Source organism: Cherax quadricarinatus, chromosome 58, assembly GCF_038502225.1.
Source record: "Cherax quadricarinatus isolate ZL_2023a chromosome 58, ASM3850222v1, whole genome shotgun sequence".
In the NCBI taxonomy this organism is placed as follows: Eukaryota; Metazoa; Arthropoda; class Malacostraca; order Decapoda; family Parastacidae; genus Cherax; species Cherax quadricarinatus.
In genome coordinates, this window is record NC_091349.1 from 1,362,293 (window position 1) to 1,434,381 (window position 72,089).

General features: G+C 42.1%; 5 protein-coding genes across 5 annotated transcripts; 3 read left to right on the forward strand and 2 right to left on the reverse strand.

The window, feature by feature from the left end:
* Positions 1-4,845: 4,845 nt before the first annotated feature.
* Positions 4,846-8,262, forward strand: LOC128697953 (uncharacterized). The gene is made up of 3 exons (XM_053789940.2): positions 4,846-5,710; positions 6,519-7,204; positions 7,482-8,262. The coding sequence occupies exons 1-3, from the start codon at positions 5,708-5,710 to the stop codon at positions 7,744-7,746; spliced, it is 954 nt and encodes a 317-aa protein (XP_053645915.2). The 5' UTR covers positions 4,846-5,707; the 3' UTR covers positions 7,747-8,262.
* A 10,772-nt stretch (positions 8,263-19,034) lies between these two features.
* Positions 19,035-27,178, forward strand: LOC138854410 (uncharacterized). The gene is made up of 5 exons (XM_070097454.1): positions 19,035-19,498; positions 22,021-22,385; positions 23,727-23,840; positions 25,828-25,950; positions 27,125-27,178. Exons 1-5 carry the CDS (start codon positions 19,165-19,167, stop codon positions 27,176-27,178), a joined length of 990 nt encoding a protein of 329 aa, XP_069953555.1. The 5' UTR covers positions 19,035-19,164.
* LOC128697952 (uncharacterized) lies at positions 19,964-22,032 on the reverse strand. The gene is made up of 2 exons (XM_053789939.2): positions 21,344-22,032; positions 19,964-20,740 (listed from the first exon to the last, which is right to left on the reverse strand). Exons 1-2 carry the CDS (start codon positions 21,396-21,398, stop codon positions 20,019-20,021), a joined length of 777 nt encoding a protein of 258 aa, XP_053645914.2. The 5' UTR covers positions 21,399-22,032; the 3' UTR covers positions 19,964-20,018.
* Positions 27,179-27,684: 506 nt separating the features above from the next.
* Positions 27,685-29,672, forward strand: LOC128697971 (uncharacterized). Its single transcript, XM_053789956.2, has 2 exons — positions 27,685-28,177; positions 28,519-29,672. The coding sequence occupies exons 1-2, from the start codon at positions 27,824-27,826 to the stop codon at positions 29,128-29,130; spliced, it is 966 nt and encodes a 321-aa protein (XP_053645931.2). The 5' UTR covers positions 27,685-27,823; the 3' UTR covers positions 29,131-29,672.
* A 4,087-nt stretch (positions 29,673-33,759) lies between these two features.
* On the reverse strand, positions 33,760-39,635 carry LOC128697970 (mucin-17-like). Its single transcript, XM_053789955.2, has one exon. It carries the CDS (start codon positions 39,508-39,510, stop codon positions 33,760-33,762), a length of 5,751 nt encoding a protein of 1,916 aa, XP_053645930.2. The 5' UTR covers positions 39,511-39,635.
* Positions 39,636-72,089: the final 32,454 nt, after the last annotated feature.

Consider the following 72,089-nt stretch of genomic DNA (forward strand, 5'->3'; position numbering starts at 1 on the left):
TACACAGGGTGCAACATACCTTGATAAAGCTCTACACAGAGTGCAACATACCTTGATAAAGCTCTACACAGAGTGCAACATACCTTGATAAAGCTCTACACAGAGTGCAACATACCTTGATAAAGCTCTACACAGGGTGCAACATACCTTGATAAAGCTCTACACAGAGTGCAACATACCTTGATAAAGCTCTACACAGAGTGCAACATACCTTGATAAAGCTCTACACAGGGTGCAACATACCTTGATAAAGCTCTACACAGAGTGCAACATACCTTGATAAAGCTCTACACAGAGTGCAACATACCTTGATAAAGCTCTACACAGGGTGCAACATACCTTGATAAAGCTCTACACAGAGTGCAACATACCTTGATAAAGCTCTACACAGGGTGCAACATACCTTGATAAAGCTCTACACAGAGTGCAACATACCTTGATAAAGCTCTACACAGGGTGCAACATACCTTGATAAAGCTCTACCCAGAGTGCAACATACCTTGATAAAGCTCTACACAGAGTGCAACATACCTTGATAAAGCTCTACACAGAGTGCAACATACCTTGATAAAGCTCTACACAGAGTGCAACATACCTTGATAAAGCTCTACACAAAGTGCAACATACCTTGATAAAGCTCTACACAGAGTGCAACATACCTTGATAAAGCTCTACACAGAGTGCAACATACCTTGATAAATCTCTACACAGGGTGCAACATACCTTGGTAAAGCTCTACACAGAGTGCAACATACCTTGATAAAGCTCTACACAGGGTGCAACATACATTGATAAAGCTCTACCCAGAGTGCAACATACCTTGATAAAGCTCTACACAGAGTGCAACATACCTTGATAAAGCTCTACACAGAGTGCAACATACCTTGATAAAGCTCTACACAGAGTGCAACATACCTTGATAAAGCTCTACACAGAGTGCAACATACCTTGATAAAGCTCTACACAGAGTGCAACATACCTTGATAAAGCTCTACACAGGGTGCAACATACCTTGATAAAGCTCTACACAGAGTGCAACATACCTTGATAAAGCTCTACACAGGGTGCAACATACCTTGATAAAGCTCTACACAGAGTGCAACATACCTTGATAAAGCTCTACACAGGGTGCAACATACCTTGATAAAGCTCTACACAGAGTGCAACATACCTTGATAAAGCTCTACACAGGGTGCAACATACCTTGATAAAGCTCTACACAGAGTGCAACATACCTTGATAAAGCCCTACACAGGGTGCAACATACCTTGATAAAGCTCTACACAGAGTGCAACATACCTTGATAAAGCTCTACACAGAGTGCAACATACCTTGATAAAGCTCTACACAGGGTGCAACATACCTTGATAAAGCTCTACACAGAGTGCAACATACCTTGATAAAGCTCTACACAGAGTGCAACATACCTTGATAAAGCTCTACACAGAGTGCAACATACCTTGATAAAGCTCTACACAGGGTGCAACATACCTTGATAAAGCTCTACACAGAGTGCAACATACCTTGATAAAGCTCTACACAGAGTGCAACATACCTTGATAAAGCTCTACACAGGGTGCAACATACCTTGATAAAGCTCTACACAGAGTGCAACATACCTTGATAAAGCTCTACACAGAGTGCAACATACCTTGATAAAGCTCTACACAGGGTGCAACATACCTTGATAAAGCTCTACACAGAGTGCAACATACCTTGATAAAGCTCTACACAGGGTGCAACATACCTTGATAAAGCTCTACACAGAGTGCAACATACCTTGATAAAGCTCTACACAGGGTGCAACATACCTTGATAAAGCTCTACCCAGAGTGCAACATACCTTGATAAAGCTCTACACAGAGTGCAACATACCTTGATAAAGCTCTACACAGAGTGCAACATACCTTGATAAAGCTCTACACAGAGTGCAACATACCTTGATAAAGCTCTACACAAAGTGCAACATACCTTGATAAAGCTCTACACAGAGTGCAACATACCTTGATAAAGCTCTACACAGAGTGCAACATACCTTGATAAATCTCTACACAGGGTGCAACATACCTTGGTAAAGCTCTACACAGAGTGCAACATACCTTGATAAAGCTCTACACAGGGTGCAACATACCTTGATAAAGCTCTACCCAGAGTGCAACATACCTTGATAAAGCTCTACACAGAGTGCAACATACCTTGATAAAGCTCTACACAGAGTGCAACATACCTTGATAAAGCTCTACACAGAGTGCAACATACCTTGATAAAGCTCTACACAGAGTGCAACATACCTTGATAAAGCTCTACACAGAGTGCAACATACCTTGATAAAGCTCTACACAGGGTGCAACATACCTTGATAAAGCTCTACACAGAGTGCAACATACCTTGATAAAGCTCTACACAGGGTGCAACATACCTTGATAAAGCTCTACACAGAGTGCAACATACCTTGATAAAGCTCTACACAGGGTGCAACATACCTTGATAAAGCTCTACCCAGAGTGCAACATACCTTGATGAAGCTCTACACAGAGTGCAACATACCTTGATAAAGCTCTACACAGAGTGCAACATACCTTGATAAAGCTCTACACAGAGTGCAACATACCTTGATAAAGCTCTACACAGAGTGCAACATACCTTGATAAAGCTCTACACAGGGTGCAACATACCTTGATAAAGCTCTACACAGAGTGCAACATACCTTGATAAAGCTCTACACAGAGTGCAACATACCTTGATAAAGCTCTACACAGGGTGCAACATACCTTGATAAAGCTCTACACAGAGTGCAACATACCTTGATAAAGCTCTACACAGAGTGCAACATACCTTGATAAAGCTCTACACAGGGTGCAACATACCTTGATAAAGCTCTACACAGAGTGCAACATACCTTGATAAAGCTCTACACAGGGTGCAACATACCTTGATAAAGCTCTACACAGAGTGCAACATACCTTGATAAAGCTCTACACAGGGTGCAACATACCTTGATAAAGCTCTACCCAGAGTGCAACATACCTTGATAAAGCTCTACACAGAGTGCAACATACCTTGATAAAGCTCTACACAGAGTGCAACATACCTTGATAAAGCTCTACACAGAGTGCAACATACCTTGATAAAGCTCTACACAAAGTGCAACATACCTTGATAAAGCTCTACACAGAGTGCAACATACCTTGATAAAGCTCTACACAGAGTGCAACATACCTTGATAAATCTCTACACAGGGTGCAACATACCTTGGTAAAGCTCTACACAGAGTGCAACATACCTTGATAAAGCTCTACACAGGGTGCAACATACCTTGATAAAGCTCTACCCAGAGTGTAACATACCTTGATAAAGCTCTACACAGAGTGCAACATACCTTGATAAAGCTCTACACAGAGTGCAACATACCTTGATAAAGCTCTACACAGAGTGCAACATACCTTGATAAAGCTCTACACAGAGTGCAACATACCTTGATAAAGCTCTACACAGAGTGCAACATACCTTGATAAAGCTCTACACAGGGTGCAACATACCTTGATAAAGCTCTACACAGAGTGCAACATACCTTGATAAAGCTCTACACAGGGTGCAACATACCTTGATAAAGCTCTACACAGAGTGCAACATACCTTGATAAAGCTCTACACAGGGTGCAACATACCTTGATAAAGCTCTACCCAGAGTGCAACATACCTTGATGAAGCTCTACACAGAGTGCAACATACCTTGATAAAGCTCTACACAGAGTGCAACATACCTGGAGTTTACCTGGAGAGAGTTTCGGGGGTCAACGCCCCCGCGGCCCGGTCTGTGACCAGGCCTCCTGGTGGATCAGCGCCTGATCAACCAGGCTGTTGCTGCTGGCTGCACGCAAACCAACGTACGAGCCACAGCCCGGCTGATCAGGAACTGACTTTAGTTGCTTGTCCAGTGCCAGCTTGAAGACTGCCAGGGGTCTGTTGGTAATCCCCCTTATGTGTGCTGGGAGGCAGTTGAACAGTCTCGGGCCCCTGACACTTATTGTATGGTCTCTTAACGTGCTAGTGACACCCCTGCTTTTCATTGGGGGGATGGTGCATCGTCTGCCAAGTCTTTTGCTTTCGTAGTGAGTGATTTTCGTGTGCAAGTTTGGTACTAGTCCCTCTAGGATTTTCCAGGTGTATATAATCATGATAAAGCTCTACACAGAGTGCAACATACCTTGATAAAGCTCTACACAGAGTGCAACATACCTTGATAAAGCTCTACACAGGGTGCAACATACCTTGATAAAGCTCTACACAATTCCTTTGTATTTCTATTTGGGTTATCGACCTGATCAGGGGCACGCTGCCCGCTACCCAGGGGCACGCTACCCTGGGGCACCCTACCAGCAACCCAGGGGCACAATACCCGCTACCCAGGGGCACGCTACCCTGGGGCACCCTACCCGCTACCCATGGGCACAATACCCGCTACCCAGGGGCACGCTACCCTGGGGCACCCTACCAGCAACCCAGGGGCACGCAACCCACCACCCTGAGGCACCTTACCCGCTACCCAGGGGCACAATACCCGCTACCCAGGGGCACGCTACCCTGGGGCACCCTACCAGCAACCCAGGGGCACGCAACCCACCACCCTGAGGCACCCTACCCGCTACCCAGGGGCACGCTACCCGCTACCCAGCTAGCCAGGAAACTGAAGCTTGGAGAAAGCCTTGGAGAACTAAATAATAATAATAATAATAATAATAATAATAATAATAATAATAATAATAATAATAATAATAATAATAATAATAATAATAATAATGATAATGGTGATAGGAAGGGTTTCTGGCCACAGATGGCAACACTGACTTCTACCTTCCCTGGTGGTCGTATTTGGCAACGGTGTCTTGAAGTGTGGATACTGCCTGTGTGTTCAGTGTTCCACTGACCTCGGAGACTTACACTACCTCCAAGGTTTAAGTCGTACCTCCAAGGTTCAAGTCGTACCTCCAAGGTTCAAGTCGTGCCTCCAAGGTTCAAGTTGTACCTTCAAGGTTCAAGTCGTATCTTCAAGGTTCAAGTCGTATCTTCAAGGTTCAAGTCGCATCTCCAAGGTTCAAGTTGTACCTCCAAGGTTCAAGTCATATCTCCAAGGTTTAAATCGTACCTCCAAGTTGTATTTCCAAGGTTCAAGAAGAATCTTGAAGGCTTCATGGAATATTATTTTTAAGGTTTTGAGAGACTTTAGTAGTCTTAAGGACCACCTTGAAGGCACAAGAAGTACCTTGAAATCTGGTTCCTTGGAAATCTGGAGAATTATTTTGACGATTCAAGTGCCGAGTTTCTTTGAAGAATTAACAAGAATCAAGGTAATCTTAAGCAGTGATTCACACTGTTTCAGGAGTGCCACTACAGTGCCATTCTCTCCGACAGTGAAACAAGGCCACAACATCCCTGAAACTGAACGAAACACGTTCAAAACTGGAAAACTTGCCAGTTTTGTCAGCTAGTGGTGCTGACAGGGTGTTTCAGTGTTTAGTCTGGCACAGTGCCATACACCACAGCACTGGCCTCGTGCTAGATTAGAGACATCAACGGCAAACAGAGAAATAATCGACCAGCAGAACGGCGATCGAGCGGATGTAACAGGCCTCCAACGGTAACATCCTCCCCCAGGTCAACACTGACATATCAGTTAACAGTGAAATCAGGTCCAGGAAGGGCAAGTGATGGTGAGTCTTCAAACTGTTTGTTGCATTTACTGAAGAAAATAGATCAGTGATGTTTGTTGACACAAATCAGTTGACAGGTACAGCTGACAGTCAGCTGATCACTGCGTTAACAGTTGTGTCTCATTTATTTACTGATAATTCAATATTATTTTGCATTTGGTAATATTACTCTTTGTATTCGATCTTTCGTATACACAGGTATGTATGGGTGAGTATTCCTGGTGCATGTCTGTATGGCTATTGTTGTATGTTGTATATTTGACCATGTTCAAATTACAAGCACTCCAGTAACTACTAAACTTTCAATTCAATGTTTGATGATATCCTCATCATGCTTCTGAAGTCTCCCAGTTCAGGCTGATACTACTGAAGCCTCCCAGCTCAGGCTGATACTACTGAAGCCTCCCAGCTCAGGCTGATACTACTGAAGCCTCCCAGCACTGACTTGTGTGATGGAATATAACCGGACAACCTAGCTAGCTTTCTCTCCCACTATGTAACTATCATCTAGAGTAGGGTAGCAGCACACTGCTGGTGTGCCCAGTTTGTATCTGTAGATGTAGGTGAGAATTCTGACATAATTTCTCGTGGCTCAGTTGGCAGCAACCTCAAGTCACAAACTGAGGGCTAGGGTTAGATTCCCGGACGAGTGGGATGGAGGAGGGAGGGGGAGTGATCTATCCTCCGTTATCTGCCTCCAGCTGAGAATCTCCTCCTCCCTGTTGATGCTGATGCTGATGCTGATGCTGATGCTGTCTCTTTATTTTCACTCTTTCTTACAAAATCATTTCATTTTTTTCCATTTCAGAGACCAGCGGTGTGTGCTGTGGTGGTGCTGACGGGTCTGGTCACGGGTCTGAAGACCAAACGAGAGATCTCGCTAGGACCAGAAGACTTGCTAGGAGCAAGGGCCTCCGAGGAACGTCAAATCTCGGCTTTGCACGTTCCAAGCATCCTATCCCAGCCTCCTTCAGCCAACCAGATGGATACACACTCAGGATACCCTTTAAGGCTGTTGGAAACTGGGAAGTCCTACCGGGCGAAGGGCAATGGGAACGCGTCCAGCGACAGAGATGACTCCAGCACGATAGGAAACAACCTCAGCGACAACACAGAGGACGACCTCCCACAAGTCATAGATAACCTCGTCGTGGAATTCACAAATGCAGCCTCATCTCTGTACCAGAAGCTGACCTCTGGACTCATTGACTTCATTGCATCCTGGGAGGGACATGAAGACCTGCCTGACGAAGAAATGATTCTTCCTGAGGAAGAAGAGGAGGAGGAAGAGGAGGAGGAGAAGAAGGAGGAAGAGGAGGAGGAAGATGAAAACCACGAGAAGAACAGAAGAAGGGAAGAACTACGAACTCGGGAAAAGAAGGAAAATAAGAACTACGTTAAGAGGGAAAGCAAGAAAGAACTTCGAACTCACGAAGAAGAGGAAGCTAAAAGCCACAACAAAAGCAAAAGAAAAAGTCGCAGCAGTGATTACGGGTATGAGTATTTCCTGTATTATTATAGCAAATAATTTACCTATAATAGAGACACCCTTTGTGTATATATGAGAACAGTGGTGTATATGTAACTGAAGGAGTGTATATATACCAGTATTTATATGCGTACTTAGAATTTACTTCATTGTCTATTATATAATATATTCTACTACTATTACTACTACTACTACCACCACCATCACTACTACTACTACTACTACTAATAATAATAATAATAATAATAATAATAATAATAAATTCTGTATTTGTCTCGTCAGAGCTACGAAGTACGGGGAGACAGGTCTCGACAAGAGTACTCACGTCTACAGCGTCCTGGCTGTGATCGTCTTCAGCGCCTTCCTGGGGTACATGGTGTACCACTATCTTAGCAGCTCCGCCAAGGAGAAGAAGCGTAGTTCCTGGGGACTCCATGGGTGGTCTTGGAGTCACGAGGACCTCCTTCAGAACCTCCTGAAGGAGGTGACTGTCGCTGTGGTGAGGTGGACGATGCTCGAGGACCCTCCGGGAGCAGAGGATCTGTGAAATATCCACTTCGAGGCTCCTCTTACCTTTGGGGGAACCAGCCTAAGGGAATAACCGGTCAACAAGGCTGTTGGTACCAGCAGCTAGTACGATATTAATTATTTATTTAAAGAGGCAAATCCTTGCGGGTCATTCAACACAAACAGCGCTGAAGAATCGACTTCTATATATACGACCCGTGGACAACCACCCCAGACATGACCTTTCATTGACCTTTTACCTACCTTGTGCAGACCTTCCATGTATTTTTAAACAATTATTTCATATGAAGGAATAAATATTGATGGAGAAGAAAAAACAACAGACAATATAAGTTCAGTTTAGGGCAAAATCAAAATCAGAAATTCTTCAGATTTTTGTTAGAGAAATCGAGTATTTTGGGTTGAATTTCTAAGTCAATAAATACATTTCTAACTGTAGGTTATTTAACGATTTATAACTGTTGTCTGGTTTATAAAAGGTTGTTGTAATATTGTGCCAATGTGGACTTAATGTGTGGCTTTAATTTGTAGTAATAATGTATTATCTTTAATGTGTGATGCAATATAAACCTTTTCGTCCGAATAATCAATAGCGTTTTAATTTAAACCCTTACTTATAAAACATAAACCTGAGCATATGTACACTGAGAGATATGTCTCTCAGTGTATGTATGCGCTGAGAGACAGCAGCAGACAGCAGCAGACAGCAGCAGACAGCAGCAGACAGCGTCAGGCCTCCCGGGGGTGGTGTTGCCTTCACAAAAACATTAAAGCTCTGAGAGCTTTGTGAGAGTAATCTGTTAATATACACCCACGAGGCTCTAAACTCTCAAGTGTGTACACACACACACACACACACACACACACCTCAGAACAGCATTCCGACATCTTAATAAGGAATCATTCAGGACCCTGTACACCGTGTACGTTAGGCCCATATTGGAGTATGCGGCACCAGTTTGGAACCCACACCTAGCCAAGCACGTGAAGAAACTAGAGAAAGTGCAAAGGTTTGCAACAAGACTAGTCCCAGAGCTAAGAGGTATGTCCTACGAGGAGAGGTTAAGGGAAATCGGCCTGACGACACTGGAGGACAGGAGAGATAGGGGGGACATGATAACGACATACAAAATACCGAGAGGAATTGACAAGGTGGACAAAGACAGGATGTTCCAGAGATTGGACACAGTAACAAGGGGACACAGTTGGAAGCTGAAGACACAGATGACTCACAGAGATGTTACGAAGTATTTCTTTAGCCACAGAGTAGTCAGGAAATGGAATAGTTTGGCAGGAATAGTGGAGGCAGGATCCACACATAGCTTTAAGCAGAAGTATGATAAAGCTCACGGTTCAGGGAGAGTGACCTAGTAGCGATCAGTGAAGAGGCGGGGCCAGGAGCTTGGACTCGACCCCCGCAACCTCAACTAGGTGAGTACAACTAGGTGAGTACACACACACACACACACACACTGTACGAAGAGGTACAATATACCTCATAGAGCAGGAAGAGAGTGGACCTAGTAGCGACCAGCAAAGGGGTGGAGCCAGGAGCTATGAATCGACCCCTGCAACCACAAATAGGTGAGTACACACACACACCAGCTACTGACAGCAGGGTCTGCCATACTCAGTGTACAGCTACCAGTGTGTGGAGTAACAGTGTACCACAGCTCACCTACCACTGCACCCTGCATCAGACCCATAGAAGAACCAGCGTGACTTCACTGATTACGTCACGACTAATTGATGACGTGTAGCCAGTCATAACAGGACTTGAGGGACGTCACTGCTACGTCACAACTAGTTGATGACTTGTAGCCAGTCACAAACGTTCTTCTCCCTTCTGATAATGGTAAGTCGATTTTCATGATTTATTTCGCATTTTCATGTACATAAATTTTCATTTATGCTCAAAAATTGTTTTATAATGATTTGTGATTTGAATTAATTATGTTTGTGTGTTTTGTCTCAGTTGATAAAGATGTGAGATGACTGATGAGCTGAACTTGTCTCTCTCTCTCTCTCTCTCTCTCTCTAGCACTGTATATTACTTCTAAGACATGTGATGAATATTCCCAGAATGCCTGTCTCCTGGTGTGTTTGGCGATAGTGGATGCAGGGTTGAGTGCAGGCGTGGGTGGAGACGTGAGTGAAGGAGGCGTGGGTGGAGACGTGGGTGAAGGAGACGTGGGTGGAGGCGTGGGTGAAGGAACTACAAGAGCAGCAGAGGAATTCTCCCTCAAGGATCCTCTCACAGCCTCTGTTTACCATCTCCTTTCCTTCGGCAATCGCGATACCCACTCCAGTTCCGCCAGTGCTGCGAACTTCGCCAGTTCCGCCAACATCGCCGGTTACGCAAATGCCTTCAACTTCGCCAGTTCCGCCAGCAACGGCTTCAGCGACCTCCAGAGGCGGTACAGGGACCGCGTCTTGGGTCAAGCCAACGCTCAGAGCGACAACGGGAACGGTCCGCGCAAAAGGGACAACGAGTTCGGCGAGGTGTTTAACAATAGAGGAGTCAACGGAGAGATCGCCCGACGAGTCAACGGGGTAACAGGACGAAAAACCAACGAAGAACTCAACGGGAGCTCCGATAGAACACTTAGCAAAGAATCAAACGGGACGTTTAACCAAGGGTTTAATGCAAGACTTAACGGAGGCTCTGTTGAGTATAATGGAGAATCAGATGACGACCAGAGCATGAGATTTAACGGAGAATTCAATAGCGAACTTGTTCAAAGATTCGACAAAGGATTCAATCTCGACTTTGACTTCAGCAATGCATCGGACGGAGTAGGACACGAGGACCAACTGGCCCTCCTGGCCTTGGAAACCACTCATCAGGACCAGGGCCACTATCAGAATCTTGTGAGGAGAGTGGGGACATGGAATGAAGGGCAGAGCCACTATCAGGGCCATGGTCAGGGTCCTATGAGGAGAGTAAGAACGTGGAATGAGGGCCAGGGCCACTATCAGGGCCATGGTCAGGGTCCTGTGAGGAGAGTGGGGACGTGGGATGGAGTTGACGACAAAGACAAGAGGAACCCTTGGGAGTTCGATGTGGGGTAAGTTTGTCTTCGAAGTTCATTCTGTCTGTTTATTGATATATATTTATTTCTGTGTCTGCTTGGGATGCGGAAGGGAAAGTAAGGGGAAAAGGAAGAGTAGAAGGAGGAGGAGAAAGAGAAAAATGAGAGAAAGAAAAGGTGAAATAGAAATAAAGGCGATACATGAAAAAGAGTAGGAGGAGATGGAGGGAGATTAAGGTTAGAAGGTTTTTAGTTCCTCCCGCGTTTCATGACTCCTTCAGCTTTAGTTTGATAAGCTTCCCTTCGTATTGCAGTTATATTGGTAGAGAAAGACAAGGTAAAAGAAAGGCTTACAGGGCAAGAACTCTTGCATCTTCCACAGTCTTCAGCGAAGACTAACAGTGTCTTGACCACTGAAAAATGATCTGGTAATACCGACAAGATGTGGAAAAAGACTGTAATGTACAGTTCAGGACATTTATTAGAGGAAACATTTCGCCATCTGTGACTGAGGAAGCCACTCGTGGCGAAACGTTCGTCTAATAAATGTCTGGAACTGTACATAAGTGACTTTTTTCCACAATATATGTGAGTCCACTCTTCTGTTTATTTCCATACAGTCAGACTCACTCATCACCTGCAATAAACCTCTTCCCTAATCCCACATTATCACCTCCCTACAGGTACTCTGACGGAGGGACGACCAGTCTCGGCACTAACGTCTACGGTATCCTCTCTGTGTTCCTCTTCACCGCCTTCCTGGCCTACATTATCTACGTCTACATGAGTCTGGGGGCCTCTGAGCGCTCCTACAGCAACTCGCAAGTGGACGCTGTTGTTGCTATTCTTGACGAGGTCACTAACGCCTTCGAGAGGTGGGCGGCCTTTGAGTACCTCCCGCAGGAGGGGCTGAAGGAGGATGTGGAAGACCCCGAAGAGGAAGAGGAGGCTGGCAAAGAAGAAGAAAAAGATAGAGCATAAGAAACGTAGGAAAGGAATCAGGAGTTATTTAATTGTATCAGTCTGTAGAGGAATACAAATCACAACAAAATGGCTGCAACAGCAACATACATTTGAGTTTCAGAAATCGATTTTTTGCTACAAATTTCTAAGCGTCTTCAAAGTTGACAAGAAAAACACTTGACCAGCAGACACTTGAGGCTCCAGCCAGCTTCAGGGGAGAGAATAAGAGGACGCTGATCCCACATATCTTTTTACAAAGGTGCCTTAAACCACCACTGTTTTTCCCTGTTTTAACAGAACAGGTTCAATATAATCAGAACAGGTTCAAATCCCTCCCAGAGCTCAGGAGTAGTCCAGGACCGGTGAAATATATACACTTCGCTATAAAAGTTGAACTCTAACGGCAAATATTAAGAGAATGAGGAAAGATACAAGATTAAGGTTCATTGTAATTGTTACAATACAGTTTGAAGGTAGTAACCTGTGCTACGTGTTTTGTTACCATTATAGGAAACTGGGTACATGTGCAGTGCTGCTGCACTGTTACTGGTGACACTGACAACAACACCTGTGTTTCCCAACCTTCCTAAAGTAACACAGCAACTGACAGAGGGGAAACATCTGTGATATTATTAATATTATGATTTTTTTATTAATATAATTATTGTTAATTATTATTATTGATTGCGTTTATTATTTCATAATAATAATAATAATATTATTATTTTTACACACAGGTGTTAATGATATATATATATATATATATATATATATATATATATATATATATATATATATATATATATATATATATATATATATATATATATATATATATATATATATATATATATATATATATATATATTTATGCTCATTTCAATAATAAACATAAATTAATAAAGAAAAATTTTTCTTAGATAAAGTTTTTCCTTTTCTTTCTGACCATTTATGGCGGCACTTTTGTCTTTTTTTCAGAATTATTTTGGGAGGGGCAGGAGGGGATAATTTGTAATAAAATGGACAAAATTCAGAAAACACTATATATAACGGGCTTTTTTTTTTGAACCGGTGGGGATGGGAGGGTTCACATCACAGGTCCTGGACCACATTAATTAGCAGAATTAAGAATTCACTACGTCATTCATTCAGATTTTGCAGTGTATATACCCAATTGTGTTTTATTGTACCATGTGAGTACAGTGATGTATATACGCTCATGATTCATTGGTGGTTTGAGATATTATTTAGTAACAGAATATATACACCGTTAGTGGTATATATCTTAGTGTATATACACTGAGGGCTCACTTTAAACATTAATTTAGGTATTGAAGTATTTTTGACTGGTGATGTACGGGTGATATTCAGCCTTAATGACCCTCGTGGAAGTGGGTTGACTTTAAATCTCCAATAACCAACCAGTCAGCCTTAATGTCTCTGGTGTAGTAGATCCATTTTAAACCCCATTAACCAAGCAACAATCCTTAATGACCCCTTACGTGGTAGATAGGCCTTAAACCCCATTAACCAACCAGATGCATTATACTAAATTAATTGGTCTGTTAGCTCTATCACGCAGGCTGAGGCGCTGCTGTTTTACCTTCACATCTCTGGTCAGTACAACTTTTAAATCTTTTTCACATTTTGTAGGATCAGATTCTATATTATTTTGTTTATAAGTGCCAGGGTTATATTCATTCCCTGAGGAATACGACTCCTGCTCTGTTTTACACTCAATTTTATCTGTTTCTTTTCAGACCACAACATTAGCTTGTCTAAATCATTCTGAGGTTCACTGGTATCTTTCTCGAATTGATTTATCGGCTTATTTTTGTGTCATCTTAGAATTTAATCACGTCGCTATTTATTCTCTTAATAAATTATTAATGGAGATTATTAACAACAATGGGCCAAAAACTGATCCTTGAGAAACGCCAGTTGTAACTGGTCCCATTTCTGATGTCACCAAATTAATTCAGACTCTTTGCTTCCTATTTGTCAGCCGTGTCTCGAGACGAAAGAAATTTTCCTCCAATACTGTGTGCTGCCAGTTCGACAGGCATATGCGTGGGACTTTAGAAAACCTTACAGAATTCCAAGTAACCAACATCGTATATGATATTGAAGAATAATTAGGAATTATGGACTCAGATTCATGACAAGGTACAGCAGTAGCCATCGGGTTAGAATTTATTACATCAGGCCCGGAAGCTAGTACTCAACTCTCTCGAAGACAGTTGAACACACACACACACAATGTGCCTGGACGCCGTTACAAACTAACACTAGGACTGATGACTGACGCCTCTGTTGACTTAACTGATTCCTGTGCAGACATTCTTGCCAGTGTATGTCTGTCTGTACCTACTGGAGCAGAGGTGTGCTGGTGGTGTCCCCTCTACGGTGTTTGTACCTACAGAAGATCATGGCAATGAACCTTTCATCCTCCCTGTTTTAAGCCCGTTGTATTTTGTATATCGTAATCATATCCCCTTTCAAGTTTCACGCCTTTAACATTAGTAATAAACATCGCTTTCTTATCTCGTAGTTTATTATCTTCAGTTTAGGCACTAGCTCGGGCACTTTCCAGTTTCGACAGCTGAGAGTTCCATAGTGGCGCTGCATGCTCAGGTACAGCTCGCCTATATGACGTAAAGAATGTTTTGAACGATTCATTATCTAGGTTCCTCGGTGCTACTCTTATGCTTACAAGCTCAGCATGTGCATCTTATTCTGTTGCCAAATGTTTCTTCGAAGTCTTTCGCCTTCAAGTGGTACTGTCTTTTCGTCGTCTCGCTCCGTCTCCCAGATTCATAACTCTGTTTTGATAGAGATGAATTCCAGTAGCTATCATAACAACTATTCCTGGAGTATAGCCACGTCTTCTTGCAGCCTTCCTCATCCTGTATTCTCCTCAGTATTTTAAAATGCGTTCCCCAACAATGACCTTCGGGAATTAACTCCTGTAACGAGAAGAATAAACGTCATAATGACTCCCAACAAGGCACAACTAGCCCAGAATTTAGAGAAGAGAATTTAACAGACGTTTCAGTCCGTCGTGACGTGATATTGGTCCGGGATGGACAGAAACGTCGTTTGAAGTGTCCTCTGCCGAGAGTGGGTTAACAGTGAAACCTATAGCGGGATAATTTATATAAACCAGGATGGAAAAATAGACATAAATGCAGGATAATGCGATCCTTTATTGAACCATTGTGTCAGTATTTTATACCATTTATCTCCGTATCGACCAGGAGGAAGATAGTGGCCATCACTTATACTTGTAGAACACATATACCATACTGTGTGTAAAATACTGTGTGTGTACCACACTGTACTGTACTGTGCGTACCTTCCACTAAAGTACTTTATGTACGTGCTTTAACTGCAGCTCAAACAATGAATCTTAAATCGACAGAGAGACATGTACCAGAGCAACATCTGGCGTTAATGAAGGTTTCTTCAAGTCAGACTACCAGCACGTCTGAGGAACTTAGCTCTCAGGCTGCATCTTCAAGCCTTCCACCCTCTCCAGTACTTGTACCCAAGTGTTTCACTTGTCTTAGTCATCCACTTCCATGTTTTGAGTAAGTTATCCCTAGAGACAAGCGTTCTCCCAATACAGACCAGTTCCGCTACACATGCTATTGTTTTTCACGCCTGTCTGTCGAGCACCATTCAACCAATGAACTTTTTATTTTGTAATGGATTATGCAGCTTCCAGCAGGTGGCGGCGCCTTGTGTGTTATGCGTGTTAAGTCAACACCAGCACCACCATGTGTAGTAGTAGGGAGTGAGGGGCAAGAGGGTGACTAGTCAGCTTTTACAGAGGCGATGCTTTTGTGATTTACCTTCCATATTAACGCCTTTATCATCTGCGCCGTCGGCTAGGTAACGTTCCAGCCGCGGGAAAGGAGGAAGGGAGAGTACAGGACTCCAGGTGTATCTGTCATTCAGTGTTGGGGCGAGTGTTGGTGTGCTAGCAGAGTTCCCCCCTCCAAGAAGAGTGTTGGTGTAATAGCAGAGTTTCCCCTCCAAGACGCTCTGGGTAACTAATAAAGACCCAGAAAAAGAAAGACGTCTGCTGTTTCCCGCCGTAAGATTTGCGACATAGTTCGTAAGATTTAAAAATGAATTCGGAAGATATTTAGTTACGTTTGTAAGCTGTGTGATTAAGTTCATCAGTAATGTTGCTAACTCTGAAAGTTTCCCGGAGAAATTCACAACTAATGTGACTATGTTCGTTAGATTTACAGGTGAGTTTGCCAGCCTCATGACGTCATATCCAGTCTGAGTCCAGTCCTCCTTGCTGACGACCTGATCAATGAACATCTCAGGCCTACAGATAGGCCTGGGAGGCCAGGCAGACGACAGTGTATAAGAGGTCGCAAGAAAAAGCTAATAGGAATCTTGGCTTCATATCAAGAATCATAAATCAATCAATCAATCAATCAAGTTTATTCTCTATAAGGATTACAATGTGGGGTTTACAGATTTTGAATATTGTGTGGTTTACATATTTTAAAATACTAATTACAGAGGGGGCCACTAGGACACCTAGCATGGCTAGGCATTTCGGGCAGACTTAGATTAATTCTAAACTTTAAATTATTACAGATTATGGTATTAAGGCTAAGTGACTACATCATAGTTTGTGACTAGTTAGGATTCATTATTTTATGATTAAGATTTGTATTTCTGTGTTTATAGTCAATGGGTGAGTGAGTGTAAGTGTGAACCACCAGGTGGTTTACATGTAGTTAGTTGATAGGGTGTATCAGGGAGATAAGATGTTTTCTAACTGTAGTTTTGAAAGTGATGAATGTGTCTGAAGTTCTAGAGTTTTCAGGTAGGGTGTTCCAGATTTTAGGCCCTTTGACACGCATTGAATTTTTGTAAAGGTTTAGTCGGACACGGGGAATGTCGTAGAGATGTTTGTGTCTGGTGTTATGCCTGTGGATCCTGTTACAACTATCAAGAAAGCGTTTTAGGTCAAGGTTAATATTGGAATTTAAGGTCCTGTAGATGTAGATTGCACAGTAGTAAGTGTGGATGTACTGAACAGGGAGTAAGTTTAGAGCTATGAAGAGTGGGGGGGGGGGGTGTTGCCAGGGATGGGATTTAGTGATTATTCTTACTGCGGCTTTTTGTTGGGTTATTATTGGCTTTAGATGTGTTACTGTAGTTGATCCCCAAGCACAAATAGCATAGGTAAGGTATGGATAAATGAGTGAATGGTATAGTGTGAGAAGGGCAGTTCGCGGCACGTAATATCGTATCTTGGAGAGGATCCCCACCGTTTTGGACACATTTTTTGTTATGTGTTGGATATAGGTGCTGAAATTTAGGTTGTTGTCGAGGTATAGACCTAGGAATTTGTCCTCATTACGTCTGGCAATTAGAGTGTTGTCGATCTTAATGTTAAGTTGCGCAACACCTGCTCTGCTACCAAACATAATGTAGTAGGTTTTGTCAGTGTTAAGTGTAAGTTTATTGGCTGTCATCCAAGTCAGAATTTTGAGCAGCTCCTCGTTGACAATGGTGTTGAGGGTGGCAAGATTAGGGTGAGAGATGACGTAAGTCGTGTCGTCAGCAAAGAGAATGGGTTTCAGGTGTTGGGATACGTTTGGAAGATCATTAATGTAAATGAGGAAGAGCAGGGGACCAAGGACACTTCCCTGCTGAACTCCAGGATCAAGTGGCCGTGTTGATGAGGCTGTGTCTTTAATGGTGACATACTGATACCTATTAGTAAGGTAGGATTTGAAATATGCAAGCGCATATATTTTAACTTTATACATCCTTAGTAAGGCCTCGTTTAGATTATGCTGCTTAATTCTGGTCTTCAATTTACAGAATGGATATAAACGCGCTTGAGATCATACAGAGGAGGATGACTAAGTTGATTCTCTGGATCAGAAATCTTCCTTACGATGATGGATAGGCATTTACACTCTCCGGAAAGATGAAGACTTAGAGGGGAACATGATTGATGTGTACAAACGCAAAACATCAATAAATGAGACACATATTTTAAATGACGCGCCGAAAATATAAAACCAGGACAGGATTATTATTATTATTAAAGATTAGTCGGTATTCTCCCGGCCCGGGCCTATTCCAAGTGGTGGCCCGGCCTTGGCTCGTTGTTTTGGGAGTGTCTGAGACCTAAGTCTCCCATGGGAGGAGGCACAAGTACCTCCTCATCTTTGGGACCAACTGTCCCCAGGCCTAGCCACAAGCTAGGCCTCTCTGGTCTGCCATCCCCGCCTCAAGGGGGCTAATGGGAATGACAGTCTTGTGAGCTGCAAGCTCGGGCTCAGGCACCTACCCTGCCCTAGAAGGGCTGGGCATGGTGTCGATGCCCAGGACAGGACTCGCAGCAATGGATTCCACCTGGAGACATTAATAATTGTGTTTATATTCTTAATGTTTATATAAATTTGTTTTAAATTTGCCTGTTACTAATTATACTATTCTAAAGATTATTATTATTATTATTATTATTATTATTATTATTATTATTATTATTATTATTATTATTATTATTATTATAATTATTATTTTTATTAACGTCAATATTGATAATGACGAATATGATGTGAACATCATCTCCTACCTCATCTTCACCTTCCTCAGGTGAAAATGAGTCACTTCTCATCTTCCACACTGGACATCCATCGTGACGGAGGCTACGGATATAACGACAACGGTGGATATAGCGACCATGGTGGATATAGCGACCATGGTGGATATAACAACCATGGTGGATATAGCGACCATGGCGGATATAACAACCATGGTGGATATAGCGACCATGGCGGATATAACAACCATGGTGGATATAGCGACCATGGCGGATATAACAACCATGGTGGATATAACAACTATGGTGGATATGTGGGTCTCGGTGGATTTGGCGGAGGGTAAAAAACCCATTTATTTTAGTACGTAGGTAGGACTGGTTAATGAGGTTTAAAGCCTATCTACTACACGAGGGTTATTATTGTTTGTCGTCTGTTTACCACCAGACTAAGAATATTTCGAGGCAGGTATAATGTTCGTCAGGAAACACAAGTGTTTCCTGACCCACAACTGAAGGTTTTGGTCTTCTGTCCGAGACCTTCCGCTGGCTTACCACTCCACCTCTTCAAAAATCATGGTTATGATTATAATCATTAATATATTTTTAAGAAGAATATTTCAATCTCAGTTGTAGTCTTGATGACCATCTTGTGGTACACAAACTTTAAACTCCATTAACCAATCAACCATATTATGAATATTATCGGGTCTGGTGTGTGAATTTGCATATTGGGTGAATTGGCATATTGCGTGTATTTGCATACTGGGAAAATTTGCATATTTGATGTATTTGCATATTGAGTGATTTGTATATTGGGTGAATTTGCATATTGGGTGAATTTGCATATTGGGTTATGTACAAGATTATACACATGTGTAACCCTTCCTCCACTTTTCTCATCAGACTCTTGGGACCAGCTCTGAGGAACAGTCCTCACCACTTCTCACTCCTGGCCTTGGCCACCTTCGTCTCTGTCCTCACCTACCTGATGTGGTGGTGTATCACTTTCAGAAGCAAGTGTCTGCCTTTCCTGTCACCTTCATCCACTACAACTACCCCAGTCACCCCTACAGCGCGAGATGCCCTTGATGCCCTCACAGTGACTACCCACGACCACCTCGACTTGGGTAATTTTAGGTGGGGAAATCGTGTCTCCAGCAAGATCCCTCATTTTCCTTCAGTGTCAAGTTGATAATGGGTGATTTCTGCCTATCAATGACAATTATACTGAGTAGCTGATACGACTGTAATATAGCTGAGTTTAATATTTGTTGTAATAGAACTATACGACAAATTACAAATAGGTTATATGCTTTAATATAATTGGTCAAAAGGGGTTTTATAGCTTAAACAGACTAGTTTGTATGGCTATAATATAAACTTTAATAATATGTATACTGTTCATGTTATTGTCTGTATACCTGGAGAGGGTTTCCGAGGTCAACGCCCCCGCGGCTCGTTCTGTGACCTGACCGTGTATACATATGCTTAGAACATACATCATTAAAGGCTTATCTATTTTGATAGACTTTACACGAAACAAAACAATCATGGTAATAAAACGTGAAAGAATGAAATAAAACAAAAGCTAATGAAAAATGTTTTAATTAACAATACAGTAGAATCTGGTTATACAGTTAATAGGATCAAATTATATCCGGTAAGTTGTGTAGAGTTACACAACTGTGAGGGATGGATTCTGGAGTCCTAGACGAGGAGGTACACCAGATAGGTAATGAGAGCTCCAACCACCAATAGGCCTAGGAGATTAAAGCCTATGAGGGAGTCCGAAGCCAGGCTTTCTGTGTCAGTCAGTGTCCGCTTCCTCCGCTGACGAAGGAAGAAACGCCTGGAGTTCGTTTGCTTGTTCCCCAGAGGAGGTTTGGTCGTTTCTCCACCGACTTCGTTGAAAAGATGGTTACTGGGATCAGTGTTGTGCTCAGCACGAGACTCGGAGCTTCCTGAGGGCGCTTCGTTGTGGTAGTGACCGTCGAAGCAGTTATTGATGGTCTTTAGGAGTCTTGAAGCGGCTGAGGTGGTCCCCAGGTCCACGAACATCGCCACCAGCTCACCTCCTTCCAGGAAACTGAGACTGGCTTCCAGCAGAGCTTCGTCGGAGAAGCTCTTCCTGGCTGCTTCCTTCAGCCACTTTCCACCAATGTACGGCACGGAGGCGAAAAGACAAGTGAGCACCTTATCTCCTTCATCAGTTGAGTCTCCAGGTTTCTGGTCAGTGTCCTGACCCGCTGATGAACTGGAATGGTTGGTGAAGGAGGGACTGCACGGAGGGTCGAAGTATAAGCAAGCAGGACCTGACGGGTCTTCGGACTCTCTCAGGGGGTCTTCCGCCACAGGACCTGATGAGTCTTGGGTCCGTCTCAGGGAGTCTCCAACCACAGGACCTGACCAACACAACAGCCCCACGAAGCCTGAAAAGAAAATAAGCTTTAATCCGGTGATCCTTTACAGGTATTATATCATCTGACCTGATAAACCACACAGCACCTGGGAATGAGAGGTAAGTAGGTTTGATTAGAGGAAGGGGAGCGTAGCTCCAACTTCTTTGATCAAGAACCCCTCACAAGCATCAAAGCATCCTCTTAAAGAATTTATACGAAGTCAGCAAATAGTCATACAATATATGTATGCATATATATATATATATATATATATATATATATATATATATATATATATATATATATATATATATATATATATATATATATATATATATATATATATATATATGCTATAGGTGTATATATATATATATATAAATATATATATATATATATATATATATATATATATATACATATATATATCCACCCCCCCCATATATATATATGCTGAGAGGTGCATATCTCTCATTGTTTATGTTCCGAGATGTAATGCATCTCTCAGTGTATATATGGGGGGGCACAGTGACACGCAGTAGTAGATAGACTTCAAACCTAGCAAACTAATCAATAATTTTCATATATAAAACACATTTTAAAACAAGTTTTTAAATGAATAAGAAAACCCACCGTGATAAATGAAGATTGAAGATAACACAGACATTGTCATCCAAGATGCTGCCATGCCTACTTCTGAAGCTGTGTATCGGTTTCCTATCTGGCGTTGATAATTCCCACGTTATCACATTAAATACGTGAGTTAGTGATCCTGGAATGTCGTCTTTGTGGTGAAAAGTCAAAGCTTCCAGGTCAGATTCTTCGGCGTGTCAGCGCGGGCTTGGATCCGTTTCTAAGCGAGCGTTGAAATCACCAGTCTTTTGCGTGATTCCTCCTTGTATATCATGTACTGAGGGACGGTGATCTCCTCACCATTCCTTACACTGAACAGCCTACAAAGGCTTAAAGAATCCGTATTGAACAAAGGGTTCAATCCCCTTTCTTTATAATTTCTTTGAAATCAGTAAGAACGGAACACTAATTTTTTTCGTGCGACTTTGGCAAAGTAAATCACAGTCTTGAAGAGTTTGTTACATATGTGCTGAGATCACCAGAGGTGACCGTTTACTGAGAGTGAGATCTGTTCACTCAGCAGTCTGGTTTTTCCTTGATTCTTAGTGTTGTCAGCTACAAGAATACAGACAGACGGATAGACAGAGAGACGGACTTGCATAGACACGGAATCACACACAAGTGGATATATACACACAGACGGAGGAGCAAGACAGAGTGCTGGATGCTCAGCTGAGATACACTGTGTTGTGTGTGGTGTGGTGTGTGTGTGTGTGTGTGTGTGTGTGTGTGTGTGTGTGTGTGTGTGTGTGTGTGTGTGTGTGTGTGTGTGTGTGTGTGTGTGTGTGTGTGTGTGTGTGTGTGTGTGTGTGCGTGTGTGTGTGTGTGTGTGTGTGTTAGACCAGCTCAGTGGCTGGTACCGCCGCCAGCACCACCAGCACCACCAGCACCACCACCAGCACCACCACCAGCACCACCATCACCACCTCTACCACCATCACCGCCACCATCACCAACCACTACCATCACCACTAACTCTATTACCACCACTACCATCACCACTACCACCAGTAACTCTACCACCACCTTGTTACCACTACCAGTGCAGCCAGTGCTCACACACACACACACACACACAGCTGTGAGTCGACCTCTGTAACCACAACTAGGTGAGTACATACACACACACACTCAACACAGTTACCTGGTCAGTATGTACAGAGCCTGAGGTTGTCCCAACTGTGTTCCTGAACCACTATTGTTCATGACCTTATCCACACATAATGGAACCAGTAGCATTATATGAGGAAAGAAAGGAGGGAGGGAATAGTAATAATAATAATAATAATAATAATAATAATAATTATTATTATTATTATTATTATTATTATTATTATTATTATTATTATTATAAAAACTAGGAAAGTGGAGTAACCTGGCTTAAAAGAGGGGAGGTGGGTTAGGAGTTTGGGGAGGGGAGTCAAATGACCACTGGGAAGGGGGTCAGAGGAGGAAAGGGGGCCAGTTGACCGCTGGGAGGGATAGGAGGTGGAAGGGAGGAGTAGGTGGCTACTGACCTTCACCTAAGGCTCCTTCACCCGTTACCATAGGAATGTTGTCCGTCCCTAGGCTCACCTACGAGGTGGTAGGCGGGTAGACAGCAGCCACCCAGGGAATTACTACCCTCCTATCATATGAGTGTGATTCGTAAGCCTGTTAAATAATTTGCACTCTGGCCAGGATTGATGGTTCTTTCTTTCTATCTCATAAACACATGACCAATGGCAGTAACTACCATAGCTCTGGACAACGTCATTCTCATGGTAAGGTCATCTCCATGCATACAGCATACACAACATCAACGTGGGAACATAATCATAGGCCTACTGACCCATGCTAATCATGTCCATCACACACCCAAGCACTCATGTACCTGTCCAAAGTATGCACAAATAACCTACTCACGGGAGAGAGATTACGACGACATTTCAGTCTGAGTTGGACCATTTACTAAGTCACACAGTGTGCCTTTGTAAATGGTCCAAAATGTCGTTGTAAGATCCTCTTTCCTATGTGCGGGTTATTTGTGTATTTTTCCAGTCACGGTATTGTGCCTTTTTTGTTCTGTCTGTCCAACCTATATTTTAACACTTCTGTCATGCGTACAGATGACCTCAATCATCTTATGTAAGGGACACAGAACTGATGATCAAGGACGCAGATAAATGTAAACGAGAGTGCTCAGAAGCTGCTGTAATAACCTCATACAACACCATAAAGTACAATTAAGCAAGTGTTCGAATCACTGAACTGTAGGCACAAACACTGCTTCAAAAACACCTGGAGAGATGTCAGGGGTTTATAACAGACCCACATCTCTGCTTCGGTGACATGTCGGGCCCAGTCACATGCGATAATTAACCTAATTGTCCTATTAAATTAGGGTAGCACTCACAGAGATGCACTCAGAGAGCTGCACTCCGAGATCTGCACTCAGAGATCTGCACTCAGAGATCTGCACTCAGAGATCTGCACTCAGAGATCTGCACTCAGAGAGGCAAGGAACCAACACAGTGTCTGATACTTAGTGGTTGCTTGCTTTGCCCCAATGGTCACCCTCTCAAGCAGAAACCTCACCAAATATTGATTAACTTCACTGATTGATGGAGGCCTTAATCACCTCTTTCAATTATTTATAACGAAGTTCGATTCTTCTTGTTTGTTATTATTACTGTTGTTCTTCTTCTTCTTCTTGGAGCCCACACTTGATAAATTATATGAAGAAACTCGAAAAAGTCCAAAGGTTTGCAGTCAGACTAGTACCAGAACTGAGAGGAATGCACTGTGAGGAGAGGTAGGAGCTGAACCTGACTACCTTGGTGGAAAGAAGAAGGGCAGGCTATGATTACGATATATAAGATCCTAAGATGGATGGATAGGGAAGATATAGACGGAATGTTTGAGTTAAGAGGACCAGGATCAAGGAGACACAGGTGGAGAGGGAAGACAGAGGAGCCGCAGTGATGTTAGGAAGTATTTCTTCAGACTCAGGGGGAGTTGGGAAGTGAAGTGGGAGACTTGGAAGCGTCAGTGATGGAGTTAAACTGAATACACAGCTTCAAGAGTAGATATGATAAAGCCCAAGAAGCCAGAAATTTGTGACATTGATTAGATTGGTCTAGGAGGCTAGGCCAGGAGCTGAGTATCGACCCACGCAAACACAGTTCGGTGAACACACACACACACACAATGTACTAACGTGTACATATCATAAAAATAGAGACATTGCAGTAAGCCTACTGGCCCATGCTAGGCAGGTCCTCTTCACCTACTGGCCCATGCTAGGCAGGTCCTCTTCACCTACTGGCCCATGCTAGGCAGGCCCTCTTCACCTACTGGCCCATGCTAGGCAGGCCCTCTTCACCTACTGGCCCATGCTAGGCAGGTCCTCTTCACCTACTGGCCCATGCTAGGCAGGTCCTCCTCACCTACTGGCCCATGCTAGGCAGGTCTTCCTCACCTACTGGCCCATGCTAGGTAGGTCCTCCTCACCTACTGGCCCATGCTAGGCAGGTCCTCCTCACCTACTTGCCCATGCTAGGCAGGTCCTCCTCACCTACTGGCCCATGCTAGGCAGGTCTTCCTCACCTACTGGCCCATGCTAGGCAGGTCTTCCTCACCTACTGGCCCATGCTAGGCAGGTCTTCCTCACCTACTGGCCCATGCTAGGCAGGTCTTCCTCACCTACTGGCCCATGCTAGGCAGGTCTTCCTCACCTACTGGCCCATGCTAGGCAGGTCTTCCTCACCTACTGGCCCATGCTAGGCAGGTCTTCCTCACCTACTGGCCCATGCCAGGCAGGCCCTCCTTACCTCACACGTCAGCAACACACAACAACAACAACAACAACAACAACAACAACAACAACAACAACAACAACAACAACATGACTTAGGAGGAACCACGAATTTTAAGAAATATTTGGTCAGTATTTCCTCAAGAGACGACAGTAGAACCTTCCTCACCGTTGTGAACCTAACTGAACTCACCTCGCTGTTAAAACTTAACCTCCAGTGTTAAAATTCGTGTTATATTCGCCTTCAGTGTTATATATATGAGTTTAAATTGGTTCTTCCTTTTTCCCAGTGAACAAAGAAACAAAATATTCGAGATTCCCGAGTTAGTTTATATTAACCTGCCGTCAGACTCGTGTTAATTTGTGTTAGTCTGTGCTACTGTGATCGTCCGTGTTAACCTACACTGTTTTAACCTAAACTTTGCCTTAAATAACACAGTAAATAACAGATTTTTTTGCTAATGAACAAATATATCATAATCCAAAGATTCTTCTTCCTAATGTTCCTATCTTTAATATACGTAAGTTTATATATATACATGAGAGAGAGAGAGAGAGAGAGAGAGAGAGAGAGAGAGAGAGATCAAAGCACTATGTTTGATAACAGTAAAACTTAAACAAGCTGTATAATATAACCAAGAAAGGTAAGTATAATGAATAAACAAATACGCATTATTTATGCTTACAGCGTCAGCTGACGCATCAGCTGAGGCGTAGTGACGTGGACCGCCACCAGTGGGCCACCAGGAGACGAACCCCAATTTCGGATCTTCCGGTTAGACAAGATAAAGTCGAGGATAGCTTGGACTGGGTAAGGGGTATTTTCCTGGTATATTCCTGGCGGCTCGGTATCATCAGTACTTGTGTGCTTCTGGTGTTTTGTTGAAAAATAGGAATAAAACAGTAGGCCTATACAAGGCGAGTCTTTCTCGAACCCCCATCAACGCATCATCCATCTATCATCCATCCATCATCCATCATCATCCATCCATCATCCATCATCATCCATCCATCATTTATCATCATCCATCCATCATCCATCAAGGCAGGACGCGCCTCGTCACGTCGAGACGCTTCTGAAACAATTTTTGCAGATTTGGTTCATTAGGCAACGATTGTTTTCACCAGGAAGCAAGGGAATTTATTTTTTTGATATCTTTGAGGAATAACTGCCTAGCATGGACCAGTAGGCCTGCTCCGTGCTCCTACAGCTTTATATTCTTACCTTCTTAGTTAGTTAGTTAGTTAAAGATCAGCCGGTATTCTCCCGGCCCGGGCCTTTTCCAAGTGGTGGCCCGGCCTTGGCTCCCTCTTTAGGGAGTGTCTGAGACCTAAGCCTCCCATGGGAGGAGGCACAAGTACCTCCTCATCTTTGGGACAAACTGTCCCCAGGCCTAGCCACAAGCTAGGCCTCTCTGGTCTGCCATCCCCGCCCCAAGGGGGCAAATGGGAATGACAGTCTTATGAGCTAAAAGGCTCGGCTCAGGCACCTACCCTACCCTAGAAGGGCTGGGCATGGTGTCGATCTCTTACCTTCTTTAGGTTACCCCTAAGATAAAGCTACCCAGGAGTTGCATATGTATTTAATTTTTCCACGAGTTCAAGTCAGCCAGAGTTACTCCTGTTCTTAAGGAAATACCTGGAGTATACCTAGAGAGGGTTTCAGGGGGTCAACTCTCCCCGCGGCCTGGTCTGTGAAAAGGCATCGCGATGGATCAGAGCCTGATCAACCAGGCTATTACTGCTGGCCACAAGTAAACCGTCGTAGGAACCACAGTCCGACTGGTCAGGTACTGACTTTAGGTGTCTGTCCAGCTCCTTGAAGACAGCCAGGGGTCTAGTGGTAATCTCCCTTATGTATGCTGGGAGGGATGTTACTATCAGACGTAACTTAGGATAACTAGTGGGTTGTCTTAAGTTATGTAATTTACACATATGTTACTGTTTATGATAATTATACTTACGTGTACATGTGCCTTTTATAGATAAAAGATAATGGGCCAGCCATTAACACTTTTGTACCCTCAAACCCATTGTAAAACTACAACCGGGTGTCCCCCGTGTCCCGTGGCCTGGTAGGTAAAGCTCTGTCTTCACACGCTGAGTGTCCGTGGTTCGATCCCCGGTAAGGGTAGAAACTTTAGGAGTGTTTCCTCACACCTTTTGACCCCGTTCACCTAGCATGTAAGTAGGTACCTGAGTGTTAGTTGACTGGTGTGGGTGGCATCCTGGGGGACAAGACTGAAGGACCACAATGGAAATAAGTTGCACTGCCTTTCTTGGGTTACCCTTGGTGACCAAATGTTATCTTATCTAATGTTCGCTTATAAATCTTAGATTTTAACATTCTTTATAATAGTTAACCTGACATAAATTCCATTTTCTGTAATAAAAATTGTTACAGAAAATGAAATTTATTGAGACAACCCCAACATAAATATTTTTTCTTAGGGTAACAAAGCGAAATTTATTAAAAAAATAATACTGACATCAGATTGGATAATAATAATAATAATAATAATAATAATAATGGTCATTATTTATAGATCGCTAAGCGCGCTGAAGGACCCCTTCAGGCGGGTGATCCTAGGTTAGTGGACCTCTTGAGGAGTCGTTACCTTCATCCTCCTGACGACCTTCCCTACGACCTGAAGGAGGACGTCTTGGGTCGTGAGAATCTCTATATGAGATACAAGATAATCTACCCGTCCTGGGTGTTTATTAACGGCATCTTAAAGGAACTGTTTAGCCAGGACACCGCAAGAGGCGATGCGCGGATCTTCGTGGAGGCTGGAGCCCTTGATGGCGAGTATCTATCTAACACACTATGGCTAGAGCGGCGGCTAGGATGGACGGGGTTGCTGATAGAAGCAGAGGCGGATAGTTACATCGCTCTCAGGAGGAAGCACAGGCGAGTCTGGTCTTCCCCTGGGTGTCTAGCCACAAGGGATTATGCTCACAGCGTGGTGCTAACCTCTTTCAGGAAGGATGGTGCGTCATCTGAGTGGACAGACAGAGGAGCTGCCAGGATAGAGGAGGTGAGGGAGGAATTTCTGGAGGATACTAGTGATATTTGATCATTAGGTGGTGATACTCTTATTGATAATACTGTTATAATCAGTCATGCTATAATTATTGTTTATCTCATTCCTTTTTTTCATTCTTCATTCCTTTCCTCTGCTTCTCCTTCTTTCCCAATTTTACCGCCCTCCTCTTACCTTTTTTTCCGTGCCTCATTTCTTCTTCCTTCCCTCTTCCTCCTCCCATTTCCAAATTCTTATCTCTTTCGTTTCGTCTCTCCTGCTTTTCTCTCTCTCTCTCTCTCTCTCTCTCTCTCTCTCTCTCTCTCTCTCTCTCTCTCTCTCTCTCTCTCTCTCAGAGACCGGTGGAGGCCGTGGATGGTCCGGGCTACAAGACCTATCACACAGCTCAGTGTTTCCCCGCCCTTACATACTTCCTGGCACTCAACATCACCCGGGTTCACTTCTTTAGCCTCGACGTCGAGGGCGTCGAGATGGAAGTCCTACGCTCCTTTCCCTTCGACAGGATCACCGTCGACGTGTGGGCTATCGAGCACATAGGCAGCCCTAAGCACACAGCCACACCTATCAACGTCACCGTCGGCGTTTCCAAGTCTTTACGAACCTCCATTACCTCCCAAATCTCATCCAATTTGTCCTCCTCCAACGACGCTTCTGCTTCAGTTGGTTCCTCCTCTCAGAAGCTTTCGAAATTTGAGGACCCAGACTTCATTGCCTTCATGGAGGCTCGCGGCTACTACCTCTTCGACGTCTTCTGTCAGATCATTCCCGACTACGTCTTCATCAGACGGGGCAGCGATGTTTTCAAACGGCTGCGTGTCCCCGAACGTTTGTGGACACGTCGAAATCTCTGTTTACACAAGTCGTCCTGGGAGGCTAACACTAAGGTTTTCCAGCCCAGGCTGCACCGAGACAGGCGCCACTGGCCGAAACTGGTGTACGGGGATTGATGTACATGGACTGGTGTACAAGGGCTGGTGTACAGAGGCTGGTGTACAGAGACCGATGTACAGGGGCTGGTGTATAGGGGCTGGTATACAGAGGGTCGTGTACTGGGACTAAATCCACGTGCGTCTTTCAGAGAAAGGTGTAGTCGAAGTTTGATCTTCGACCACAGGTTGCTGGTGCTTCCGGGTTGTGTTTATACACAGGTTATGGTGAACATGCGAGGGTTGTATCTGTGTATACTAATGATTGTATACATAACTTGTGATGTTTAGAATATATGGACAGGGGAGGTAGTACACATGAATGTGTGTGATGATTGTCATTTGATTGAATACTTGAGTGTATCACATCAGTGAGTGTAATATTTGAGTGTATTTTGGCCGATTCCACAAGTGCTATTGAAGTGTGTTACATGTACCAATAAAACACCTCACTAGCCAAATAAGTAAATATTAAAGAAGAATTAAAACACACTTAAGGCACTTCCTCCCACCTTGAAGACGGTCTTATTTACAGAGCGAAATACATCACAATCCTTTTTTTTGGGTTTTATTTTCCCCATGTAAGTTCCAATACATATATATATATATATATATATATATATATATATATATATATATATATATATATATATATATATATATATATAAGTACACATACGTTCTTAGTGTAAACATATATGCATACATCACACATATATGTATGATATTCAATCGATTGAATTATTAAAGTATAATTCTGAGGAATCGTATCTGTAATGCCCATACAATGTCTCTGTGTATTTACAATGAGAGGTGTATATATTTGTGTATATACATGAAGAGGTGTCTGTCTCTGTGTATATACACTGAGAAGTGTATATCTCAGTCTACATACACAGTTTACGTCAAATTCTGTTTAGGGATAAAAGTATTCTAGATGCTAGTGTAGAGGTGAACTGTAGCCTTGATGACCCAGGTGTAGTACACAGTCATTACACCTCACTAACAACACTGCTACACACCTCACTAACAACACTGCTACACACCTCACTAACAACACTGCTACACACCTCACTAACAACACTGCTACACACCTCACTAACAACACTGCTACACACCTCACTAACAACACTGCTACACACCTCACTAACAACTCTGCTACACACCTCACTAACAACTCTACACACCTCACTAACAACACTGCTACACACCTCACTAACAACACTGCTACACACCTCACTAACAACACTGCTACACACCTCACTAACAACACTGCTACACACCTCACTAACAACTCTGCTACACACCTCACTAACAACACTGCTACACACCTCACTAACAACACTGCTACACACCTCACTAACAACACTGCTACACACCTCACTAACAACACTGCTACACACCTCACTAACAACACTGCTACACACCTCACTAACAACACTGCTACACACCTCACTAACAACACTGCTACACACCTCACTAACAACACACACCTCACTAACAACTCTGCTACCCACCTCACTAACAACACTGCTACACACCTCACTAACAACACTGCTACACACCTCACTAACAACACTGCTACACACCTCTCTAACAACACACACCTCAGTAAAAACACTGCTACACACCTCACTAACAACACTGCTACACACCTCACTAACAACACTGCTACACACCTCACTAACAACACTGCTACACACCTCACTAACAACACTGCTACACACCTCACTAACAACACTGCTACACACCTCACTAACAACACTGCTACCCACCTCACTAACAACACTGCTACACACCTCACTAACAACACTGCTACACACCTCACTAACAACACTGCTACACACCTCACTAACAACACTGCTACACACCTCACTAACAACACTGCTACACACCTCACTAACAACACTGCTACACACCTCACTAACAACACTGCTACACACCTCACTAACAACTCTGCTACTGCTACACACCTCACTACTAACAACACTGCTACACACCTCACTAACAACACTGCTACACACCTCACTAACAACACACACCTCACTAACAACACTGCTACACACCTCACTAACAACACTGCTACACACCTCACTAACAACACTGCTACACACCTCACTAACAACACTGCTACACACCTCACTAACAACACTGCTACACACCTCACTAACAACACTGCTACACACCTCACAAACAACTCTGCTACACACCTCACTAACAACACTGCTACACACCTCACTAACAACTCTGCTACACACCTCACTAACAACTCTGCTACACACCTCACTAACAACACTGCTACACACCTCACTAACAACACTGCTACACACCTCACTAACAACACTGCTACCCACCTCACTAACAACACTGCTACACACCTCACTAACAACACACACTGCTCACACCTCACTAACAACACTGCTACACACCTCACTAGCAACTCTGCTACACACCTCACTAACAACACTGCTAGACACCTCACTAACAACACTGCTACACACCTCACTAGCAACTCTGCTACACACCTCACTAACAACACTGCTACACACCTCACTAACAACACTGCTACACACCTCACTAGCAACTCTGCTACACACCTCACTAACAACACTGCTACACACCTCACTAGCAACTCTGCTACACACCTCACTAACAACACTGCTACACACCTCACTAGCAACTCTGCTACACACCTCACTAACAACACTGCTACACACCTAACACTGCTAACAAACACTGCTACACACCTCACTAACAACTCTGCTACACACCTCACTAACAACACTGCTACACACCTCACTAACAACTCTGCTACACACCTCACTAACAACACTGCTACACACCTCACTAACAACTCTGCTACACACCTCACTAACAACTCTGCTACACACCTCACTAACAACACCTCACTAACTGCTACACACCTCACTAACAACACTGCTACACACCTCACTAACAACACTGCTACACACCTCACTAACAACACTGCTACACACCTCACTAACAACACTGCTACACACCTCACTAACAACACTGCTACACACCTCACTAACAACTCTGCTACCCACCTCACTAACAACACTGCTACACACCTCACTAACAACTCTGCTACACACCTCACTAACAACACTGCTACACACCTCACTAACAACTCTGCTACACACCTCACTAACAACACTGCTACTCACCTCACTAACAACACTCTACTCACTACAACACTGCTACACACCTCACTAACAACACTGCTACACACCTCACTAACAACACTGCTACACACCTCACTAACAACACTGCTACACACCTCACTAACAACACTGCTACACACCTCACTAACAACACTGCTACACACCTCACTAACAACACTGCTACACACCTCACTAACAACACTGCTACACACCTCACTAACAACACTGCTACACACCTCACTAACAACACTGCTACACACCTCACTAACAACACTGCTACACACCTCACTAACAACACTGCTACACACCTCACTAACAACTCTGCTACACACCTCACTAACAACACTGCTACCCACGTCACTACTAACAACACTGCAACACACACCTCACTAACAACACTGCTACACACCTCACTAACAACACTGCTACACACCTCACTAACAACACTGCTACACACCTCACTAACAACACTGCTACACACCTCACTAACAACACTGCTACACACCTCACTAACTCACTACTAACAACACTGCTACCCACCTCACTAACAACACTGCTACTCACCTCACTAACAACACTGCTACACACCTCACTAACAACACTGCTACACACCTCACTAACAACACTACTACACACCTCACTAACAACACTGCTACACACCTCACTAACTCACTAACAACACTGCTACACACCTCACTAACAACACTGCTACACACCTCACTAACAACACTGCTACACACCTCACTAACAACACTGCTACACACCTCACTAACAACACTGCTACACACCTCACTAACAACACTGCTACACACCTCACTAACAACACTGCTACACACCTCACTAACAACACTGCTACACACCTCACTAACAACACTGCTACACACCTCACTAACTGAAAGATGGTGAAGTCTAAGCCACAATTAACACAAATTGAAGAAAGTCGACGTTTTGATTTAATTTACACCAGTATCTTGAGCTGATGATGGTCTGAAGCGGCCCGAAACTTTTCATTTCAGGACATAGTTGTGAATTACAGAATGTTTTATATATACTTCTATATACTTGAATATTCGAATTAAAGTGATATGTGCGTTAGCACAGTGTATATACATCTCCAGGTGTATACTCATCTACAGGCGTATATACACTGAGAGGAATATATTTCTCCTACAGTTAGTAAGGTATACTATCAGCTCCCTCCAAGAGGCGACCTAGAACAGTCTACTGACATCCAGGTACCTATCTGCTACTATGTGAACAAGCTCAGCAAGTGCAAGGGAACTTGATCATACGTCTTGCCCTGTCTAGGACGCATTCCACCCACAACTGTCAATGAATACCCCAGGAACCTATTTACTGGAAGGTGAACAGGTGCAAACGGCGTAGGGGACTGATCTATGAGTTACTTCCTCCTGGAAATAGAACTCGAGGTTGGAGCGATGGGCCTCTGAGATACATGTTGGCATCAGGGTGAACGAACGAGGCACTCAGTTCTGTGACCCACTTCCTGCATGCACACAGCACATGCGTTGTGGTACACCGCATGCCGACACAGGAACCTGCTCATCAGATTGGGTTCGAAGCCCTGTGAGTCCTTACTCGAAGCCTTCGAACTGGCAGTCGAAGAAAGTGTGTCTGTGGAATCCTCCGTGAAGGATGCTGAAGAGAAGCCATCTAGACCATCCTCTGAAGGGATTCGGGGCGCTGAAGAATACACATCTTGCTGCACTGATGGCAGGGAAGTAGGATTTCTTGTAGTGTTGCTCGAGGAACTTGTGAAGTGTGAGGTCACAGTAGAGACTCTCAAGGAAGGAGATGACTCCCGCGAAGAACTGGAATTATATTTTTTGTTTACATATGGGGGTGTAATGGAGAAAGTTTGCTTCGAGGACTTGAGGTAGGGAGGATGAGGAGCGCTGGAGTGGTGGAATGACATAAGTGGAGCACCGGGTTGTGAAGATGGAATAGAAGGTCCTGAGGTCGAGGTCAGAGGTGTTGCGAAGCGCGGAGAGTCTGGATGATAAAATGACAAGAAATCTTGGGAGTCTTGAGATACAATTGTCGGGAAAGTTAAACGGCTCGGTACATACGTCGGCAGTTTATGAGAGCTGGACAGGTAATGCGCCGGTGGTCGCGCTAGTTCCAGACCGAAGCCAAAAGTTGGCTTTTTAGATGGGTTTTCTGTATGTTTATTACCAGTTGACATCCGTAAAGAACTCTGAGATAAACCAGCGAGAAGTTTCGAAGTCGGAGAAATTTCGTCCTTGAAAATAAATGGGTCTACAGTGTTTCCATATACAGGTGTAGGAGTTAAAGTAGAGTGTTCCACGGCGGAGAAATGTAAATATTTACTGATGTTTTCTGAAGGTGTTCCCGAAAATGTATCTGACATATCAGCAGCGGAAGAAAGTGCATTCTTTTTCTCTGAGGAGACAAAAGAGTGACCGTCAGACACCAACTGAGTTCCCAAACTGCTTCTTCTTTGTATCTGTTGAATCTTCTTGCTTCCTTGAGCGGGAAGACTTGGGTTTCTGGCCATTGAGCTGGAGACCTCAACTCTGTACTTACTGCTGCTGGTCCACTCTCCGGACACTCCTGAGTGAGTCTTGCTGACAGAGTTAGGCGTCGATACCTCACTCTGAGAATAAGTGCTGGTTTCCACATATGGTGCAACTTGGTAAGTGCTTATCGCTGGGGAGAAAGTCCTTTCTGAGTTTCCTGCATGTACATCTAGCGAGGGGGAGAGTGAGTTTTGAGGACCAATGTTGATTGAAGTTGATTCTGTAGTCTGGAGTCTATTGTTGGGGTCAGCTTTTGAAGAAGACTCGCTGTTATCTGATATAAAACTCCAGGTAGACAGCCTTCCGGCTGCTGTGGTCACCTCGTGTTTGAGATGCTGTTGTGGTGGTGGTGGCTCGAGGATACCCTTCCGAAGACCATCCGATGGTAAGTGATCTGTCTGTTCTAGGTCTCTCAACAGCATGCCTCCAGCGATCTTCGATCTGTAATTATTGCCGTATCTGGAAACTTGTTGGGGTCTGAAAAGTGTCTGAGTTCTGACTCCTTCACTGTCTCTGCTTACACTCTTGGTCGGGTCAGCAGAGTTCTGTTGATCACCATCTGTGCTTGAGGTGTCCAAGTCAACTGTTGTAAGTTTGTTTTTCCAAGAGCTGAGTTTGGAAAAAATCTTCACGAGCATGTTATTTTCGCGGCTTTCTTCTGCTACATGTTTATGGCCTGATATCTTAAAAGAATCCTTAACTACGTCAGGAATCAGCGTTTCAGGTATCATCAGTTTATCCAGAGGTATTGTGGAATTTAGGTTGGCCAACAGCTTCTCTAAGAAATTATCAAGTTTTGTTAGTGTGTCGTGGTGTAGTAATTCCACTGGCAGACTTGTATCACCCTGACCACCTTCCTGTACGTTTCCAGAGGTTGAACTCTCCTCTCCCTGAGCCTGTCCTGGACTGTAAACACTGGGGAACCTTGGGTAATTATGACTAAACTCGTCTTCTTCAACATTCAGCGTCTCTGTGTCTTGTTGATCAAGAGGACCTGAACCAATACTCTCGCGTCTCTCCGTGTTAGACACTTCATACTGTTGAAGGTTCTTATGTTGACCTTGCAGGGAGACCAACTCTTGCTGCGCCAGCTTCACCAGAGTGTCGAAGGTCTGCGCATCTACGTCATCACTTACATCATACTCGAAGTAGTCGCTGTGGGAGTAATCATCTTGGTGTTGGGGTTGATCAGTTGAATAGTAATTGTGCTGAAACTGGTGTTCTGGAAATTTGTGATTTATTTCGAAGGAAGAAATCTTATCCTCTTGAAGGACTTTATCACCTGAGCTAGGCTGTTGTTCTGTCACTGAAAGCGCTACGACATCTTTGGTCGATACTTGACTGCTATGATCCTTTGTCAATCCTGCTTTGATCGGCTGGACATGAACCTGTGTGTTCGGTCTGTACTCCGGAGTCATGTAGTAACTCGGGCTGGGAAAGCGACCTGGCAAAACTGACTCAAAGTTAGGTCTTCCCAGTACCTGGCCTGGGAGAACGAGAGGCGCTCCTGGTCTCTCATCCCTGACAACATCAAAATCGTAATTTGGATAATACTCATAATCGTCATCTTCGCTTTGGTTTTGTGCCGAAGAAGGACTGCCATATGTTCCAGTATTTCCAGCGGGTCTAACAGGGAAACTACTTGAAATCAGTTGATAGTTTCCCTGAGGTTTCGGAGTACTTGACTTCTGGTATATCCCTGATGCCTTTAATGCAGGATGTCCTTGAAGATTTGACTCTTCTGGTATATTTACATTGGGTCTCGTTGCGAAACTATTTAATATCAGTTGATAGTTGACCTGGGGTTTTGGAGTACTTGGCTTCTGATATATTCCTGAGCCTTCTGTCAGATGGGGTTTTGGAGTACTTGACTTCTGATATGTTCCTGAGCCTTCTGTCAGATGGGGTTTTGGAGTACTTGACTTCTGATATATTCCTGAGCCTTCTGTCAGATGAGGTTTTGGAGTACTTGACTTCTGATATATTCCTGAGCCTACTGTCAGATGGGGTTTTGGAGTACTTGACTTCTGATATATTCCTGAGCCTTCTGTCAGATGGGGTTTTGGAGTACTTGACTTCTGATATATTCCTGAGCCTTCTGTCAGATGGGGTTTTGGAGTACTTGGCTTCTGATATATTCCTGAGCCTTCTGTCAGATGGGGTTTTGGAGTACTTGACTTCTGATATATTCCTGAGCCTTCTGTCAGATGGGGATTTGGAGTACTTGACTTCTGATATATTCCTGAGCCTTCTGTCAGATGGGGTTTTGGAGTACTTGGCTTCTGATATATTCCTGAGCCTTCTGTCAGATGGGGTTTTGGAGTACTTGACTTCTGATATATTCCTGAGCCCTCTATTATAGGAACACCTTCAAGACTCGGCTCTTCTGGCAGATACGGCTTTGATATTACAGTCCAGTACGTGGAAGGGCGTTTATCATTCTCATGCATGTCTGGATATTGAGTTCCAATGTGTTGAGAGTGAGGAACATCAGGCTGATACGTCGAAATGTAAGCGTGACTGACTGTGTCGATGGGAAGCAACTGCCCATCCCCCATCACCACAGAAATGATGTCTGTTGGCTTCACTGAAGAGATGCTTGCAGCGATCGTGATCAAGTGAGGTCTTAGGTTCTGCACGACTAGTATTGTAGGCACACTCGCGATACCCGTCGTAACCTTTAGATCGACGTCATCAGAAGGGCCATGTAACAAGACGTTAGTGTCAGGAAAGGCGTTCAAGGTTGACATAGCAACGGGACTGTAGCTATGATCTGGGAGACTTAATTGTGGCGTAGCAAAGTAACTAGCAGTTGCTGAGACCTGAGTCGTCTGAGGATCCCAGACAGATCCATATAGGTGGGTGCTTGGGACAGCAGGTGTTCCAGGTGGTTTCACCGCTCCCAGCAAGTGACTCTGAGGATCATCATTCTCGTCCTCGTCAGAGGCGGACTGGTCCGTCGTCAACTTGTTCTTGGAAGGAAGCGTGAGGTTCATGAGGTTTTCTAGAGACAGTGAGGAGAGATCAATGGACGCGGGAACGGGGTTAATCACTATAGAATCGTCGGCCTCATCGCCCATCGGATTCTCTGCTACTCTTATTATTGGTGTCCCAGTCTTGTTAACTCCTCGCTGGACTTTTCTCTTGGCGTTTATAGTCTTGCCAGACGACATGGGCCTGAAGACGTACCCGACGTATGCCCCAAGTAACATGGCTGCGGAGAGGGCAATCTCACGGAGAGAGTTGCTTTTCCGACCCACACTATAATCCTGAGTTCTAAACTCACTAGTCTTGTGATCGTCTGTCTGAGTATCACTCATTCCATGATCGTCTACTGGAATACCACTCGATTCCTCTGTTTTAACATCACTCACAAAATGGTTGCCTTTTATAGAGGTATTAACCACATGGATTCGAAAGCCACCAGTATCTATAGGTTCAACCGTTCGAAAATCACTCACTACGTGGATAACCGTTCGGTTACGGGTCTCTTCGCCAACGAAGCCATTTGCTTCTTGGTTCTCATGGTCTTGGGGGAGAGATCGTCTGGGCCTAATCTCCCTGTCCTCATTCCATGGAGGAATATCTGTGAGAGACGTCACTGTTGCGTCTCTGGGTAGCAAGAGTTCTTGCACCCTCTCAGTGACATCGAGATCGCTTGGTTGGTACCTCGCGGTGACCTCAGCAAGGTCACCAGGCGGGCTGGTGTCAGCACCCACCGCAGAGAAGATCATGAACAGGATCGTCAGCACTGACACGAGCAAAGACAGGTGGCCGTAAGGTTGCCCGAGCATATCAGCGGAGAGAAACGAAGTCCTGTCTAGCAGAGTAGACTGTGGCTTCGAAGGATGGGTCGGGGATCTGTTTTTGGTTTGCTGCGGAGCTCTGTACTCAAAGTAATTTATACTGCCGAGGTTGTCATACTTACTAATATCTTTGTCGTTTCTGACATGATTATTATCGTCGTGGGTATTGTTGAGGCTACTGACAAAGGTCCTTCTGGAGAACGTGGATGGGGTAGTGTAGCTGAAGGTGTTGGCAGCACTCTCGTCTCCCCAACGATGGTTACTGGCGTACCGGGGGTCGAACCAGAGGCCGGGGTTGAGAGCGTACCACCACTGTTTGTCTTGTCTTGTCCACCCACTAGGGTCTCCTCGGGGTCGTTCGAGGTTACCTTTACCACCTTGTGGTGATGTGCCGCCGTCGAGACCCCAAGGTCGTGTCAGGTCACCATTGGTTCCGAAAGGTCCCAGGTCTGTAATTACAGTTTCGGGTCGCCTCAGGCCATTCTGATGTTTCGTCTGATCATAAAAAACATCGTCGGGGTTTTCTACATCACCAAGACCACCGAGAGGTCGTCTCAGTCCACCATTAAATCCCTGAGGTCCACTCAGGTGGTCAAAAACACCTCCAGGTGGTCGTTCAAGGCCACCCACGGCACTTCGATGTCGCCTTAGATCATCCTGAATGCCTCGGGGTCTTCTGAGACGCTGAAGAAATGCCCAAGTCACTCCAGAATTCCCAGCATCTTCAGCCTCCTCACTCTGCATCATCCGATCATGAGGTCGACGTGAGATGAGGACACTAGCCTTGACTTGAGACCAGGTCAAGGTCACCACCACCATCAAGGTCACCAGAGATTCCCTCAAAATCATGCCTGTAAGGAGAAGGAATATGTTAGTTTACAGTCTAAGGACTGTAAGAGGGTCAGTAAGGCTGCAAATAGATCGCATACAAACTATCTTCTGAATAATAATAATAATAATAATAATAATAATAATAATAAATGCACACACACACACATACACTATAAACGTAATCTACAAGTAACTCATGGTTCAGCATGGACCGGGAGGACACTCAGATATCGTTTGTGTTTTTTCCAGTCAAGTTATTTTGACTGTTTGAGTCATGGTATTGTGACTGAGTCATGGTCATGTTTAAGTCATGGTATCGTGACAGTATAAGTCATGGTATCGTGACTGTTTAAGTCATCGTATCGTGACAGTGTAAGTCATGGTATGGTGACTATTTAAGTCATGGTATCGTGACAGTGTAAGTCATGGTATCGCGACTGTTTAAGTCATGGTATCGTGACAGTGTAAGTCATGGTATCGTGACTGTTTAAGTCATGGTATCGTGACAGTGTAAGTCATGGTATCGTGACTGTTTAAGTCATGGTATCGTGACAGTGTAAGTCATGGTATCGTGACAGTGTAAGTCATGGTATCGTGACAGTGTAAGTCATGGTATCGTGACAGTGTAAGTCAGTCGTGACAATGTAAGTATAGTATCGTGACTGTTTAATTCATGTCGTGACAGTGGTCATCGACAGTGTACAGTATCTTGACAGTGTAAGTCATGGTATCGTGACTGTTTAATTCATGTCATGTAAGTCATGGTATCGTGACAGTGTAAGTCAAGTCATGGTATCGTGACTGATTAAGTCATGGTATCGTGACAGTGTAAGTCATGGTATCGTGACAGTATCGTGACAGTAATCAGGTATCTTGTGTACTGTTTAATTTAAGTCATGGTATCGTGACAGTGTAAGTCATGGTATCATAGTATCGTGTAAGTCATGGTTTGACTGTTTAGTATCGTGACAGTGTAAGTCATGGTATCTTGACAGTGTAAGTAATGGTATTGTGACATCATGGTATCGTGACTGTTTAAGTCATGTATCGTGAGTCATGGTATCGTGTGACTACAGTGTAAGTCATGGTATCTTGACAGTGTAAGTCATGGTATCGTGACTATCATGGTATCGTGACAGTGTAAGTCATGGTATCGCGAAGTCTGGTTTAAGTGTAAGTCATGGTATCGTGACAGTATCGTGACAGTGTAAGTCATGGTATCGTGTAAGTAATGGTATCGTGACTTTTAAGTCATGGTATCGTGACAGTGTAAGTCATGGTATCGTGACAGTTTAAGTCATGATATCGTATCGTGACAGTGTAAGTCATGGTATCGTGACAGTGTAAGTCATGGTATCGTGACAGTGTAAGTCATGGTATCGTGACAGTGTAAGTCATGGTATCGTGACAGTGTAAGTCATGGTATCGTGACAGTGTAAGTCATGGTATCGTGACTGTTTAAGTCATGGTATCGTGACAGTGTAAGTCATGGTATCGTGACTGTTTAAGTCATGGTATCGTGACAGTGTAAGTCATGGTATCGTGACAGTGTAAGTAATGGTATCGTGACTGTTTAAGTCATGGTATCGTGACAGTGTAAATCATAGTATCGTGACTGTTTAAGTCATGGTATCGTGACAGTGTAAGTCATGGTATCGTGACAGTGTAAGTCATGGTATCGTGACAGTGTAAGTCATGGTATCGTGACAGTGTAAGTCATGGTATCGTGACAGTGTAAGTCATGGTATCGTGACAGTGTAAGTCATGGTATCGTGACAGTGTAAGTCATGGTATCTTGACAGTGTAAGTCATGGTATCGTGACTGTTTAAGTCATGGTATCGTGACAGTGTAAGTCATGGTATCGTGACAGTGTAAGTCATGGTATCGTGACAGTGTAAGTCATGGTATCGTGACTTTGTTTTGAGTACAAACATCCCAAGCGCCAGTGATCCTCAAGTTGCTGACCGCTGACTCTCACCTCTGTGAACAGCTGTTAGTCAACACCCACGTGTGTGTGTGTGTGTGTGTGTGTGTGTGTGTGTGTGTGTGTGTGTGTGTGTGTGTGTGTGTGTAATCACCTAATTGTGGTTGCAGGGGTTGAAACTCAACTGATCACTAGGTCGAGCTTTGTCATACCTCGTTTAAAGCTATGTATGGGCTAAGGTCGACGAATGACTGAAGAAATACTTCCTAACATCCCTGTGACTGTGTATGTGTGTGTGTGTGTGTGTGTGTGTGTGTGTGTGTGTGTGTGTGTGTAATCACCGAGTAATGTTTGCGGGGGTCGAAACTCCTGGCCTCAACTCATCTTCCTCTCTGATAGGCGTCACTGGCTTCTGGCCTCTTATTGGGCCTTAGCATGTCTACACTTGAAGCTGTGTGTTGAGTTTGCCTCCCCCACTGTGTCATCCAGGTATACATATATACAGGCTTCCCGGGAGACGTGCTAAAATATCAAGGGTTCGATTCCTGGACAGTCGCAGTATTGTTATTTGTTTAAAATCACATGTTCGTAGATGCACTAACATATATATATATATACATACATATATATATATATATATATATATATATATATATATATATATATATATATATATATATATATATATATATATATATATATATATATATATATATTTATTTATTATTACACTGGCCGATTCCCACCAAGGCAGGGTGGCCCAAAAAAGAAAAACTTTCACCATCATTCACTCCATCATATATCTCCTGGTCCTCTCTTCCTTCATTATCTTGGAGTTTCGTCAGCCTTGTCTCACAACTCATCTCCCTCAGCTCACTAACAAGGCTGAGGAAAAGTCTGTGAGAATTTTATACTTTTCAGAATGAGGCTCGGTGATGGTGCTGGTACTCGAGGATTGACCTGATATCCCACGTGAGTTTTGAGTTACTTTTTGCAAACACAGAGGACGTTCCTGTTCCCAGAAGTTACACAAGATGTTATCCTTAAATGACGTCTCCCTTGACCTATCTACTTCCTTTGCTCCCTACCTCCATTCCTTTGCTCCCTACCTCCATTCCTTTGCTCCCTACCTCCATTCCTTTGCTCCCTACCTCCATTCCTTTGCTCCCTGCCTCCATTCCTTTGCTCCCTACCTCCATTCCTTTGCTCCCTGCCTCCATTCCTTTGCTCCATGCCTCCATTCCTTTGCTCCCTACCTCCATTCCTTTGCCCCTGCCTCCATTCCCTCCATTCCATTCCTTTGCTCCCTACCTCCATTCCTTTACTCCCTACCTCCATTCCTTTGCTCCCTACCTCCATTCCTTTGCTACCTCCATTCCTTTGCTCCCTTCCTCCATTCCTTTGCTCCCTGCCTCCATTCCTTTGCTCCCTGCCTCCATTTCTTTGCTCCCTGCCTCCATCCCTTTGCTCCCTACCTCCATTCCTTTGCTCCCTACCTCCATTCCTTTGCTCCCTACCTCCATTCCGTTGCTCCCTACCTCCATTCCTTTGCTCCCTACCTCCATTCCTTTGCTCCCTGCCTCCATTCCTTTGCTCCCTACCTCCATTCCTTTGCTCCCTACCTCCATTCCTTTGCTCCCTACCTCCATTCCTTTGCTCCCTACCTCCATTCCTTTGCTCCCTACCTCCATTCCTTTGCTCCCTGCCTCCATTCCTTTGCTCCCTACCTCCATTCCTTTGCTCCCTACCTCCATTCCTTTGCTCCCTACCTCCATTCCTTTGCTCCCTACCTCCATTCCTTTGCTCCATGCCTCCATTCCTTTGCTCCCTACCTCCATTCCTTTGCTCCCTGCCTCCATTCCTTTGCTCCCTGCCTCCATTCCTTTGTTCCCTACCTCCATTCCTTTGCTCCCTACCTCCATTCCTTTGCTCCCTACCTCCATTCCTTTGCTCCCTGCCTCCATTCCTTTGCTCCCTGCCTCCATCCCTTTGCTCCCTACCTCCATTCCTTTGCTCCCTACCTCCATTCCTTTGCTCCCTACCTCCATTCCTTTGCTCCCTGTCTCCATTCCTTTGCTCCCTGCCTCCATCCCTTTGCTCCCTACCTCCATTCCTTTGCTCCCTACCTCCATTCCTTTGCTCCCTACCTCCATTCCTTTGCTCCCTACCTCCATTTCTTTGCTCCCTGCCTCCATCCCTTTGCTCCCTACCTCCATTCCTTTGCTCCCTACCTCCATTCCTTTGCTCCCTGCCTCCATCCCTTTGCTCCCTACCTCCATTCCTTTGCTCCCTGCCTCCATTCCTTTGCTCCTTGCCTCCATTCCTTTGCTCCCTGCCTCCATTCCTTCGCTCCCTACCTTCATTCCTTCGCTCCCTACCTTCATTCCTTCGCTCCCTACCTTCATTCCTTCTCTACCTCGCCCTCCTTCCTTCACCCGTACCTTGCGGCCCGCTATACGGTGAGTGTGTCAGGGGTACACGGTACGCAGGAGGGACTGTACCACCGGACATGGTACTCTGGACACCGTGGGAGACAATAATCGGCCGTGGGAACCACTGGACTCTCGTGAGAGACTAGCTACCCACACTACCTGTGTTTACCTTCTAATGTTCTATTGGCTAGCATGCTTCTAGCACACACACACACACACACACACACACACACACACACACACACACACACACATACACACACACACACGGGGCCAGGAGCTGAGTCTCGACCCCTGCAACCACAATTAGGTGAACACACACACACACACACACACACACTAACAATCACACACACACACCCCACACACCACACACACACACACACACACACACACACACACACACACACACACACACACACACACACACACACACACACACAAACGTTACAAAGCACTACATAACGAGCAGCGTGCGGGGTTAATCACGGAGTGTCACGCATCCTGTCTGTCTGGCTGAACGTTTCGCACTGTTTACTACCGTCTCGAGTCTCCCGTTATGAAGCTCCCTGCCTCTTCTTGTGTCTTCTCCAACATTCATACATACATGCATATATTCAAACATACATATATATATGGACCACGTGGATTCGAACCGTGGTCCATACATAGTCAGTTCCATGGGTGTAACCACTCAGTCACGGAGATGACAATGGGATGATCTTACACAAGTGATGACTGTAAAATCATCCTATTGTAAGCTTTGTGGTTGACTGGTTGCAGCTGTGCACTGACTTAAAGTACAAACCTCGGTTCCTTACCCGTCCATTTCTCTGCTTACTCATTGGACAGTCGTTCATTATAACAACTTACACACACACACACACACACACACACACACACACACACACACACACACACACACACACACACACACACACACACACACACACATATATAGGTGTGTATTTCTTTGTATATTAAGGTATTCTTGACTGGTGGTGAACAAGTGACCTGTAGCCTTAATAATAATAATAATAATAATAATAATAATAATAATAATAATAATAATAATAATAATAATAATAATAATAATAATAATAATAATTGTTATTATTATTATTATATCTTTATTTCTACAAGTACATGTACTTGACATCAGTGACATACTTCTATATAGAAAGTCCCTTGTTATGCCGAGCATTTCCCGTAAATTAAGTCAGTTTTGTCCCAGGATGCGACCCACACCAGTCCACTAACACCCAGGTACCCATTTTACTGATGAGTGAACATAGACAACAGGTGTAAGGAAATTCGCCAAACTTTTCACCCTTGCCGGGAATCGAACCTGGACCCCTCAGCGTGTGAAGAGAGAGCTTAAGCAAGAGCCCTCATAACCTGGTCCAGCATCCCCACGGTGCTCATAAATACCGGAAGTCACGTTTCGACCTTTCACTATAAATCCACACAATGTACGTCTATTTTCTAAGACGTTTCGCTCATTCTTGAGCCATTATCAGGTGACGAGTCAAAGAGTGGTGACTCAGAAGGCATTCTAGGTGAAGAGCCGAGGCAGCCAAGGTCAGGAGGCACTCACATGAAAGGTCACCTTGGCACTTTGTCCTTGAAGGGTCACCTTCGACACTTGTGGGTCAGATTCACTCTTAAGAGCCATTCTGGCACTTGGAAAATCATATGGCACTTGAGGGTCACTTATCACTTGGAGGGTCACCTTGGTACTTGAGGGGTCGCCTTAGAACTTGAGGGTCATCTTGGCACTCACCTGGAGGAGCAGAAGTTGTGGCACCGTTCCCACCTGAGGCTCGGCACTGACTGACTCCTCAGAGATGAGTGATCTTATTCCCATACTCACTTACTCCCTCTCTCCCAGCATCCCAGCATCCCAGCATCCCAGCATCCCAGCATCCATCACTCCTATTACTGAAGTCTCCCAGGTTATAATGATAATATAATAATAATTGTTATTATTATTATTATTATTATTATTATTATTATTATTATTATTATTATTATTATTATTATTATTATTATTATTATTATTATTATTATTATTATATCTTTATTTCTACCAGTACATGTACAAGGTATACAGACCATAGCTGACATCAGTGACATACTACCATTTAGAAAGTCCCTTGTTATGCAGAGCATTTCCCGTAAATTAAGTCAGTTTTATCCCAGGATGCGACCCACACCAGTCCACTAACACCCAGGTACCCATTTTACTGATGAGTGAACATAGACAACAGGTGTAAGGAAATTCGCCAAACTTTTCACCCTGAAATGTGTACCTCTTCAGTACAGGAAAGACTGTGCTATAACTTAAATTGCCAGGCATACCATCTAAAGGGGACAAAAAGATACATAACATCCAGGCCATGGGAAAACCTGGGTAGCCACAGCCACTCAAGAGGGAGAGGTTTTTTAGACGTGTACTTAGCTCAGTGGTGACGTGTACTTAGCTCTGTGAAGACCTGTTTGTGTGCTCTCTGTGAATCTGAACCAGGATGCCCTCTCTTGAGCAGCTTTACCAGCAGCTGAGAGAAGAACTCAGAGTTGCTAAACTGGAGATACGGCGATTAACGGAGGAGAACAAGAGGATTCGTAGTAATCCACCTGTTGTGAGTCCCCAGGTTAAGAGGGGAGCTTGGTCAGTGGCCGGGCAACATGGAACCAAGCTGAAGATCAAGAAAACGGTTGGAGAGGCGGAAACAGCGAGAAACCATAAGACTACCGTGGAAACTTCCAACTCATTCTCGGTGCTACCTGACGAATGTGAGTGTTCTGCTGGGAATGCCACAACGAGCACCAAAGAAGCATTGGCAGACGTGAGTAAGACATCCCTAGAAACCCCAACGAAGACCATCGAGAACGTCTTGACGAATTCTACAAGTGGTGTAATGCTACCTGGCGAATGTGAGTCGACTACTCGGAGCATCACGACGGACGACGCCAAGGAAGGTAAAAACATTGTTGTTGTTGGGGATAGCCAGATTAGGTACCTCGATAGGGCATTCTGCTTGAAGGATAGGAGTAGGAGGCAGAGAGTGTGTTTTCCTGGGGCTGGGATGAAGGATATTGTTAGCCGTCTGGATGACATCATGAGAGGTAATGGGAGCAATCCTATTATCTGTCTCAGTGCTGGAGGCAACGATGTTGGCAGACGTAGGAGTGAGGACCTGATTAGCAGGTATAGGTCAGCAATAGAGATAATTAGGAGGAAGGGTGGGAAACCTGTCATATGTGGCATTTTGCCAAGGAGAGGAGTTGGAAATGAATGGTTGTCCAGAGCAATTGGTGTCAATTGCTGGCTGGACAAATACTGTAAGGAAAATGCGGTAACATTCATTGACAACTGGGACCTCTTCTATGGCAGAAATGACATGTATGCCAGGGATGGGGTTCACTTATCTAGGTGTGGGGTGGGAGCACTGGCCAACGCAGTGGAGGGAGCTGTTAGGTCTTTAAACTAGGAATAGTTAGTGGTATGGGTTTTGGCGGGAAAACTGTGAAGTCGCAGGGTAGTAACATGAGTACTAGGAGAACTAGTAATAGGCAAAATGAGGTGGATATTGGAAAGCCAGTGGCACTAATTGACAAGGACGGTAATAAGTTTAGTGGAATAACAGAAAGGAGCAGGAAGGGTAAAGAGAGTGGAGGGTCATTAAAAATTTATTACACAAATAGTCGCAGTGCTAGGAATAAGATGGACGAGTTGAGACTAGTTGCTAGTGCAGGTAACATAGATGTAATTGCCATTACTGAGACGTGGTTTAATTCAAAAAGTCGGGACATGCCTGCAGAATGTCACATTCAGGGTTTTAAATTGTTCCAAGTAGATAGAAGTATCGGGAAGGGGGGTGGGGTGGCATTGTATGTCCGAGATCGCTTGAACTGTTGCATAAAAACGGGTATTAAGTCTGAAGTAACACATACAGAGTCTGTTTGGATAGAATTTTCAGAGGGGCATGAAAAATTAATTTTAGGTGTGATATACCGTCCCCCAAATTTAGATAGGGACCAAGGGAGACTACTATGGGAGGAAATTGTTAGGGCCACAAGGCACGATAATGTAGTAATTCTAGGAGACTTTAACTTTAGTCATATTGATTGGAATTTCTTGACTGGGAATTTAGAATCATACGATTTCTTAGAAGTAGTTCAGGATTGTTTTTTGAAGCAGTTTGTGACAGAACCTACAAGGGGAAATAACCTGCTTGACTTAGTTCTGGCAAACAATGAATCCCTTGTTAATAATTTAGAAGTTTCAGAGGAACTGGGTGCTAGCGACCACAAATCAATTACATTTAGAATTGAATGGAAGTATGATAGTAGGGATAACTCAGTAACAGTCCCAGATTTTCGCTTAGCAGATTACGATGGGCTTAGAGAACACTTATCATCTGTTGACTGGGGTAACGAAGAGAGCTATCAATATGACAGTTTTCTGAACACAATACATGCTGCTCAAAGAACGTTTATCCCTTATAAGGAAATTAGATCAAATAGAAATGACCCAAAATGGATGAATAATAGGCTGAAATATCTACTAGGGCATAAGAAAGGAATTTATAGGCGTATCAAAAGAGGCGAGGGTCATCTTATGAATCAGCATATTGACATTAAGAGGGACATTAAAAAGGGGATAAGAAAAGCTAAAAGGGACTATGAAATTAAAGTTGCTAGGGATTCTAAAACTAACCCAAAAAGTTTTTTCCAGGTATATAGAACAAAAGTCAGAGATAAGATAGGTCCCCTTAAAAATAACTATGGGCATCTTACTGACAAAGAGAATGAAATGTGCTCGATTTTAAATAATTATTTTCTCTCGGTTTTTACACAGGAAGACACTAATAATATTCCGGTAATTAATTTTTATAGTGGATCAGAAGAAGATAAATTATGTAACATCACAGTCACTAGTGAAATGGTTGTGAAGCAGATAGACCGACTGAAGCAAAATAAGTCACCGGGTCCTGATGAGGTTTTTTCAAGGGTTCTTAAGGAATGCAAAATGGAAGTCTGTGAACCATTAACTAATATTTTTAATTTATCTCTTCAAACAGGTGTAGTGTCTGATATGTGGAAGATGGCTAATGTAATTCCTATTTTTAAAACAGGGGACAAGTCGTTACCGTCAAATTACCGCCCAATAAGCCTGACCTCAATTGTAGGCAAGTTGCTAGAGTCAGTTATAGCTGAGGTTATAAGAAGCCATCTCGATAAGCATAGCTTGATTAATGATACTCAGCATGGATTCTCAAGAGGCCGGTCTTGTATAACTAATTTATTAACTTTCTTCAGTAAAGCTTTTGAGGCTGTTGACCACGATAAAGAATTTGATATTGTTTACTTAGATTTTAGTAAGGCATTTGATAGAGTTCCGCACCAAAGACTGTTGAAGAAAGTAGCAGCTCATGGCGTTGGGGGAAGAGTGCTCTCGTGGATCGAATCATGGCTCACAGACAGGAAGCAGAGAGTGTCCATAAATGGGGTTAAATCCGAGTGGGGATCAGTAACAAGTGGCGTTCCACAGGGATCAGTCTTGGGCCCGTTGTTGTTTATAATATATATCAATGATCTTGATGAAGGAATTGCTAGTGATATGAGCAAATTCGCCGATGACACGAAGATAGGTAGGATAATTGATTCAAACGTAGATGTTAGGGAACTTCAAGAGGATTTAGACAAACTCTACTCTTGGTCAGAAAAGTGGCAGATGCAGTTCAATGTAGATAAATGCAAGGTTCTGAAGCTCGGGAGTGTCCATAACCCTAGCACTTATAAGTTAAATAATGTAGAACTTAGCCATACAGATTGCGAAAAGGACTTGGGGGTTATGGTAAGCAGCAACCTTAAACCAAGACAGCAATGCCTAAGCGTACGTAATAAGGCAAATAGATTACTGGGATTTATATCAAGAAGTGTAAGCAACAGAAGTCCAGAGGTCATACTGCAGCTTTATACATCATTAGTAAGGCCTCACCTAGATTATGCAGCTCAATTCTGGTCTCCATACTACAGAATGGACATAAATTCCTTAGAAAACATTCAGCGTAGGATGACTAAATTAATACATAGCATTAGAAATCTTCCTTATGAAGAAAGATTGAAGACTCTTAAGTTACATTCACTTGTTAGACGAAGAATGAGGGGAGACCTGATCGAAGTGTATAAGTGGAAGGTAGGTATTAATAAAGGGGATATTAACAAGGTCTTGAGGATATCTCTCCAAGAGAGAACCCGCAGTAATGGATTTAAATTAGATAAGTTTAGATTTAGAAAGGACATAGGAAAGTATTGGTTTGGAAATAGGGTAGTTGATGAGTGGAACAGTCTACCTAGTTGGGTTATTGAGGCTAGGACATTGGGTAGTTTCAAATTTAGGTTGGATAAGTACATGAGTGGGAGGGGTTGGATTTGAGAGGGACTTGCACATCGGAGCTTGTTTCTTGGGTGGCATTGAAAATTGGGTTGGTCAAATGTTTGTTAGTGGGATGAATTGTAAAGGACCTGCCTAGTATGGGCCAACAGGCCTGCTGCAGTGTTCCTCCTTTCTTATGTTCTTATGTTCTTACCTATCCAATGTTATCCTGACGCCAAATGACTTCGAACAGGCGATAAATGACATGCCCATGCACTCTGCCCCAGGGCCAGACTCATGGAACTCTGTGTTCATCAAGAACTGCAAGAAGCCCCTATCACGAGCCTTTTCCATCCTATGGAGAGGGAGCATGGACACGGGGGTCGTCCCTCAGTTACTAAAAACAACAGACATAGCCCCACTCCACAAAGGGGGCAGTAAAGCAACAGCAAAGAACTACAGACCAATAGCACTAACATCCCATATCATAAAAATCTTTGAAAGGGTCCTAAGAAGCAAGATCACCACGCATCTAGAAACCCATCAGTTACACAACCCAGGGCAACATGGGTTTAGAACAGGTCGCTCCTGTCTGTCTCAACTACTGGATCACTACGACAAGGTCCTAAATGCACTAGAAGACAAAAAGAATGCAGATGTAATATATACAGACTTTGCAAAAGCCTTCGACAAGTGTGACCATGGCGTAATAGCGCACAAAATGCGCGCTAAAGGAATAACAGGAAAAGTCGGTCGATGGATCTATAATTTCCTCACTAACAGAACACAGAGAGTAGTCGTCAACAGAGTAAAGTCCGAGGCAGCTACGGTGAAAAGCTCTGTTCCACAAGGCACAGTACTAGCTCCCATCTTGTTCCTCATCCTCATATCCGACATAGACAAGGATGTCAGCCACAGCACCGTGTCTTCCTTTGCAGATGACACCCGAATCTGCATGACAGTGTCTTCCATTGCAGACACTGCAAGGCTCCAGGCGGACATCAACAAATCTTTCAGTGGGCTGCGGAAAACAATATGAAGTTCAACGATGAGAAATTTCAATTACTCAGATATGGTAAACATGAGGAAATTAAATCTTCATCAGAGTACAAAACAAATTCTGGCCACAAAATAGAGCGATACACCAACGTCAAAGACCTGGGAGTGATTATGTCGGAGGATCTCACCTTCAAGGACCATAACATTGTATCAATCGCATCTGCTAGAAAAATGACAGGATGGATAATGAGAACCTTCAAAACTAGGGAGGCCAAGCCCATGATGACACTCTTCAGGTCACTTGTTCTATCTAGGCTGGAATATTGCTGCACTCTAACAGCACCTTTCAAGGCAGGTGAAATTGCCGACCTAGAAAATGTACAGAGAACTTTCACGGCGCGCATAACGGAGATAAAACACCTCAATTACTGGGAGCGCTTGAGGTTTCTAAACCTGTATTCCCTGGAACGCAGGAGGGAGAGATACATGATTATATACACCTGGAAAATTCTAGAGGGACTAGTACCGAACTTGCACACGAAAATCACTCACTACGAAAGCAAAAGACTTGGCAGACGATGCACCATCCCCCCAATGAAAAGCAGGGGTGTCACTAGCACGTTAAGAGACCATACAATAAGTGTCAGGGGCCCGAGACTGTTCAACTGCCTCCCAGCACACATAAGGGGGATTACCAACAGACCCCTGGCAGTCTTCAAGCTGGCACTGGACAAGCACCTAAAGTCAGTTCCTGATCAGCCGGGCTGTGGCTCGTACGTTGGTTTGCGTGCAGCCAGCAGCAACAGCCTGGTTGATCAGGCGCTGATCCACCAGGAGGCCTGGTCACAGACCGGACCGCGGGGGCGTTGACCCCCGAAACTCTCTCCAGGTAAACTCCAGGTTACCGGGAATCGAACCTAGACATTAGCCGTGTGAAGCGGGTCATTTTGGCACTTGGAGGGTCACCTTGGTACTGTGATAGAAGTTAACAGGGACACATACCCGTAGCATGGTTATGTTTTCACAGTAGCTGGTGTTCCCACAATGTAACTATCATTCCTTGAGGTGGAAATATTGGGCGTTTCCTTAAGACACCTGCTGTTACTGTTCACCTAGCAGTAAGTAGGTACCTGGATGTTAGCAGACTGGTGTAGGCGCATCCTGGGGACAAAATTAACCCAAGTTGCGGGAAATGCTCTGCATACCTAGGGACTTTCTATATAGTATGTCATTTGATATTAGCTATGGTCGGTATAAGTTGTATCATTATTTAAGTTCATCGAGGCACAGGTACACATAAGTACAATTATTATACAGCATAAATTACCTGTTATCAGGTACATTAGGGATTTTTACTTGGGATGTTTGATCCGAGAAAATTAGGGTAGTTCCAGTTCCTTGAATCAAGAGCCCTGTACCAGCATTATGGCAGGAAAATAGAGTAATAAGCAAAGCAAAAAATATATAAAAAGTATCTGGAAAAATTGTAACAGAAAACGGTCTAGAAAATGATGAGAGAAAACGATAAAAATTTTATGGTTAACTAAAAAAAATGAGAAAAATAAATACGTTTGTCCTAGTACAAAATTTGAGATGACTAAATGATCTTACATAATAATATAGATGTAAATTAAGTAGGATATTAAAATACTCAAAACGAACTGATTTGTTTTCATTGCTTTTCAATTAAAAAAAAACGAGAACAGATACTATAGGATTAAAATCTACTGAATAAATTAAATAAAGAAAATAAATTACATGAGCTACGGTACACCTAGTGAACATAGACAACCGGTGTAAAGAAACACGCCCAATGTTACTACCTTCTCCGGGGATCAAACCCGGACCCTCGCCGTGTGAAGCGAGGGCTTTAACCACCAGGCCACGGGGCACCACGGGGCCCGGTGGCCTGGTGGCTAAAGCTCCCGCTTCACACACGGAGGGCCCGGGTTCGATTCCCGGCGGGTGGAAACATTCGACACGTTTCCTTACACCTGTTGTCCTGTTCACCTAGCAGCAAATAGGTACCTGGGTGTTAGTCGACTGGTGTGGGTCGCATCCTGGGGGACAAGATTAAGGACCCCAATGGAAATAAGTTAGACAGTCCTCGATGACGCACTGACTTTCTTGGGTTATCCTGGGTGGCTAACCCTCCGGGGTTAAAAATCCGAACGAAATCTTATCTTATCTTATAACCCGAGACAGTCAGTAGATCATCGAGGGCTGTCTATCTTATTTTCGTTGTGGTCCTTCAGTCTTGTCTCCCCAGGATGCAACTCACACCAGTCGACTAATACCCAGGTACCTACTTGATAACTAGGTGAACGGGACATGAGATGTAAGGAAACACGGCCAATGTTTCCACCCTTGTTGTCCCTGTTGATCTATCAGTAAGTAGGTACCTGGGTGTTAACCAACTGGTGTGGGTGGCATCCTGGGAACAAAATTAACCTATGAAAATTAGACACATACACAACATCTGGGTATCTTTAATGTAGACGTTTCGCCCTCCATTGGCTTTATCAATACAAATTCTGGGACATAATTTGAAGATAGAACTATATACAACATATGAGGTAATCAATCTCTTGGTTTAGAAGTTGGTGTTAAGAGCACCGTAGTCGTGAAGAATCTGGAGCACAGGCAAGAAGGCTGGCGCTTATATACTGGCGTCGAGTAGCAGACGAAGGTATTGTCACTTGTAGGAGGGATTCCCCAGTGGAAGTAGATCGTACCCAAGGGACGGGTTAGTAGAAGTGAAAAAGGTTGTGGAGATGTCCTCTGAACCAAGATTACCTCATCTTGTGAATATAGTTCTACTGACTTCAAATTATGTCCTGGAATTTGTATTGATAAAGTCACTGGATGGCGAAACGTCTACATTAAAGATACACAGATGCTGCATATGTGTCTAATTTTCATCTCGTCGGTACTGTATACCATTTATATACAAAATTAACCTAAGGTGCGGGAAATGCTCTGCATACCCAGGGGCTTTCTATATAGTATGTCATTGTTGTCAACTATGGTCTATTTAAGTTGTATCATGTGCTGGTAGAAATAAAGATCATTATTATTATTATTATTATTATTATTATTATTATTATTATTATTATTATTATTATTATTATTATTATTATTATTATTATTATTATTATTATTATTATTATTATTATTATTATTATTGCTTAATTAATTAATTAATTAACAGTGTATAATAGCAAAATTATTCTTTAGTAATCGAAATACAAATAAATGAGAGAATACAATCATTTATTGATATGTTTATATGTTGTATATAATATTACTGATTAATATAATTCATGAAAGAATACTGAGTGGGTAATATAGTGTTTTACCTGCGAAGGATGGAGGCGGTTATATTACAATGATCTGTTGCACAATTTGGTAATATGGGAGCATATTTATTATATTCAGTAAATTCATTACAGGTCATTTAAGACCTTTTATGTCGTCTTCTGGTTCACACACGGCCAAGGTTCGGCCCCTTCTGTGTTAGCTAGCTCGTCTCCCCATAATGAAGGACCAAGACATTCTTGTATTACTCCCCCTCTAGTCTGAGTGTATGGTACAAGCTACATCACATCTCTTCTACCCCTAAAATAAGCAGATTTGTTAGTTTCGTTCCTAACTGTTAACTCTGTAGATCACTCAACACACAGCAATGGAAATAAGTCACTCTGTCTGACTTTTTTGGGTTATCCCAGGTTCTCTACACATATGCTGCTATGTATGATAATTCTATGTAACTGTATTTGTGTATACCTGAATAAACTTACTTACTTACTTACTAGCAACTCAAACTGACCAGTTGCAATTTCTACCTCAAAAAAATGACATTTTTTCCAAAAAAAATCACATCACAGATGTTTTTAGAATATTTTTTCACAAGAGTTACATCATTAGTACTTTCAAATGTAATTTTACCAGTGATATTAATGGCATCAGCGAAAGGAATCTCTGACCCACATTAGTAAGTTTATTCAGGTACAGGTACACATAAGTACAGTTATATAAATTATCATACATAGCAGCATATGTGTAAATTTCTTAGAATAGCAAAAAAACAAAGTAAGATAAAGTGACTTATTTCCATCAGGGTCCTTGTAATACCTTATCATTTAAACCTTATAAGTTAAACCAGCTAAATGAGTTCCTAGATCATTTGTTAAAACCTGTCAAAACTTGGGTTATATTGAAGAATAAAAGTCACAATGCTGTGACTAGAACATTTCACAAATAACCCGGAATTACGAGTGCAACATTACGATGACATTTTGATTTAGGACGGAACTTAACGTCATGATTCCTACATCTGGGTTTGTTGTGAGCTGCGCCATATTAGTCTTCAACACTTATGTTGGTCCCTGGCTCCTTATGGCTGCACTTTCTCAGATTCACTCTGTGTGTGTGACCTAATTAATGTTTCCATAAACAGCTCATTACGATTGTGACCAGATATAAACATGTAAACAGTTCATTACCACTGTGAATTGTTCAGCTATCAAAACTTAGCAGTCCAGTTCCTGGACCCACTGTGTACCTCTGTAAAACCATGACTACCGCCCACGGGATGGGTATAGGGTGCGGGATAAAGATATTAAACTGACTAGATTCAATCCCCCGTCAATTTCAGTGCTTGCGTGAGTACTCTAAGAAATCTTACACAATATTGTACCCTTTCCTTTCCTTCTCTCTGTCTCCTAACAGGAACTCAAATATGTGTCAACACACTCAGCTGTGAAGGCTCACTCAGATCTCCCTGGGTCAGCCTTGATGTCTCAGAACACTCACCAGACCCAGTGATGGGTTGGACATACCCTCACCTAGTGATGGGTTGGATATACCCACACCTGGTGATGGGTTGGATATACCCACACCTGGTGATGGGTTGGATATACCCACACCTGGTGATGGGTTGGATATACCCACACCTGGTGATGGGTTGGATATACCCACACTTTCAGCTGTCAGTATACCCAATTCATCAGAATAGGCCAGAACTCTATAAATGTAGGTAAAGAACTGGGGGCCACGAGCTGAGACTCAACTCCTGCATACAATTCGGTGGATACAATTAGCTGAGTAGAATTAGGTTAGTGGACTCACTTTGTTGCTACAGACGTGGACAAAAAAATAGGTAATCCAACACCTGCACACACCATCACAATAACTACATATACTAGTCTGAACTTTCTCAGCAGGTGTTGAGGGAAGTTCAACCTTGGGAAGGAGTTCAACGAGCGTAGGATCGTGGCAACGTGTCATTGAACAGTGAGGGTCTTAAATGCTTGGTCATTATGACAAACATTACTGTGTGCTCTGGCTTCCTCTCCCTACCCCCCGTGGTGTGTGTGTGTGTGTGTGTGTGTGCGTGTGTGTGTGTGTGTGTGTGTGTGTGTGTGTGTGTGTGTGTGTGTGTGTGTGTGTGTGTGTGTGTGTGTGTGTGTGTGTGTGTGTGTGTACTCACCTAATTGTACTCACCTAATTGTGGTTGCAGGGGTCGAGACTCAGCTCCTGGCCCCGCCTCTTCACTGATCGCTACTAGGTCCTCTCTCTCTCTGCTTCCTGAGCTGTATCATACCTCTTCTTAAAACTATGTATGGTTCCTGCCTCCACTACTTCACTTGCTAGGGTATTCCACCTCCTGACAACTCTATGACTGAAGAAATACTTCCTAACGTCCCTGTGACTCGTTTGAGTCTTCAGCTTCCAGTTGTGACCCCTTGTCCCTGTGTCCCCTCTCTGGAACATCCTATCTCTGTCCACCTTGTCTATTCCCCGCAGTATCTTGTATGTCGTTATCATGTCTCCCCTGACCCTTCTGTCCTCCAGTGTCGTCAGTCCGATTTCCCTCAACCTTTCCTCGTACGACATTCCCCTGAGCTCTGGGACTAGCCTTGTTGTGTGTGTGTGTGTGTGTGTGTGTGTGTGTGTGTGTGTGTGTGTGTGTGTGTGTGTGTGTGTGTGCGTGTATAGCATACAGCGATATTTGCAGGATTCAGTGCTCTTATGACTTATGACAAATCATTCAAATTTATTAGACATAGAATATGCCCTAGTACTACTCCATGGGGGACCCCTTTAGTCACTCTTTCCCATCCTGAAACATTTGCTCCCACCATCATTGTCTTCCAAGCATTGATACTCCTGCGTTCCTCTCGTAATGCACTGTTCTCTTAAGCATAATACAGTAATAACCACTTCCCTGCAGTCCAGGAAAGTGCAGTCGACCCATCACGAGTAAACTCCGTCTGTCTGTCATAAAGCTCCAGCAGCAGGTTCGTGAGGCAAGACTTACTTTCCCTAAATCCAGGTGTGTATGTGCCTTTGTTATGTGTATAGAGACGATGGTGGCAGCTATGTATACATGTGTGTGTGTGTAAGTGTGTGCACACAGGTGCGTACATGACCAAACATTTACACATGCGGTCAGTGCTGCTGAACAAGCAGACACCGTGACCTCGTTTTCTGTGCCTCTCTTATTTGACTAAACTAAAATCTTTCAACCGTATGTAGATCATAAAGAATTTGTGTAATTATCATATCTTTGTCAACAAAAACTGCCTCCACCACTTCACTTTCCAGACTCCTCCACTTCCTGACAACTCTGTGATTGAAGAAATACTTCCTAACATCCCTGTGACTCATCTGAGTCATCTTCCAGTTGTGACTCCTTGTCCCTGTGTTCCATCTCTGGAACATCTTACACACCAACACAAGTGTTTCATTTATCACAGATTTTACACAAGTTTGAGTCGGACCCGAGGGATACCATATACATGTATCAAGTCAGGTTGCCCATCTCATTTACACTGGAACTTGGGATTTTGCTGGCTAGGTTTGATCCTAATGTAGAGAAGGAATCATTTAGTGTAGTGGCCGTTCCAGCAGGCTGGATGTGACGTTCATTTGCTTTAGTTTTGACAATGTCTTTTGTTGTGGTCAGTTTTAGGGAGCACAGGATTTAAAAGTGTTTTCCACGTATTTTTCATATCCTCTTTTGTTTCATAAAAACTGCTAGCATAATATAGTTGTTTAAACTTCCTTTTTAGATTAATAAGTACAGATGCATAGTTCTTAGACCTTTCATTAGTTATTAATCTTTATCTGTATTTTTTCAAAGGTCCTATGGATGCCATTTATTGGGGGAACTTAGCTTTTTTGCTGTGATTTGTTTAGTTTCAGTAGAACAATGCCCATTGTAGAGGCTTCTCATTTTTTTTTGTGTGCAGGAAAAACTGACATATTTGTCAGTTTTCCCCTGTCATTAGTAAGTCGTCTGCCAGTCAGTATTTGTGTAGTATTCGTCAAGAGACCTGATAAGTATCTCCTGACACGGGTCGTAAGTCACAGATGACTTTCAGAATATTATTAATGGTATGCCAGTCAGTGTTATTCACTACTGGAATGAAATTATTTATTGATGTTTTATTATGGTGATGAGATGGGATCTTATTATTTTCCAATGAAGCTTTTTGTCATCTGATCGAGGCCTTCCACTGGCTTACCACTCGACCCCTTATGGTTATATCCATTTTTCTATCTATATATTCCACTTGGAGAGGAACTTTTATACTGGTCCAGATATGGACCATAAGAATGCAGTTGTCCCAGAAATTATTGAAGGTTCATTTATTGTTGGTATTAGCAAGCAACTGTACATGTTAAGGACGTCAAATACTTGAAGATCTTCAGCTTGGCTAAGGTTTATGTTGAAGTCACCATCTCATAAAGTGTAAGCCAGTGGAAGGCCTCGGTCAGATGACCACAAGCTCCAGCTGTAGGTTATCATATAACTAAGACCCGCGTCAGGAAACACTTGTCCTGTTTCCTGACAAACCTTACCTAGCCTAAGTGTTAGGTAAAGTTTAAGTGGTTGTAGATTATCAGGTTGTCAAGACTGTCACTGAAGGTGGGAATATTAGTGAGGTAAACTGGCGCCCTCACGTATACATATCAGTGTATATACACACTTAGAAGTAAACTAAGTAGGTATTACAGCATTCTTGACTGCTGGTGACATGTACTCTTGATAACCATCGTGTAGTAGATAGGTTTTAAACCTAATCAGCCACCAAGCAACTTAGCATGATTGCTTGTATGTAAATGAAAACAGAGCCAGGGGACCGAGACTCGAACCACGTAAATACAATGAGTCATGTACAACAAAACAATTACCCCGACATGTTATTACACTCAAAGATAATCAGACAAAAGTAATATTATAAAAAAAGGTAATTAACACCAGAGAAAAGTAGCTGATGCCTCGAAAGGTGATTCATTAAAATCTATGACCTCAAAAGATAATTTATTCAGCTTAAATAACAAAGATAATATTAACTAAACATATATACAAATATAAATACATATATAAATTACCAAATATACACATTAATATTTCGCATAACAACAATAATAAATAATAATAAACTTAAGAATAAAGATCAAATTAAACAATTTAAACAAGACACAAACAATGTCAGACCGGCTGACTTTCTGCCTTTTTTAAACAATAAAAATTGTCTTAAGAAAATTTGAAACATTTGTAGGTTTCAAATTAAGAAAAAAAAAACACATTAGAAGAAAGAAATTAAGAAAAAAAACACATTAGAAGAAAGAAATTAAGAAAAAATAACTTCCCATCACGTTCTCTGGAACGAAAAAAAAACAGAGGCCTATATAGGCTGGACTTAAAACTTACATACGTTAACATTGCAGTAGGCCTATCCTCAGTTATGGCATTTTTAACAGCAAGCAATTTATTATATATAAAAAAAACATCAAAAGTAAAATCAAATTAACATCACGTCTGGCAATATAATTTTGTTTTACGTTTTTTGAAAAATTAAAAAAAAAAAAACCTAATGTATATTGATAGTCATATCATCGAAGGTCTCTTCATCCTCCAGGGAATTGGGGCTACCTTATGCTTCCCCGGATCAAACTTAATTACCAGCCATTCCTCATATATATATATATATATATATATATATATATATATATATATATATATATATATATATATATATATATATACATATATATATATATACATATATATATATATATATATATATATATATATATATATATATATATATATATATATATATATATATATGTATATTCATATACATGTATATGTACATGGAAGATCTTTCGTTATGCTCTGACATACACAGTTAAGAAAGACATACGTATGTATGTATAGTATACAGGGATGTACAGTAATGAAGGTGGTTACCAGTACCTGACTGACGGTACTGTCTAACCTGCAGGTGTGTCTACTGGTAATTACCAACACCTGTAACTCCCACGCTCTCAAAATCCCCTCCTACTGCTACCCCATGAACGCCCACCTCACCCACGCCCACCCCACCCACGCCCACCCCACCCACGCCCACCCCACCCACGCCACCCACGCCCACCCCACCCACGCCCCACTCACACACATACAGTTACCTTCGGAAACACGTCAAAAAGTACTTAATTATATTTTCAACACGCAAGAACCAAGATTCATTCACATGAATTTAAAACCTTCATCTGTAAGTTATTGATTTAGGAAGTTGTGTGTGACAGAGTTACCACTGTACGAATGATTTACGAGTACGTATGATTAATTAATGTATGTGTGCCCACTTATATATGGTTGCACAGGTTGAGTCACAGCTCCTAGCCCCGCCATTTCAATGGTCGCTACTACGTGTGTGTGTGTGTGTGTGTGTGTGTGTGTACTCACCTAGTTGAGGTTGCAGGGGTCGACTCCAAGCTCCTGGCCCCGCCTCTTCACTGGTCGCTACTTGGTCACTCTCCCTGAACCATGAGCTTTATCATACCTCTGCTTAAAGCTATGTATGGATCCTGCCTCCACTACATCGCTTCCTAAACTATTCCACTTCCTGATACTCTGTGTGTGTGTGTGTACTCACCTATTTGTACTCACCTATTTGTGGTTGCAGGGGTCGAATCACAGCTCCTGGCCCCGCCTCTTCGCTGATTGCTACTAGGTCCTCTCTCTCCCTGCCCCATGAGCTCTATCATACCTCGCCTTAAAACTATGTATGGTTCCCGCCTCCACTACGTCACTTTCTAGGCTATTCCACGGCCTGACTACTCTATGACTGAAGAAATACTTCCTAACATCCCTTTGATTCATCTGAATCTTCAACTTCCAATTGTGACCTCTTGTGTCTGTGTCCCTTCTCTGGAACATCCCGTCTTTGTCCACCTTGTCTATTCCGCGCAGTATTTTATATGTCGTTATCATGTCTCCCCTGACCCTCCTGTCCTCCAGTGTCGTCAGGCCGATTTCCCTCAATCTTTCTTCGTAGGACATTCCCCGTAACTCTGGGACTAGTCTTGTTGCAAACCTTTGCACTTTCTCTAAATTCTTGACGTGCTTGACTAGGTGTGGATTCCAAACTGGTGCTGCATACTCCAGTATGGGCCTGACGTAGATGGTATACAGAGTCTTAAACGAATCCTTACTGAGGTATCGGAACGCTATCCGTAGGTTTGCCAGGCGCCCGTATGCTGCAGCAGTTATCTGATTGATGTGCGCCTCAGGAGATATGCTCGGTGTTGTACTCACCCCCAGATCTTTTTCCTTGAGTGAGGTTTGCAGTCTTTGGCCATCTAAACTATATTGTGTCTGCGGTCTTCTTTGCCCTTCCCCAATCTTCATGACTTTGCATTTGGCAGGGTTAAATTCAAGGAGCCAGTTGCTGGACCAGGCTTGTAGCCTGTCCAGGTCTCTTTGTAGTCCTGCCTGATCCTCATCCGATTTGATTCTTCTCATTAACTTCACATCGTCTGCAAACAAGGACACTTCTGAGTCTATCCCTTCCGTTATGTCGTTCACATATACCTTGTGTGTGTGTGAAGTTTTGTACTAGAGGAAAAAAAAATAAAATCAGTCAAGATATACATTAACAACTTTCTCCTTACTCTTAAAAAAAATGGAAAATGTCTTGCGTTTAGAAAGTCACGTCTGTTATTCTTAATAATTTATGAAAAAAAAAACCGCCAGGATGGTTTTATTTTTGATGGTTGAAAACCAGAAAACAACAACGATTGACAACTGACACAACTGAGAGAGGAACCTTGTGTCACCTTGTTACTTATACTGTGATATACTGTGTCACCTTGTTACTTATACTGTGATACACTGTGTCGCCTTGTTATTTATACTGTGATATACTGTGTCACCTTGTTACTTATACTGTGATATACTGTGTCACCTTGTTACTTATACTGTGATATACTGTGTCGCCTTGTTATTTATACTGTGATATACTGTGTCACCTTGTTACTTATACTGTGATATACTGTGTCACCTTGTTACTTATACTGTGATATACTGTGTCACCTTGTTACTTATACTGTGATATACTGTGTCACCTTGTTACTTATACTGTGATATACTGTGTCACCTTGTTACTTATACTGTGATATACTGTGTCACCTTGTTATTTATACTGTGATATACTGTGTCACCTTGTTACTTATACTGTGATATACTGTGTCACCTTGTTACTTATACTGTGATATACTGTGTCACCTTGTTATTTATACTGTGATATACTGTGTCACCTTGTTACTTATACTGTGATATACTGTGTCACCTTGTTACTTATACTGTGATATACTGTGTCACCTTGTTACTTATACTGTGATATACTGTGTCACCTTGTTACTTATACTGTGATATACTGTGTCACCTTGTTACTTATACTGTGATATACTGTGTCACCTTGTTACTTATACTGTGATATACTGTGTCACCTTGTTACTTATACTGTGATATACTGTGTCACCTTGTTACTTATACTGTGATATACTGTGTCACCTTGTTACTTATACTGTGATATACTTTGTCACCTTGTTACTTATACTGTGATATACTGTGTCACCTTGTTACTTATACTGTGATATACTGTGTCACCTTGTTACTTATACTGTGATATACTGTGTCACCTTGTTATTTATACTGTGATATACTGTGTCACCTTGTTACTTATACTGAGATATACTGTGTCACCTTGTTATTTATACTGTGATATACTGTGTCACCTTGTTACTTATACTGTGATATACTGTGTCACCTTGTTACTTAGACTGTGATATACTGTCTCAACTTGTTACTTATACTGTGATATACTGTGTCACCTTGTTACTTATACTGTGATATACTGTGTCACCTTGTTACTTATACTGTGATATACTGTGTCACCTCGTTACTTATACTGTGATATACTGTGTCACCTTGTTACTTATACTGTGATATACTGTGTCACCTTGTTACTTATACTGTGATATACTGTGTCACCTTGTTACTTATACTGTGATATACTGTGTCGCCTTGTTATTTATACTGTGACATACTGTGTCACCTTGTTACTTATACTGTGATATTCTGTGTCACCTTGTTACTTATACTGTGATATACTGTGTCACCTTGTTACTTATACTGTGATATACTGTGTCACCTTGTTACTTATACTGTGATATACTGTGTCACCTTGTTACTTATACTGTGATATACTGTGTCACCTTGTTATTTATACTGAGATATACTGTGTCACCTTGTTATTTATACTGTGATATACTGTGTCACCTTGTTACTTATACTGTGATATACTGTGTCACCTTGTTATTTAGACTGTGATATACTGTCTCAACTTGTTACTTATACTGTGATATACTGTGTCACCTTGTTACTTATACTGTGATATACTGTGTCACCTTGTTACTTATACTGTGATATACTGTGTCACCTTGTTACTTATACTGTGATATACTGTGTCACCTTGTTATTTATACTGTGACATACTGTGTCACCTTGTTACTTATACTGTGATATTCTGTGTCACCTTGTTACTTATACTGTGATATACTGTGTCACCTTGTTACTTATACTGTGATATACTGTGTCACCTTGTTACTTATACTGTGATATACTGTGTCACCTTGTTACTTATACTGTGATATACTGTGTCGCCTTGTTATTTATACTGTGACATACTGTGTCACCTTGTTACTTATACTGTGATATTCTGTGTCACCTTGTTACTTATACTGTGATATACTGTGTCACCTTGTTACTTATACTGTGATATACTGTGTCGCCTTGTTATTTATACTGTGATATACTGTGTCACCTTGTTACTTATACTGTGATATACTGTGTCACCTTGTTACTTATACTGTGATATATTGTGTCACATTGTTACTTATACTGTGATATACTGTGTCACCTTGTTACTTATACTGTGATATACTGTGTCACCTTGTTACTTATACTGTGATATACTGTGTCACCTTGTTACTTATACTGTGATATACTGTGTCACCTTGTTACTTATACTGTGATATACTGTGTCAACTTGTTACTTATACTGTGATATACTGTGTCACCTTGTTACTTATACTGTGATATACTGTGTCATCTTGTTACTTGTACTGTGATATACTGTATCACCTCGTTACTTATACTGTGATATACTGTGTCACCTTGTTACTTTTACTGTGATATACTGTGTCAACTTGTTACTTATACTGTGATATACTGTGTCACCTTGTTACTTATTCTGTGATATACTGTGTCACCTTGTTACTTATACTGTGATATACTGTGTCACCTTGTTACTTATACTATGATATACTGTGTCACCTTGTTAATTATACTGTGATATACTGTGTCACCTTGTTATTTATACTGTGATATACTGTGTCACCTTGTTACTTATATTATGATATACTGTGTCACCTTGTTAATTATACTGTGATATACTGTGTCATCTTGTTATTTATACTGTGATATACTGCGTCACCTTGTTACTTATACTGTGATATACTGTGTAACCTTGTTACTTATACTGTGATATACTGTGTCACCTTGTTAATTATACTGTGATATAATGTGTCACCTTGTTAATTATACTGTGATATACTGTGTCACCATGTTACTTATACTGTGATATACTGTGTCACCTTGTTACTTATACTGTGATATACTGTGTCACCTTGTTACTTATACTGTGATATACTGTGTCACCTTGTTAATTATACTGTGATATACTGTGTCACCTTGTTACTTATACTGTGATATACTGTGTCACCTTGTTATTTATACTGTGGCATACTGTGTCACCTTGTTACTTATACTGTGATATACTGTGTCGCCTTGTTATTTATACTGTGATATACTGTGTCACCTTGTTACTTATGCTGTGATATACTGTGTCACCTTGTTACTTATACTGTGATATACTGTGTCACCTTGTTAATTATACTGTGATATAATGTGTCACCTTGTTACTTATACTGTGATATACTGTGTCACCTTGTTACTTATACTGTGATATACTGTGTCACCTTGTTACTTATACTGTGATATACTGTGTCACCTTGTTACTTATACTATGATATACTGTGTCACTTTGTTACTTATACTGTGATATACTGTGTCACCTTGTTATTTATACTGTGATATACTGTGTTACCTTGTTACTTATACTGTGATATACTGTGTCACTTTGTTACTTATACTGTGATATACTGTGTCACCTTGTTACTTATACTGTGATATACTGTGTCACCTTGTTATTTATATTGTGATATACTGTGTCACCTTGTAACTTATACTGTGATATACTGTGTCAACTTGTTACTTATACTGTGATATACTGTGTCACCTTGTTACTTATACTGTGATATACTGTGTCACCTTGTTATTTATACTGTGGCATACTGTGTCACCTTGTTACTTATACTGTGATATACTGTGTCGCCTTGTTATTTATACTGTGATATACTGTGTCACCTTGTTACTTATGCTGTGATATACTGTGTCACCTTGTTACTTATACTGTGATATACTGTGTCACCTTGTTAATTATACTGTGATATAATGTGTCACCTTGTTACTTATACTGTGATATACTGTGTCACCTTGTTACTTATACTGTGATATACTGTGTCACCTTGTTACTTATACTGTGATATACTGTGTCACCTTGTTACTTATACTATGATATACTGTGTCACTTTGTTACTTATACTGTGATATACTGTGTCACCTTGTTATTTATACTGTGATATACTGTGTTACCTTGTTACTTATACTGTGATATACTGTGTCACTTTGTTACTTATACTGTGATATACTGTGTCACCTTGTTACTTATATTGTGATATACTGTGTCACCTTGTTATTTATATTGTGATATACTGTGTCACCTTGTAACTTATACTGTGATATACTGTGTCAACTTGTTACTTATACTGTGATATACTGTGTCACCTTGTTACTTATACTATGATATACTGTGTCACCTTGTTACTTATACTGTGATATACTGTGTCACCTTGTTAATTATACTGTGATATACTGTGTCACCTTGTTACTTATACTGTGATATACTGTGTCACCTTGTTATTTATACTGTGGCATACTGTGTCACCTTGTTACTTATACTGTGATATACTGTGTCGCCTTGTTATTTATACTGTGATATACTGTGTCACCTTGTTACTTATGCTGTGATATACTGTGTCACCTTGTTACTTATACTGTGATATACTGTGTCACCTTGTTAATTATACTGTGATATAATGTGTCACCTTGTTACTTATACTGTGATATACTGTGTCACCTTGTTACTTATACTGTGATATACTGTGTCACCTTGTTACTTATACTGTGATATACTGTGTCACCTTGTTACTTATACTATGATATACTGTGTCACTTTGTTACTTATACTGTGATATACTGTGTCACCTTGTTATTTATACTGTGATATACTGTGTTACCTTGTTACTTATACTGTGATATACTGTGTCACTTTGTTACTTATACTGTGATATACTGTGTCACCTTGTTACTTATACTGTGATATACTGTGTCACCTTGTTATTTATATTGTGATATACTGTGTCACCTTGTAACTTATACTGTGATATACTGTGTCAACTTGTTACTTATACTGTGATATAATATGTCACCTTGTTACTTATACTGTGATATACTGTGTCACCTTGCTACTTATACTGTGATATACTGTGTCACCTTGTTTCTTATACTGTGATATACTGTGTCACCTTGTTACTTATACTGTGATATACTGTGTCACCTTGTTACTTATACTGTGATATACTGTGTCACCTTGTTATTTATACTGTGATATACTGTGTCACCTTGTTACTTATACTGTGATATACTGTGTCACCTTGTTACTTATACAGTGATATACTGTGTCACCTTGTTATTTATACTGTGATATACTGTGTCACTTTGTTATTTATACTGTGATATACTGTGTCACCTTGTTAATTATACTGTGAAATACTGTGTCACCTTGTTACTTATACTGTGATATACTGTGTCACCTTGTTACTTATATTGTGATATACTGTGTCACCTTGTTACTTATACTGTGATATACTGTGTCACCTTGTTACTTATACTGTGCTATACTGTGTCACCTTGTTACTTATACTGTGATATACTGTGTCACCTTGTTACTTATACTGTGATATACTGTGTCACTTTGTTACTTATACTGTGATATACTGTGTCACCTTGTTATTTATACTGTGATATGTGTCACCTTGTTACTTATACTGTGATATACTGTGTCACCTTGTTACTTATACTGTGATACAATGTGTCACCTTGTTACTTATACTGTGATATACTGTGTCACCTTGTTTCTTATACTGTGATATACTGCGTCACCTTGTTACTTATACTGTGATATACTGTGTCACCTTGTTATTTATACTGTGATATACTGTGTCACGTTGTTATTTATACTGTGATATACTGTGTCACCTTGTTACTTATACTGTGATATACTGTGTCACCTTGTTACCAATACTGTGATACACTGTGTCACCTTGTTATACTCTGACATAATGTGCCACCTTGTTACTTATACTGTGATATACTGTGTCGCCTTGTTACTTATACTGTGACATAATGTGTCACCTTGTTACTTATACTGTGATATACTGTAATACACAGTGATACACTGAGATACACTGTGATACACTGTGACACACTGTGATACACTGTGATACACTGTGATATAATGTGATATACTGTGTCACCTTGTTACTTATACTGAGATATACTGAGATACAGTGTGATACACTGTGATACACTGTGATATACTGTGATACACTGTGATACACTGTGATACACTGTGATATACTGTGATATACTGTGATACACTGTGATACACTGTGATATACTGTAATATACTGTGATATACTGTGATACACTGTGATACACTGTGATACACTGTGATACACTGTGATATACTGTGATATACTGTGATATACTGCGATACACTGTGATACACTGTGATAAACTGTGATACACCGTGATACACTGTGATACACTGTGTTATACTGTGATACACTGTGATATACTGTGATACTCTGTGATACACTGTGATACACTGTGATATACTGTGATACACTGTGAAACACTGTGATACACTGTGATACACTGTGATACACTGTGATACACTGTGATATACTGTGATACACTGTGATATTCTGTGATACACTGTGACATACTGTGATATACTGTGAAATACTGTGATATACTCTGATACACTGTGATATAATGTGATACACTGTGATATACTGTGACACACTGTGATACACTGTGATATACTGTGATGTGCTGTGAAATACTGTGATATACTGTGATACACTGTGATACACTGTGATACACTGTGATACACTGTGATACACTATGATGTGATGTGAAATACTGTGATATACTGTGATACACTGTGATATACTGTGATATACTGTGATATACTGTGATATACTGTGATACACTGTGATATACTGTGATATACTGTGAAATACTGTGATATACTGTGATATACTGTGATACACTGTGATACACTGTGATATACTGTGATACACTGTGATACACTGTGATACACTGTGATATACTGTGATATACTGTGAAATACTGTGATACACTGTGATACACTGTGATGTACTGTGATATACTGTGATATACTGTGATGCACTGTGATAAACTGTGATACACTGTGATATACTGTGATACACTGTGATACACTGTGATACACTGTGATACACTGTGATATACTATGATGTGCAGTGAAATACCGTGATATACTCTGATACACTGTGATACACTGTGATATACTGTGATACATTGTGATACACTGTGATGCACTGTGATACACTGTGATATACTGTGATATACTGTGAAATACTGTGATATACTGTGATACACTGTGATATACTGTGATACACTGTGATACACTGTGTTACACTGTGATATACTGTGATATACTGTGAAATAATGTGATACACTGTGATACACTGTGATACACTGTGATATACTAGGATATACTGTGATACACTATGATACACTGTAATATACTGTGATACACTGTTATGCCCTGTGATACGCTGTGATATACTGTGATATACTGTGATACACTGTGATACACTGTGATATACTGTGATACACTGTGATACACTGTGATACACTGTGATACACTGTGATACACTGTGATACACTGTGATACACTGTGATATACTGTGATACACTGTGATACACTGTGATACACTGTGATACACTGTGATATACTGTGATAAACTGTGAGATACTGTGATACACTGTGATACACTGTGATACACTGTGATATACTGTGATCCATTGTGATATACTGTGATACACTGTGATACACTGTGATACACTGTGATACACTGTGATACACTATGATATACTGTGATGTGCTATGAAATACTGTGATATACTGTGATACACTGTGATACACTGTGATACACTGTGATATACTGTTATATGCTGTGAAATACTGTGATACACTGTGATACACTGTGATACACCGTGATACACTGTGATATACTGTGATACACTGTGATATACTGTGATACACTGTGATACACTGTGATGCACTGTGATACACTGTGATACACTATGATATACTGTGATGTGCTGTGAAATACAGTGATATACTGTGATACACTGTGATACACTGTGATACACTGTGATACACTGTGATACACTGTGATGAACTGTGATACACTGTGATACACTGTGATACACTGTGAAACACTGTGATATACTGTGATACACTGTGATACACTGTGATACACTGTGATACACTGTGATATACTGTGATACACTGTGATACACTGTGATACACTGTGATATACTGTGATACACTGTGATACAATGTGATGCACTGTGATATACTGTGATACACTGTGATACACTGTGATACACTGTGATATACTGTGATACCCTGTTATACACTGTGATACACTGTGATATACTGTGATACACTGTGATACACTGTGATACACTGATACACTGTGATATACTGTGAAACACTGTGATACACTGTGGTACACTGTGATATACTGTGATATACTGTGATACACTGTGATACACTGTGATACACTGTAATACACTGTGATACACTGTGATACAATGTGATCTACTGTGATACTTTGTGATGCACTGTGATATACTGTAATACACTGTGATATACTGTGATACACTGTGATATGCTGTGATATACTGTGAAATACTGTGATATACTGTGATACACTGTGATACTCTGTGATGCACTGTGATACACTCTGATACATTTTGATACACTGTGATACACTGTGATATTCTGTGATATACTGTGAAATACTGTGATATACTGTGATACACTGTGATACACTGTGATATACTGTGATACACTGTGATACACTGATACACTGTGATATACTGTGATATACTGTGAAATGCTGTGATATACTGTGAAATACTGAGATATAATGTGATATACTGTGATACACTGTGATACGCTGTGATATACTGTGATATACTGTGAAATACTGTGATATACTGTGATACACTGTGATATTCTGTGATACACTGTGATACATTGTGATACACTATGATACACTGTGATATACTGTGATATACTGTGATACACTGTGATACACTGTGATATACTGTGATGCACTGTGATATACTGTGAGACACTCTGATATACTGTGATACACTGTGATACACTTTGATATACTGTGGTACACTGTGATACACTGTGATACACTGTGAAATACTGAAATACACTGTGATATACTGTGATACACTGTGATACACTGTGATATACTGTGATACACTGTGATACACTGTGATATACTGTGATACACTGTGATGCACTGTGATACACTATGAAATACTGTGATGCACTGTGATATACTGTGATACACTGTGATATACTGTGATATACTGTGATACACTGTGATACACTGTGATATACTGTGATACACTGTGATATACTGTGATACACTGTGATATACTGTGATACACTGTGATAGACAGTGATACACTGTGATATACTGTGATACACTGCGATACACTGTGATACACTGTGATATACTGTTATACACTGTGAAATACTGTGATACACTGTGATACACTGTGATACAGTGTGAAATACTGGGATACACTGTGATACACTGTGATACACTGTGATATACTGTGATACACTGCGATACACTGTGATACACTGTGATACACTGTGATACACTGTGATGCACTGATACACTGTGATATACTGTGATACACTGTGATACACTGTGATATACTGTGATACACTGTGATACATTGTGATACACTGATATACTGTAATACACTGTGATACACTGTGATATACTGTGATACACTGTGATACACTGTGAAATACTGTGATACACTGTGATTCACTATGATACACTGTGGTACACTGTGATACACTGTGATAC

Coding starts and splice junctions, on each gene's coding strand:
- LOC128697952 (XM_053789939.2), bottom strand. CDS start 21,398: ATGGCAGCATCTTGGATGACAATGTCTGTGTTATCTTCAATCTTCATT. Junction 20,741..21,343: donor TTCAATCTTCATTTATCACG/GTGGGTTTTCTT, acceptor TTTTCTTTTCAG/GCTTCGTGGGGCTGTTGTGT.
- LOC128697971 (XM_053789956.2), top strand. CDS start 27,824: ATGAGATACAAGATAATCTACCCGTCCTGGGTGTTTATTAACGGCATC. Junction 28,178..28,518: donor GAGCTGCCAGGATAGAGGAG/GTGAGGGAGGAA, acceptor TCTCTCTCTCAG/AGACCGGTGGAGGCCGTGGA.
- LOC138854410 (XM_070097454.1), top strand. CDS start 19,165: ATGTACAAGATTATACACATGTGTAACCCTTCCTCCACTTTTCTCATC. Junction 22,386..23,726: donor CCACCTTGTTACCACTACCA/GTGCAGCCAGTG, acceptor CTATTAAATTAG/GGTAGCACTCACAGAGATGC. Junction 23,841..25,827: donor AGAGATCTGCACTCAGAGAG/GCAAGGAACCAA, acceptor TTATGCTTACAG/CGTCAGCTGACGCATCAGCT.
- LOC128697953 (XM_053789940.2), top strand. Junction 7,205..7,481: donor AGTCGCAGCAGTGATTACGG/GTATGAGTATTT, acceptor TTGTCTCGTCAG/AGCTACGAAGTACGGGGAGA.
- LOC128697970 (XM_053789955.2), bottom strand. CDS start 39,510: ATGATTTTGAGGGAATCTCTGGTGACCTTGATGGTGGTGGTGACCTTG.